At 43.4% G+C, this 70949-nt stretch overlaps 3 protein-coding genes across 5 annotated transcripts in view; 2 read left to right on the top strand and 1 right to left on the bottom strand.

Moving 5' to 3' along the window:
• Positions 1-1741, top strand: part of LDLRAD4 (low density lipoprotein receptor class A domain containing 4) — an 18505-nt gene extending 16764 nt beyond the window's left edge. For all 3 annotated transcript variants that reach the window (XM_054382015.1, XM_054382014.1, XM_054382013.1), the window contains one exon: positions 974-1741. In XM_054382015.1, the coding sequence (XP_054237990.1) occupies positions 974-1516 (543 nt within the window). In that variant the 3' untranslated portion in view covers positions 1517-1741. The remainder of the gene's footprint in view (positions 1-973) is intronic.
• Positions 1742-21374: 19633 nt separating this feature from the next.
• Positions 21375-29880, bottom strand: FAM210A (family with sequence similarity 210 member A). Its single transcript, XM_054381859.1, has 4 exons — positions 29846-29880; positions 26217-26689; positions 23560-23671; positions 21375-21762 (listed from the first exon to the last, which is right to left on the bottom strand). The coding sequence occupies exons 2-4, from the start codon at positions 26663-26665 to the stop codon at positions 21496-21498; spliced, it is 828 nt and encodes a 275-aa protein (XP_054237834.1). The 5' UTR covers positions 26666-26689; positions 29846-29880; the 3' UTR covers positions 21375-21495.
• Positions 29881-41229: 11349 nt separating this feature from the next.
• RNMT (RNA guanine-7 methyltransferase) lies at positions 41230-62025 on the top strand. The gene is made up of 11 exons (XM_054381662.1): positions 41230-41260; positions 45428-45706; positions 47414-47546; positions 49348-49470; positions 51267-51382; positions 53317-53498; positions 55589-55753; positions 56854-56971; positions 59205-59306; positions 60591-60624; positions 61314-62025. Exons 2-11 carry the CDS (start codon positions 45473-45475, stop codon positions 61349-61351), a joined length of 1245 nt encoding a protein of 414 aa, XP_054237637.1. The 5' UTR covers positions 41230-41260; positions 45428-45472; the 3' UTR covers positions 61352-62025.
• Positions 62026-70949: the final 8924 nt, after the last annotated feature.

Raw genomic sequence — 70949 nt, 5'->3', positions numbered from 1 at the left:
AAGTGGGGAGATTCAGGCTGGATGTGAGGAAGAAGTTCTTCCCCATGAGAGTGGTGAGAGCCTGGAATGGGTTGTCCAGGGAGGTGGTTGAGGCCCCATCCCTGGAGGTGTTTAAGGGCAGACTGGATGAGGCTCTGACCAGCCTGATCTAGTGTGAGGTGTCCCTGCCCATGGCATTGGGGGTTGGAACTAGATGATCCTTGAGGTCCCTTCCAACCCTGACTGATTCTAAGATTCTGTGACAGATCTAGATCTAAGAATCTTTCTAAATCTGGGATAGACCAAGTGAGGAGCAGTATCTTCTCACAAACTATCTTGAACTCTTCCCTTTGTAAAGCCTGGCCTTTTCCACGGCTTAATATGCTGGGGGCATTTTTTCCCTCACATGCCAGAAGCCTTGCAGGTTCTCTACAGAAGCTGAGTTCTGCCTGAGAACTGAAGGGGTGGAGGAGACCTGATACACTCTTGATGGTGAAGGCGTGAGATATGCTAGGCCTTTACAAGATGTACTGAAATGACCATCTGAGTTCTGTGGTGGTGCAGGAGGAGGTGGGAGGGTGACGCTCAGACTGCAGCTGAAACCCAGTATTGGGACATATTTGTATAGCTAGTACATTGTCAAGAGTGTTTTCTAGGTACTGAAACAGAATTGTTTTCTCTCGGCTCCATATGTTTTAATGTCAGAAGGAGCACTGCAAAGTCTTGGTCTTCCTTCATGAAGCTGTTCTCAAGGGTCTCATGTTAGATCCTTCCTGCAGCTCCTACCTCTTTTCACAAGCGTGTGTGGGAGCACATGTGCACAGGATCCACTGGCTTTAATCAAGACAGGAGTATTTTCTCTTGTATTGGTTCTTCATAAATATGTAGCACCCACAGTGCTTTGCTCAGACATGGAGTCTCAGAATCATAGAATCATTTAGGTTGGAAAAGACCCTTAAGATTGTGGAGTCATGTGTGTCTCTTCCTGTTTCAGATCATGTATGCTCCAAGGTCCCGGGACAGGTTTACTGCCCCATCTTTCATGCAGCGGGACCGTTTCAGTCGCTTCCAGCCCACTTACCCTTACATGCAGCATGAGATCGACCTTCCTCCAACCATCTCCCTCTCCGACGGGGAAGAGCCGCCGCCGTACCAAGGCCCCTGCACCCTGCAGCTCCGGGACCCAGAACAGCAGATGGAGCTCAACCGGGAATCTGTCAGGGCACCACCCAACAGAACCATTTTTGATAGCGACTTGATAGACATCTCAATGTACAATGGAGGCCCCTGCCCACCCAGCAGCAATTCGGGCATAAGTGCAACCAACTATAGCAGTAATGGAAGGATGGAAGGACCACCCCCGACGTACAGCGAGGTCATGGGGCATTACCCAGGCTCCTCTTTTTTCCATCACCAGCACAGCAACGTGCCTCCTTCCTCACAGAGGGGGAGCAGACTTCAGTTTCAGCAGAACCATTCAGAGAGCACAATAGTCCCCAGCAAAGGCCAGGAGCGGAAGCCAGGAAACCTGGTCTAAGGGAGCCAGCCGGGTGCGTTTGAACTGCAGACGAGGTGGCAGCAGGGTGGCGGAGGAAGACCCCTGAGCTGCGGCACACGGCGGTGTTATGTGGTACAGACCAGTAAAACCAAACGTGCACACCAGGCCTTTCTTTCTGATTCCTTTCAGGGGAATTGCATGCAAAGCAGATGGAAAGAAATACAAACTTCCATTCAGTTTGTCTATGAGCAGTGTTTCAGGGGAAGGGGGGGGGGAATATATTCTTTTTTTCTTTTTTTTAAATAAACTATTTCAATTATTTAATTCTAAAAGTTAACTTAGCACAGAAATGAGGCTGGTGCAGCCTGTTTTATACTCACTGCAGAAGGAAGAAGGTGATTTTGCTAGATAAATGGGGGAAGAATTGGCCAGTTTGTTGTTTTGTTTTGTTTTTTTTTTCTCCCAGGATGTGGATTGTTTTGTTTTGGTTTTGTTGTTTGTTTTCTTTTTCTTTAATATGAAACAAAATTCCTGTTTTGTGTGCCAAGGTATAAAGTTGAGAACTTAGATGAATGCAAGGAATTAATTTGTGTTGTGATAAATGTGTTTTAAAAAGTTGCACTATCTTAATGTTTTAAAAAGAAAAAAAATATATATGAGGGAACTGTTTTATGTGAAGTTCTTCTATATGTTGTCTTTTCACCTGTGGAATGATGAGAGAGCCCCAGAAGTAATCTGGAGGAGTTTGATCCCCTCCCCCTGAAGTTTGCTAGATAAAGGGGACATACATATAGGACTTAGCCTAACATCTCTTGACTTTCCCAAACCAAGGAATACAGGGGACACTTGTTCTTTGCAATAATTTGCATTCAAACAACAGTGCATCAATGAAATGTCTTGGAGACTTTTTGAATGGAAGAAGGCAAATAGGAAATCCCAGCACTTTCCATCACTTTAGGGTTTAGCTTCTTTGCAGACTTCTTTGTTCTTGTGGATGGTGAAACAAAATCCCAGATGCATTCATTAGTGTTGACTCTAAGGAAGTGCTGCCTTTTCTTTCCCTTTTCGTAACACAGTGTTGCCAGTACTTAACAGTTCTAGAGATGATTTTTTTTTTTTGTCCTGTAGCCTGAGATGTATTTAGTTCACATATCATGACATTATGCAATAAATGGTTTCAAAATGCAAGGTGGGTTTTTTCCCCTGCGATGCTGTAGAACACATCAGACTCCGCTGTGCTTTCTGCTCTCTGTTCACCCTTTGGATACTGAAGTTCAGTCCTGCAGATCGATCACTTGTTCAAAGCAAGGCTGGATATGAGGTCTTGAGCAATCTGGGCTAGTGGAGGGTGTCCCTGCTGGTGGCAGGGGGGGTTAGAACTGGATGATCTTCAAGATCCCTTCCAACCCCAACCATTCTATGAATCCTGTTGAAGTTGAAAGGGCCTTTCTAGCTGTAACCCCCCTACACCATGCAGTTTCCACAGCAGTACTGAGAGTGCCTGTGGCAGTGGTGCTGGCTTCTGCAGTGTCACTGGTAGCGACCTGGGAGCACCAGCTATTCCCACAGCAAACCATCTTGCGCTGGGCCCTGTTGTGGAAACCCTTCTCCATGGATGTCATCTGGCTGATGCCAGCAAGACTATGCTGGTGGGTGAAGATGGCTCCTTGCATGTTAGCAAAGTGTCTATAAGCCCTGTTTTTGCCATGTTGGGCATAAGAGTAGTTGGAAAGTGTCACCTGCCTGTAAAGTGGCACGTGGAGCGCTTGTCTTCTGGCTGTTCCTGTGTGGAAGCACACACAGCACTGGAAGGCATTTGACAAATGGTGATCGTGGCACCACAAGCACATGAAAAAGCACAACTTGCACTTAAAATGCATTTTGGAGATGGACTTAAAAGTAAGAACCTTTGAAGTCTTAGCTTGAGTAGTTTCTAATATACTTGTGTATGAGTGTGTCATAGACCTTTTGCTATTTCCTTAAGCCTTGTGCATGGCTAGGGGCAGCAGGCACTCTGTACCCTGAGGGCTCTGGGGAGAGGGAAACCATGCCCTAGCACCTGGACCCATGGCCCATCCCAGAGGCTGGATTTCTGCAGGACTTCTGTATAACAGGGGCTCTGATAACTGAAGTGCATCTTTGATCTATGCAGAGTTTTAATGCCAAAACAGTGTGCGTGTCTGTGTGTGTGTTTTACAGGCCTCAGTGTAGATGAATTACTTTCTTCACAAAGGTAATTTGGTTTTATTCTGGTTGAGAAAACGTTTGTGTAACTGCTAGTCTGAGTACACAGCCTCATTTGTCTCTGTAATTGTTTTTTGGTTGAGTCATGCTGGTAATGCAGAGTAAAACTGCCTTTTAATATATGTGTTATGTGAAGGGAGAAATAGAGATTGCGTGGTGGGATTCACTTCTTACTTTTCATTTTTCCACTCAGACCCACAGGACAGATGTTGAGGAGATGACTGTCAGTTGGCTGTCAGTTAGCTAGGGCTCTTGTCATGTCTGGTTCCTGGGAATAGAAGCTGTGAAATTAGTTCCTTTGCAGACAACCAATGAACATAATTCTTAGTTATATATATTTAAAAAAAAGTGGGGGTGGGGAGGAGGAAGGCAGAAGATCAAAGCAGCAAGTGTTGATTTTGGTCTTCAGTGACTTTTCTTGTCCTTTAGAAGTGAGTTTTTAAGCCAGAGAACCTGTGTGCCTACACAGATACTGTGCTGTTGCCTAAATGAGGATTATTTAGCCGAGAAGCCTTGAGGTGAGAACAGCTGAAACTCAGTTGTCGTGGCAGAGCACACCTGGACTGGGCCTTAGGCTTGGACTGCTTGAGTACCAACTTTTCCCCATGCACAGATCTCAATGAAGTGAGCTTTGAAGTTGTGTTCAAAGTCACCTCTTGGGAACTTACTTCCTTTGCAGACAGCCCTTTGCTAACTTTTCCCATCTCTGCATGCCCCTGGGTTTATGCACTTCCCATCAATGCAGTATTTGTGCACTGTGCTCTCTTTCTTGACTGAGGAAGCTTTTATTTGATCTGTTCCAGTTCTGTAGAAAAGATTAATTTTAAAAGATGCTAACTTAGTATTTGCTCACCTGTTGGTTGCATTTCCTCTTGCATCTTTGCCTCCTCATCCTATTCTGCTATCCAAAGCTAATGTGAAGCCAACAGACCTGTCAGCTCTGAAAGTGCAGCTACCTGTTGCTTGCTGTAAGTGAGCTTCCAATCTGCTACTTTTGGTTTTGGGTCCTCTTCCAGGAGTAAATATGGTGTTTTCTGGTCACTATTAGTGGTCCCTGCTGAGAGATCTCTGCTGTCAATAGTGTGTGCTTTTGCGATAGTGTGTTTCTATTTTTCCTTTTGTTGCAGTGAAAGGGACAATGCCCTTGCTGAGAGGTAAAAGAAGGAATATCAGGAGCAGTTGGCACTATCAGTCTTAGGAATTGGCAGTCTCTGAAGATAAGTGTTCCTATCAAACATTTGTGGAAAACTCCCTTTGACAATATCCAGAATTAATAAACTCTGTTACACAGCCACTCAAAGGAAACTTTGTAAATTAGAAGAGATTCTGCAAGCCATTTGTACCTCCCTGCTGGTGTTCTGGTTTGTGTAGGGTGCACAAAACCCCCATAATGTGTGTGGGGAGTTGCTGTATGATGGGTCATATTAACCTGAATTCTGGTTGCATCTCCTGACTTTTGTCTCGTAACTCATCTTCCCAAAATTCAGGCCAGTGATGGCCCCACTTCAGAAACTTTCAAGTTGTTTTTTAATCGTCCCTTTAAGAAAATAAAGCATTGTGACCTCTATCCTACTGCAAAGGCTCCTTTTTCCCTTATGTGGCTTGGCACAGCTTCTGTCTTGGTGGTAAATATGCATCATCTTTGGTGCTATCCTGTGGTCTTGCAGGGCTGGAAAAGGCAGGGGAGTTAGCAACAGAGAAGTTTCTTTTCCAGTTTCTGATGGGAGCACTCAGCTCTAGTTCTGGATGTGGCTGGGTTCATCTCAGTGCTGTTCAAGCAGGCTCTCTAAACATGATACTGTGTAAAGATGTGAGTGAGGAATATGAAGTCTGGTCAATGGAGCAGTGTTCAGATCCCTTTCCTGTGGTGTGTGGCATGTGCAGGATTCATGGTGCTTTGTGTAACAAGGTGGGTTTTGTCAGGGAGGACCTACAGAAGCTACTCCTAGCCTTGTCACTGCTGAATTCTGCACTTAACCCAGTCTGGTGTGACTTCATTAAGCATGCTTCTTTCTGAGTATGAAAACTGGGATGAGTACCCTGTGTACAAGTTCTCAATGGCTAGTGAGGATGGTATTTATGTCCCTGCAGTCGTGGAACTGGCAGAAACCATGCGTCAAGCTGCACTTTGTTTGGCTTTTTATTATTTTTGCTTGCCCACTTCTCCCATTAATATGTCCCAGTTGGAAGCTGCTCTTGTTGTCCCAGATCTATATATTTTTGTGTTGCAGAAATATATTAAAAAGTGAGATTTTCTTTTTTTCTTCTTCTGTGAATGTGGTCCAGGGAAGGCCAAGGAGTGAAATGGCATTTTTTTTGCCTGCAAGAATGTGCTTTCTTTGCAATTGGGAAGAAAGTCTTGTTCTGCAGGAGAGCCCAGTATGTCAGCTGTCTGGAACAGTGCTGTCCAAAGCAGTCACTTCTAACCCTGCCAGGTAGTGAGATACTGGACCTTAAAATCCACCCTCTGATCTGTAAGGAACATTGGAATGGTTTGGAGATGATTGATTACTAACCATTCTCTGACTCTGAGCCTTAAACACTCAGGGTAACTAAGGTAACCTGATTTCACAGGCAGAGAAAGTGCTAGTGAGAATGCATGTGCTCCAAAATTTATCTTTGCTTGCTTTTTTCCCCCTCCCCCAAGGAGAGAGGGTGTTTAGGATCATTCACAAGTGTTCAAAGCCAGATTGGATGGGACCTTGAGCAACCTAGTGTAGTAGGAGATGTCCCTGCCCGTGGCAGGGGGGTTGGAACTAGATGATCTTTCAGGTCCTTTCCAACGCAGACCATTGTGTGATGACTACCCTGAAGTTATCTCCATGCTTGTGTGTGTCTATATACCTGCATGCAAACTTGTGCCTGGATCCTACCCCTGGATTATAGTAGTTCCTGTTCCCTAATCACCTTCCAGAAGTGCTAATGGCTCCATGTTGTGCTCTCAGGAACAATGACAGCTCATTTGTCAAACAGCTGGAAGCACGAGGAATATTTGCTTTCCAGCCCTGTAAATATCACAGCCCTGGGGTTTTTTTATGGGTTCTTGCTGTGCCAATTTTTGCCTGTTGGTGCGCTTAGGGCATCTTCTATCCAACAGCTCTCTCATTTTGGGTGAGCACTGAGAAAGACCTCATGTACCAATGTAGAAGAAGGAAATGCACTTCATGTGCTCTGAATTTCAGAAGCTTATTCAAACCTAACTGATGCTGAGAACCAAGCGATCTGATTGCACAATGTGCTCAGATGAAGGCTGCCTCTTGCTTTCATCTTTGCTTCTTAGATAAAGGCTGTTGAAGATAATTTCATTACATGTCTGGTCTTTTCCTGCACTGCCTTGCCTGCTTGCCAACCAAGTGCAAGTACAACTTTCCTCCTAAACTAACCCCAAATGTGGCAATTGTTTTAAACTCTTGGGAAGAGGCACTCTTGCGGAATTGTCTGAGACCTGCTGAGGCCTTGTAGAGCATGGAACAGTCCCTCATGAGGGTGTGTTGAACTTAGAAGGGATTCCTGTCCAAGTACTCTTCTCCTTATTTCCTTAGGAAACTGAAGTTTAACGTTTGAAGAGTGACCCAGCTGAAAACATGCACCAGCAAAAAAAACAGTCATTTTTTCTTGGTGCAACTCTGTTAAGGGAATTAGCAGAAGCTGCACCACTAAGTTCAGCCTCCAACCCCCACGTCAGACCTCTTCCCCACAAACTCAGGCCTAGATGATAGTTCCTCTAAGTGCTTTACCACACTAGTGAGAACCACAGGCCCCAGTGGAGGCGTCCACTGGTGTTTCCTTGAAACCACAACTCTTTTAGTGGCTTTTGTAACCACTCACTGCATTTCTCCTGCTTTCCAAAGTGAAAACCAAGCACCACTGAGGAACATTGCAAGCTCTCCTGGCTCTTACTCCTTGCCTTGCTGTCATCTCTTCCATTTGTAGACTGAACACAAGGAACCTGGGTGTTGCTAGCATCACTTTCCTGCTCCGAAAGGCCTTCCCTTTTTATGTTGACTAACAACAAATAAACTTGGTATCTTCTCCTTTCCTTCCAACAGCTGTGTGAGAGGACTCTCTCGCTTCTTTGCTATATTGCTGCTGCTGGTTTGAATGGTTTGGTGTGTGAGCTTTCTGGAACAACATGGTGTGTGTAGGATCTTGTGGATGATGAAGCTGTCTCATCTCTTCCTTCCTTCATTTATGCTTGTCTGTCTGCTGTGGTAGGTTGATTAATAAATTGTACATGTCCACATTAGGTATCGTTGGGAGGAGGTTTGCCTGACAGTAATTGTAAGCAACTAAGGTGCCTCATGTTCAGGTCTGAGCAGATAGGAACCCCCTTGCACTCAAGAGGGTCTGATCCAAAGCCTGGTGAAATTGGTACGAAGACTCTTGCTGACTCCAAGAGGCTTTGGATCAGGCCTTAAGCTCCCACCTTTGTTGTGCCTCACTTAAAATGGTGCTTTTTTCAGTTATCTGTCCTTTTTTTTTTTTTTTTCCCTGAGTTTTGTTTGGATTTTTTTCCTCTGTATGGTGCTGTGTATAACTTGAATATATTATGCACATATCCTACCCAATGGGTAGAACAAACAAACATACAAAAACAAATAGATGTTGTTAATACTGTAAGATAATGTATAGATGATACAATTTTAACACACACACACACAAAACAAATGAAATGATAATGGCATAGACTTTGTGAATGCCAACTTCTGTGCTCAGTCCTTTTTTTTTTTTTTGTAAGAAAACTTGCAAATGAATGCCTACAAATGACAAAAAGCCTATGGATTTTATTTTCCTATTAAATACCAATATAATATCATAAGGGAAAAAGTTGGAACCAATCCTTTTTGACTAGCCTGTGTATAGTAATTGGTTGTTTGATGCATCTTGGCTGTGAAGATTTGTTCTTTTTTTGTGTCACTTTAAGAAAAAGCTAAAAAAAAAAAAACACCTACAAAACAAAACCTCCACAGCTTTAACTTTGCAGCTAGATGCTTCTTGTATTGGTTGTTGCTTCTGTTGCTGAGATGGACCAGTATTAGTTTATTACTTCTCCATATTACTTCTCCAGCAGATACATTATTTATTATTATCCTTATTTTTTTTTAAGTTAGAAATGGGTTAAAATCCTTGTGAACCTTAATCACAAATCCTAGATTTGAAGTGAAGCTCAAACAAGTGGGAACTGACCCAAACCACTCCTGCAAAATCCGAACTAGGCCAACAAGAGTTTTGTTACAACAGCCAGCCCTTGCTCAGTGCCCACCACTGGTAGGTGATGCTGCCACTGCAAACTTGTCCTCAGGCTTGGTGCATAGCTGGGGCTCACTGGTGACCTGTATAGTTGCAGGGCTGCAAGCTGCAAGGGTAGACAAGAAAAGCTGCAAGTTGGTAGCGAGCTGATTGCAGGGTTTGAGCGTGAGCTTTGAGTTGTTGGCAGCGCTGCTGATGCTGCTGTGTTGGCCTTGGACAGCAATGGCTTAACCCAGGTTTGTCTGTAACATTATGGAGAAACGTTCAGACCTGTTCAGACCCAGCATGGGAAACGGTGTGGAAAGTAATTCAACACTTTCTCTGCCAGGCTCCCTGGGCAGTTGGTTCTCCCTTGGCGTCCTTGCGCCTTTGGCTCTCTGACGCTGTCCTCACCACGCAGGCTCTTGGGTAAAGCAAATACCTCAGGAAAACTCACCATGAAGTTCTAGTGTAGAGACTTGCAGATGCTGTGCTTATTTTTCTAAACTGTTTGTTCTAACTTTCCCAGAATGGTAGATGATAGAGAAGTCTGCTGGTCCAAGCCAGACTAGGCCTCTCACAGATATGGATACTGACTGACCTTTCATAGATACTGGTGTCTGTATGTAGCTTTTTATACTGGTCAGGCTTTAACCACAGATGGAAGGTAGCAGTGTGTTGGGTTATGTTTCTGTTTGGTTTTGCAGATGACTGCCTAAAAGCTATGCTAAAAACTCAGGGGGCCTTCTGCAGGGCCCAGTGAAGTCAGTGGTGAGGCTTCCTCTGCTTTGTGGGGACCTTTCAGTCTGGTCACACTTGAGGTCGGCGCCTTGGAGCACAGCCCTTCATGACTCCTCTGTCGACCTGAAACTTCAGCCACACGTTTGTCTGTAAATACCTTTTTAAAAGCCCTCAAAGGAGTCCTGTACCTGAATGTTGATCAGGGCTGGGTTTTTTGTTCTGTTTTTAAAGAAGTGGGTAAGTTTTTTTTATGGCCAGTTTTGTATCATCAAGCCTTTACAGGTAGCTTGTATCCATCTCTATTGAGCTGTTCCATCAGTAAGCATGTACCATAGGGACATATTTTTCATGACTGTCATTTGTTAACTCATCTATTGTTTGTCAGGGCATGGAGTTCATTGTTTTGGAAGTATCACCTTCATATTTGTGTTTGCACTGCAGTCCACTTCTGCGCATGAAGGACAAAAAAAATGGAACAGAAAAAACAAACCCAGACCTTGACTAGGAAGACTGTACAGAGCAAACCTCCCGATGGAGGAATCTAGAGTAGGATTTATCATAATAAAACTTGCATATTGAGTGGACCAAACCCAAGTATGTCTCCTTTCAGAGACACTAATTTGCTTTGAAGCTGCAGTAGCAAGAGCAGACTCTCCCTTCAGTGTATTCACAGCTGCATTCACGCTTCTCCCTTTGCCACAAAGCACAGCAGGCAGCCAAGATGTTTAAAAGAAGTGTAAGCAAAAGTTATGACAGCCTCAGGCACCATAGACCTGGACAGCAAAAATAACAACACAACCAGAATAATTAATAATAATGATAATTTAAGAAATCATTTTAATACTCTTTAACAAAGCTTTTTCTACTTGGAGTACATAGACTACGTAAGGACCTGTAGGGGTTTCATCTTTGTATAGGTATCAGCTGCCCAGTGCTGCTGTGTACAGAGCATCGCACCATGCCCTGGACATAGGCTGCTACACTTAAAATTTAACCATCAAATGCCTGGATTTAGAGCCTTGACCCTTTCTTTGTTGTTTCTTGCCGGTTACTTTACAGTGTAAAATGCTTTGTTGATATATGGATTTTATTATTTTTACCCTTCTTTGTTTCTTTTTTCTTTTTTGGTATCTCCAACATTGTGGCTTTCAAGATCACATTTTTTCAATGCATCTCTTTGTTTTTATTGTCCACTTTGTTTCAAGCTATTCTGAAATATGTACAGCACTATCAACCAATATTTAATCTATCTTTCTTTTTTTTTTAAATGTTATTGTAAAAACAAAGCTATTAAAAACCAGTAAAGTGTTGGTTTTTTGGGGGCTTTTTTGTTTGTTGGTTTATTTTTCAACTGTATTGGAATTTCTCAATAGCTGTTCATGTGATGCTATGACAAACCTGGCTTGCTTTAATTATTATTATTATTTTAATTTTTTTCCCAATTTTACTTTTAACACAATTAATTTGTCGCTTATTTTCCACCCTAACTCCCAGTTATATACAGGAAAAGATTTCAACTGTTGTGTATCTGACTCTTTTAATTGAGCAAATGGTGATGTCCTAGTTTTTAGACCTAAGGTCTGTTTATTGCAATACTTTTAAAGGAAGATGTTGCTCTAAGTGCTGTTGTTAGTTTTAAATACAGATTTTATGCTTGTTCTTAATATGCTGTGGTTAAACCATGGCACAAAGTTATTAAAAATCATGAAATGCATTTGTCTCCTGTTGAATTTATTTTCTCTCTGAAGGGAAGAAAAAACAAAAACAAACCCAGCCAAAACTCAAACAGGTCAAAAAAAAAGGTGAAACACTGGAGTGGCCTCCTGCAAAATAAATACTTGTCTTTTCTCTTGCCTGTTTGCTGCTGGCAACCAGGCTGATGATATAGAATCACAGACTCATAGAATGATCTGGGTTGGAAGGGACCTTCAACGGTCCAACCCCCTCTGCAGTCAGCAGGGGCATCCCCACCTCGATCAGGCTGCCCAGAGCCCTATCCAGCCTCACCTTGAATATCTCCATGGATGGGGCCTCAGCCACTTCCCTGGGCAATCTGTTCCAGTGTTCCACCATCCTCAATGGTGAAGAATTTGTTTCTACCGTCCAATATAGATCTACTCTTTTCTAGTTTGAAGCCATTGCCCCTCGCCCTGTCACTGCAGGCTTTTGTAAACAGTCTCTCTCTGTCCATCTCCTAGGCCCCCTTCAGGTACTGGAGGGCTGCTATTAAGTCTCCCCAGAGCCTCCTCCAGGCTGAACAACCCCAGCTCCCTCAGCCTGTCCTCATAGCAGAGGTGCTCCAGCCTGATCATTTTCGTGGCCCTCCTCTGGACCCACTCCATCAGGTCCATGTCTTTTCTGTATTGAGGCCTCCAGCACTGGACACAGTACTCCAGGTGAGGTCTCACCAGAGTAAAGTGGCAGAATCACCTCTCTGAGGAATTGGAGGGTGGACTCACTCCTTGAAGCATCTGGGTGAGCCCAGGGAAGTGGGCATCTGGTGATGATTTTGGGCCAATGTTCTGACCTGCAGCCTTTGGAGGTAATGCTGACTGCAGGGGTTTTTGTGCTCCCTCTGCCTGCCACAGGATGGGCAGTAGCAGGAGACAGCTGTTTCAGAGCACCTGATTGTCACTCACTGTAGTTAGAGCCACGGAATGGTTTGTGTTGGAAGGGGCCTTAAAAGGCCACCTAGTTGAACCCCCTGCCCCAAGCAGGCATATCTTTAACTAGATCAGGTTGCTGAGAGTCCATTCTAACCTGACCTGGGACGTTTTCAGGGATGGGGCTTCTATCACCATTCTGGGCAAGCTGGGTCAGTGTTTCACCATCTTAGTGTAAAACAATTCTTCATCTAGTCTATATCTCCCCTCTTTAGTTTAAACCTTTCACCTCATGTCCCGTCACAACAAGCCCTGCTAAAGTGTCTGCCCCCATCTTTCTTACAAGCCTCTTTGAGTACTGAAAGGCCACAATAAGGTCTGCAAGTTCAGGCTAGGCATTTAATCTAAGCCACTCATGATTTCAGTTCCTTGAAGATAAAAAAAAAACAAAAACCAACCTCACCTCAATGTCATTTAAGGTACTGGGTGTTGGTGTCTGCATCTGGCACATTCCCCCACAAGCTGGGGAATGAGCAGTGGCTCCAAATCACTGAGTTGCAAAAAACAGATACAAAATGAACATAGAAGGTGTGGCTCATGGGTGGGGGGAAGCACAACCTGCGGCCTGCTTGGGATAGTGCTTAAAATTAGAGTAGTTGTGGCCCAATTAGTAAGAAAGTAGACAAAAGGGTCGTGTGATGCTTTCGGCAACACAGCATCGTAGAATTGTCAGGGTTGAAAGGGACCTCAAGGATCATCTAGATCCAACCCCTCTGCCATGGGCAGGGACACCTCACGCTCGATCAGGTTGCCCAGAGCCACATCCTGGCCTTAAAAATATCCCAGAGCCTGGCCTTAAAAACCTCCAGGGATGGGGGCTCCTACTACCTCCCTGGGCAACCTGTTCCAGTGTCTGTCTTACCACCTTCATGGTGAGGAACTTCTTCCTAACATTCAACCTGAATCTACCCATTTCTAGTTTTGCTCCATTCCCCCTAGTTCTGTCACTACCTGACCTCTGAAAAAGTCCCTCACAAGCTTTCTTTTAGGCCCCCTTAAGATACTGGAATGCCACAGGTCCTGGAAAGTAGATCAAACTGCCACTCCTGGTTGGTGCCTGCCACTTTGCTACACTAAAGCTTAACCAAACTAGGAAAGATTTAGTTTTGGTTTTAAGTGTAGTTCTTTCTGTTTACATCTAAAGTGAAGCTTTATTTAGCATGATTATTAATGAAATAATTATCTTGTATTTTATACCTGTGCCTGTGCTTGCTGAAGCTGGATCTCATACTTCAGACCTGGGGCTCTCTGACAGGTTTTGAGGTCTGCTGCGGGAGCTGCAGGCTCAGCCCATTTCTGACACCCTGCCTTTGTATTACCCTCAGGTAGGAATGAGGGCACGTTCCCCTTGCTGCTGTCCTTTTGCAATGTCTGGATTCTTCAATACTCATTTTTGGTTTAAAAGCAACCATTTTCTTGTCCTGCAACCACCCTGAGTTACCTCTCCTCCATCTACAGCATTTGAATTCTTTAATACATAGAAAACTGCTAGTTCCTTAGTCCTTAGAAGTGCACCAAATCTCCAAGCTCCTCCTCTACTGTCTGAACCCTGCACTCCCTGGAAACTGCCTTTTTTTTTTTTTAATTGATGTTGTTGTGGAGCCCTGCTTTGATCTTTTACTTAATGGGGTTTTAATTGTATTTATATTTGTTTTATAATATGCCATTCTGTTTGATTGTGTTTTAATATCTCTGCCAATGGTTGCAGCTCAGAACTGGGCTATACATGGGATGTCTCATCTCAGTAGGGTTACTTTTTTCTTCCTGTTAAAAGATTAATACAGTGGCTGCTGCAAGTCCTGTGAAACCTCTAGGTCTGGCTTCCAGGCTCCCAGCAGTATTGCGTCTCATTACAAACACCCTGTTTTTAACATCCTCAGCCCCTTTTCTTCCACAGACACCCACCCACCCCCCCCTCCATAATGAGGCTTCGTTCCACAGACAAAAATTAATTAGGCTTCTCTCATTATCACTGTTTTGATCGGGTGTGCTTTAAATGAGTTCTAATTAAAATGCACATTTCAAAGACCTTGCTGCTGAATCCTATTCTGTTGGCTCACTTCTGCTGCTCCAATGCCCTGCTTCTGTGCAGCTTGCATTGTGCCACTTTGACAGAAATTGAGCATTGATTAAGATAAAAGCTTGCACTTTTGTTGCTGTTGTTGGTTTTTACTTGTTTTCTACATTTTATTTCCCACCCCAACCCCCCAGACCGGAGAGTGGGGATCGGAGCTAAGATAACCAATTCTTTGCATGCTGTAAAAGATGAACTGAATTTCTCAGTATCTTCTATGGTCAGTAACATGCTTGGCCCTTGAGTGTTTCAAATCACAAAAGAGAAACCATCTTCTGCGTGTGGTACTATTTCACTGCCCATATCTGCTCACTTTAGGTGTTCCAAGTTGCCCTTAATCACAGAATCATAGAATCAGTCAGGGTTGGAAGGGACCACAAGGATCATCTAGTTCCAGTCCCCCTGCCATGGGCAGGGACACCTCACACTAGATCAGGCTGGCCAGAGCCTCATCCAGTCTGCCCTTAAACACCTCCAGGGATGGGGCCTCAACCACCTCCCTGGACAACCCATTCCAGGCTCTCACCACTCTCATGGGGAAGAACTTCTTCCTCACGTCCAGCCTGAATCTCCCCACTTCCAGCTTTATTCCATTCCCTCTAGTCCTATCACTACCTGATATCCTAAAAAGTCCCTCCCCAGCTTTCTTGTAGGCCCCCTTCAGATACTGGAAGGCCACAATAAGGTCACCTTGGAGCCTTCTTTTCTCCAGACTGAACAGCCCCATGAAATACCCCAACAGTCCCCAATAAATACCTTATTTAAGTTGGCAGGACTGCATGGTCTGACCCAGGGATGTCTGTCACATGCTAAGCTGGAGGTAGCTTTGCTGGGTTGACAGTGGATGTACTAACTACAGCTGGAGGTACTAACTACAGCTGGAGAAGGGCCATTGAAGGCTTCCTCTCCTTAATAAAGGGACCAAGGTGTAAACCAGAAGATGCTTACCATAAAATATTTTGTGCCTTTTAATGGTTTCCACTGGAAAGCACATTGCAGACCAGTGCTAGCAGCATTTTAACAGTGAGGAAATGCACATCAAGAAGGATGTGGCAGGTCCCTATGCAGTCTGTGATGATGCTGGGAATAATCATAGAATGAGGTCATCTAGCCCAACCCCTGTCCAGTGAGCAGGGACACCTTCAACTAGATCAGGTTGCTAAGAGCCCCATTGTGGCAGTTTAGGCTGGGTGCCCCCTGCCACTGCTGCTGCGTGAGATACACCTCTGGTGTCCCAGGTACCCACCCACAGGGGTGGACACAGGAAACGGCGTATTTCTACCCATAAATCCTGCACCCTATAAAGCCATCTGCAGAGTCATTCTCTTCCTCTTTCTTCCCTCTCTGCTCCCACGGGAGATGTCCTCTCTTATCGGGTAATGCCGGGGGGGTATCTCAAGGCCTCTTAGGCCTGACTAGGCCTAATGCCAGGAGGAGAATGGAGGGGGGGGGGGGGCAGTCTCAGACCTGGCCAGCCTGAGACTTGCCTAGCAGTGGGAAGGGGGGGGAAGGAAGAGCCCTGAGGGATTGGGTAGACCCTCAGGTGCAAGGAAGGGAGGATTGGGAAGCTTTTGGGAATTCTGTGAGGGGGTTTCTGTATGGTTTAGGATGTTCTTTTCCACTATGCTTTGTAGTTTGTAGTTTTCTGTAGCTTTACCAATTTGCTTTTCCATTTAAACTTTTCCATCACTCTCCAATCCGTTTGCGTTTGTCATTCTTTTGTCCCTTTTGGGGCAAGAGATATTCTGGCTGGCCTCAAACCAGCACACCCATCCAGCCTGACCTGAAATGTTTCCAGGGGTGGGGGCATCAACCACTTCTCTGGACATATAAACTTCCCATCACCACCATTCTCGACCACCTGTGAGACAGTTTCATCCTGCTCACTTCTAACTCGTATTCACCCCTGTCTTGTACAGAGAGATTTATTCTGTGTTTGGGTGACAGTTGTAAGCAGCCAGAACATAGCCACCCCTTGCATCTTTCTCAAGGAGGCCAAAATGCCATCCTTGAGAAACAGAAGCAACCTTCAATGCCAACACCAGATCACTCCAGATTAATTCAACATTTTCAGACATTACAGTGATTGACAGGCGAGTTGAGTGGAAAATTCCAGTTTAAGCCTGCTCTGTGTGCCACAGACATGGGCTCAGACAGCTTGACCTACATTTAACCCTGGGCAACAAGAAACTCTTAGGAGAAAAAGAAAAAAAAAAAAGGAAAAGGGAAAAAAAAAAAAAAGTCCTTTTCATCTCAAAGCATTGAGAATGTTCCAGCTTATTATGTGCCCCTGTGTATATCCATACACACATCACTGGGCTATAATGCTGTGAATATTTCATAAGTGGAGCCAAGCTTGCCCTAGTTGGCTTTCCTGGGTGAAAAAGCAGAAAAGTGCTTGCATAGCCATTCAGCAGTGTTTATGGCAACAGCACAATGTGTAGGAGCTAGTTCTTGCCTGGCAATGGGGTTAGGATAGTTAAGTGCTGTAAAATCTGCTTATGGCTGCGAACTTCAGAGCTCTCGGGGAGGAAAAATCCTGATGAGCTGGTGACTTTCACTGATGTTTTGTCAGGAAAAGCCTAACAGGTAAGGCTTGACTGACTGACTGCAACCTCAGTCTGGTTCCTTTGGCCCCTTCCATTCTGCAGATCAAAGGCACTGATAGTTCCTTGGGCTGTGTTTGTTTTGGGTGGTGGCTGGGTGTCACAGTAAGAGCTGTGCTGGTGCCTGTTTAAAGCCCTATGGCTGAGAGAGTACCACACCAGTTCCTCCACATGCAAGCCCTCTCACCTTTAACAGTGAGGCTGCACATTCTGCTGATGTATATCTTACCTGTAGATAAGAAAATACACCTCCTAGCTCCAGCCCTGTGCTAGGAAACAGGCACTTCCCTACTGTAAAATGATGCTCTGTCAGGAAAATGGCATCAGGTACACTCAGATGGCCACATGGCAGTGACACGGAAGAAGTAAAGCTTCTGTCTGCAGTAAAAACCCACACTCAAGAGTGACTCATGCAGCTGTGCTTCCAGTGCTGCTTGGGCATTGGCATCTTCCCTCTTTTCTTAAAGCAGATGGGCCACATGCATTGTTGATTCACAGAGTGGTTCATAGAGTGGTTTGGGCTAGAAGTGACCTCAAGGTTCATCTAGTTCCAAGCCCCTTGCCATGGGCAGGGACACTTCTACTAGCCCAGGTTGCTCAAGGCCTCATCCAACCTGGCCTTGAACACCTCCAGGGAAAGGACATCCATGACCTCCATGGGTAACCTATTCCAGTGGCTGATGCCCTTACTGTAAAGAATTTCTTCCTGATATCCAGTCTGGATCTGCCCTCAGGCTTCATTCCCTCTCACCCTAGCACTACAATCCCTTGAAGAAAGTCCCTTCCTGGCTTTGTTGTAAGCCCCTTTCAGGTACTGGAAGGCCACAATTGGTTCTCCCCAGCACGTTCTCCAGGCTGAATAACCCCAGCACCTTCTTTTTTCCCCCATCTAGGACTGATCTTTATGGTAACAGACAAGGTTTAGAGACACAACTACCATTACTCCTTGAGAGTCTTGGCCAGAGCTGCATTTGCTGCTGCATCTGTGAGGAGCAAATGCTCTCTGTGCACTCATAGAGCTGATCCACATCACAGGGATGTCTCGCATCACCTGGCACCTGCAAAGCTCTGAGCACCTTTCAGTTGGACCAGTTCTGCACAGAAAAAGTGAGTTGTAGACTGCTTGTTGGAGGTTGTTATGTCTAAACAGTACCTGTAAAAAATAAATAAATTTTGGAAAACAAAATGAAACAAATTAAAAAAAATCCCCAACCCACCCAAAGACCCACAAAAGAACAACAACAAAAAACAACTCCACCAAACAAGCAAACCAACTAACTCCCCCCGCCTCGAAAACAAGCAAACAAAAAGAACCAGTGCTGGAGAACTTAGCTGAAGTAGGGTCTCCTCTGGTTGCAGTTTAGTCTCTTTCTGGCCACTTGTTCAGACCCAGCAGCAGCCAGAAATCTCCCTTTAATTACATCTCTTTGTGCAAGCCTTCCCCTGCTGTACTTGCTCTGGAGTTCTTCTTTTCTTTTGTCATTCCTAAGCAATCCTGTGTGGCCTTTCCTCTGTTCCCTTCTCTGTGATTGTCCAATCAATTCATCAAACTCAAGCCCAAACTCAACACTACATGTTGCCCCCACAGGCTTTTGAAATCAAGATGTATTCTTTTTGTTAAAGAAGATCATCTTCATCAAAATAGCCAGGTGATTGTCAGGGGATAATTACAAGGCTCTAATTATTATTGTTGCCAGCAGTAAGTGATGACCAAGGACAAACAGCACAGTGCTCTGAGCTGGCACTCTGCCAGGGGACACAATCAGAGAAATGTGTTTTCACGTTACCTCCAGCCCCATCCTGGCCAATCCTTCAACCCTTGGGCTCTGACCTGTCATCACCTGGGCTGTCTGGGAACCAGTGGAGCTCCAGCCCCGATTTGGGCTGCACCTTCAGCTCTGGCAGTAATTTCAACCACAATACTGGGCCTTAATCAGACAATTATTTTGACTGCCTCCCCCCAAAACCCCCAAGACGGACCCTGGCTTCCAGCCACAGAGACCCACCAGCAAGGAGAACTCTACCCCAGTATTGCAGCAACAGCCATGGAAGCTTAGTTATAAGCAAGACACAAGGACAAAAGTCAACTTCATCCTATAGTTAAAACAGTGGTGCAGCTGGGTACCTGCTGGGCGCCAAGTGGACTAATGTCACTCCTTCCCTAGCTGGCCCAGGACCTGTGCACCAATGAAGCAATGCATTGATTAGGCCAACCTGAAGCAAGGCCGCCACTCCAACTAATTGCAGTGAACTAGCTGTCACAAGAGAGAGCCCCTCAGCTCAGATTTTCAGTCTTGAAGATTCCCCCTCCTGCTTTGTCAACCCACATCTGAGTGTTTTCTTAATTGACCTGCTGGACGATGTAGCTGCCCCAGAAGCTCCTCAAGGTGTTTCATGGTGCAAAACTGGCCCGAACAGTTGCAAATAGCCACTATAAGCTGTTCCTGCAGCTGCAGAAATGGTCACAGAGGACAGGCTACTGCATGTAGTTAAGAGAGGAGATCTTTTGTACATGGTCTGAGTAGCAACAGGTCACAGCCACACTGCAATGGTCACAGGACAGCTGGACATGAGGACCGGGGTACCAAAGGGGTGTGTGTGCAATGAACACATTCTAACACGCCTGAGGGCTACAGCCCCAGCCCAGGAGACCAAGGTGCCCCTATGCAACCCTTGCCACATACAAACAAGAGATGGAACCTGTGAGCTACACTGAGAGGTTCCCACATCTGGCCCCAGATAAAGAATGACCACACAGTATTCCTGGGGCAGACTTCAGGCTTTGCAGGGTGCTGCAAGATATAAGAACAAATAGCAACAGCGGAAGAACGTGTGCATGGGGACAGTAAAACAACAGCATCTGTTAACACCAATCCTACGGCAATGTTCATCTCTGCAGCATAAGAGCTCACAGATTCATTTTTTAATAACATTTCTCAGCAAGATGGCACTTCACCTCTTCAGGGCACTGAATATACAACGATTATTCCTCACAACATCCCTGTGAGGTAGGCATTGGATTACAGTTACTATTTGACCATGTGGACAGAGGCAGAGAGTACAAAAATCAATCCTGCACATTTAAGTTAATGAAGTTTAACTCAAACATTGAGAGGCCCTCAGTGACTTGACTGACAATGAGTGGGGCAGAGCTGATAAAGTGTCAGTTCTTTTACTCCAATTAACTATGCTCAGGGTCCAGTTGTTCCTTCTCCATATCCCCCTACAAACCCCCACCACTGTTAAACAAGATGCAGAGACTTGCTACAAAGTGAGACCTATAATAGGAATAGGAAAAAAAACCCCAAACATTTAATTTAGCCTTCATTTGAATAAATCTATGGGAGAACGGTTTCACCTTTATTCCACCTCTCAGAGCATTTCAGCCTTCAGCTGTAACTATTTGCCTAAGAAAAATCAGAAGGGAAAACCCAAAATCTTGGTAGCCTGTGATCAGTGTCCCAGAAATGAGGCTCACTGGAGTTACATCATGGTGCTGAAAGCTGAGGGACTCCTGACTAGGAGGAGGAACTTTGGGGGGGTTTAAACTCTAACTGTGCATGTACTAAAAAAGCCTCTTAGTGTACTGATTTCTCAAGTAAACTCTTCCAGAATTGTTCTAAAATATGAACAGTTTTGTAAACATTAACATAAAAAAACCATAAAATCCTAGTTTTTAATTTACAAGTATTGATTAATTTCATAACTTCCTTTCTCCTATAAATCAACTGTAGGAAGCAAAGTATACTGGACAGTGTTGCTCCTGCTGTGATTAATTCATCTTCCTGCAGCTTTCTGGTGAGATTTCTGAGAAGACAACACTGTCCAAGAAAGATTCATAGTCTCAACCTGTAAACCAGCACAGCTCAGCTGAAGTCTGTATAGCCATGACAATTAATTCAGCCTGAGTGGCTAATTCATTGATTCCTTCACATGCAGCAGCAGTGACAAAGGTCTGTCTGCAAGCTGAGAGATGATCACAACTCAGGTGCCTGGGTCCACATACTCTGAAAGCCAAAAGATGTTGCCTTTCCCAGTAGAGAACTCTTCATTCTCATTTAATGGAAGATTCAGCCTCGTGGAGTAATGGCTGTGCACTATGAAGAATGAAGCAGTGGCTTTTGGAAGAAATCATCATTTTGAGAGGGGAAGGAAAAAAGCCCAACAGAACAAACCCCAAACCCCAAAGGGAAGAGTAACTGCTACCAATGGACATGAACTTCTGAGATTCACTTTTCCTTCTGCAAATTGAAAATGTGGCCACAATCTCTCCCCGCAGGGAACTTCAACCTTGGTGAATATACAGAATTTTTAATCCACAGAGGAATTGTAGTCTCCAGACAAAGTGGTGGTGGGGAGGAAGGAAAAAAAAAACTACCTCAGAAGTGCACTTTGTATATCCTGCCTCACAAAGGGTTTAAAGTGCTAAGGTTTGATATATCCAAAAAAGAAGCATCTCTCCTAGTCCTTAATTTTTTTAAAGGAAACTTTATCTTTGGTTTCCTGTATTTTCTCTGTTATTTTATCCTTTGTTTCCTCCATCTTCTCTGTAATTTTATCCTTTGTTTCTTCCATCTTCTCTGTAATTTTATCCTTTGTTTCCTCCATCCTATCTTGGAGATATTCCTTTACTGGTGGTGGTGTGGACATGTAGCCATGCTTACGTAGATATTTAACAGTGACAGATGTTCCTCCCAAAGTCACAGTGTATCTGGCAGGAGTTGCAATCTTAAAGAAACCAAAGATCACACAGCATCAACAAAACAGGACAATATTATCTAGCAAAAAGGCATTTTTAACATTAAGAATTTATTTTGGTCAGTGCCAGAGACTAAAAAGATCTTCTGTTTATAAAGAAGCAAATTGATTTATGGTGCATCCCCCAGAAATACTTTGTGTCCTTTTGACAGGCACCAACACAGGCATTAGACTTCCATTTAAATAAAGCCCATTCTGTGCAGCTTGTGGGACAAGCATCAGACACCTCCCTCAGAATGCAATTCACCACAGATGGTATGTGAACAGTGAGCCGTGTAAGCAAAGAGGAAATAATGACCACAAGAAACACTAAATTCTGAAATTCACAGGTTTATAAACAGCTTTCAGTCCAAAAGTAGGACCTGCAGATAGAAAGCTAGAGAGCTGAGACCCTAAGAGGTCAGCTAATCCAAGACACAAGAAGACAGGTTTGTTACTGCAGGCAGACTAAGCTGCTCTTTCAGAACCCACACAATCTTCCCTTTGCAATCTACTCTACTGCTTCCATGTCTTCAAAGTTGCTTCCAGCACTGCCAGATCTCCCAGGTATAATAAAATCTTTATATTTAACCATGTTTATTTATTGGTCTTTTAAGCACAGGAATAATTGGCAAAAGTAGAGGGAAAATAACCCCTTTAGTATCAGATAAGCAGCAGACCACATCTGGAAACAAAACATCTGAGCGTCAGTTGAAGCGAATGCAGAACTTTGGTTTTTTGTGGTCTGACACATTTCAAGTTTCCCCAGCATAGTCTGTGCCAGAGACCCAAACCTGATTCAAATGGCAAAGAAAGCACTTGACAAGTGATGGAAGGTAGGAAGACAAACCAGCAAATCCTCTAGGATAAACAATCCTGTACTTTTATCTGGAAACCATGAGGTGTTTAGACTTTACCTGTTTCTCTCTGTTAAATGTGTCAGGGATACAGAGGAATCTGGGCTGTAACAAAAGAGGTATGGCCAGCAGGTTGGGAGAGGTGATTCTGCCACTCTGCTCTGGTGAGACCTCACTTGGAGTACTGTGTTCAGCTCTCGGACCCCCAACACAAGAGAGACATGGACCTGCTGGGTCCAGAGGAGGGCCACAAAGATGACTACAGTGGTGGAGTGGTCTCCTATGAAGACAGGTTGAAGGAATTGGACATGTTCAGCCTGGAGAAAAGAAGGCTCCAAGGAGACCGTATAGCTACATTTCAGTATCTGAAGGGGACCTACAAAAGGCTGGGGAAGGACTGTTTAGAAGGGCTTGTAGTGACAGGATGTGGGGCAATGGTTTGAAATGGAGCAGGGGAGATCTAGGTTGGACATAAGGAGGAAGTTCTTTACAATGAGAGTGGTGAAATACTGGAACAGGCTGCCCAGGGATGTGGTTGAGGCCCTGTCCCAGGAGACATTCAAGATCAGACTTGATGTGGCCCTGGGCAGCCTGATGTAGTTGGAGGTGTCCCTGCTGACTGCAGGGGAGCTGGACAAGATGACTTTGAGGGTCCCTTCCAACCCAATGCAATCTATGAACTTAACTGCAGCTAAATCTGAGGGCAGACAATCCTTTGGGCAGCAAACAAAGGTGTTGAGAAATGGACTCCTTAAAGGAGCAGAGAGCCCATACCCACTTGCATGCAAGTGTTTTTCTACAAACATGAATGCTCACGTGTGGCTACCAAAGAGAGAAAACAGCACCAACTCTTTCTGCTGTAAACAAGGAAACCCTGTTCAGTTCACCAGGCAAGATTCTGAGCTTATTTCTAAGCTCTCATCATACTTACTTTATACAATGCATATGCAGTTAGTGCATTTCCACTCTGGGAATTTTTCAGGATGCTCACTATGCTATCTGGTAAGCCAACCAACTCCAGGAATGGAACAACATTCACTCCCCTGTAAAAGAGAAAAGGCAACCTGAATTGGAATTTGAAACCTGAGCAGTGATTTATGGTACCATTTCCATTCTTTAACTCTATTATACCAGCAAGTTACTCAATCTGTTTTTTTTTTTTTTTAATCTAAGCAATATATTACAGGGGCTATATATCTGTACACACAAGAAAATTAACATTCTTTTCAGCTGCCCAGAAAGGTTGTGGAGCCTCCTTCTCTGGAGGTTTTCAAGACCCACCAGGATGCATTCCTGTGTGGACTACCCTAAGTGATCCTGCTTTTGGCAGAGGGGCTGGACTCGATCTCTGGAGGTCCCTTCCAACCTCTAATGTTCTATGATTCTATGATTCCAAGAGGTGATCCCTTTACATTATCCCTGTTTGGCCGAGCAGCTACTAACTTACCTGTCTGTGGAGGTAAGTAGATATACTGGTGGTAAGATCCCTACTGAGGCTCCAGTTGTGCAGGTTCAATGCCCTGTTTTACATAAAATCTCTTCTTTTCCTTTTTAAAATCTCAAACTAATCTGCAGCATGCCCAGAAGCACAGGATCCATGCTTCAGTGTCCTCCATTCACTTATAAATACATCAAATAAAAAAAAAGGATGTGGCTAAAAAAACAAGGAAGCAACCTGGACAAGGGGCTTTGTGCCCAGTTGTTGCCCCATGTCAAAATAAGGTGGCAAGGTGGATTTCTTTCTATTTGAAAGCCAGGGAAGTTAACATCATAAAGAACAAAACAGAAGAAGAACAACATAAAGAAGAAGAAAAGGCAGTCTTACACTAGAAAGCTACATGCAGTCCTAGAAGACCTGCCTTTCCAATATTTAGAGATCATTATTAGGATCATTATCCATTTCTACCTAGTATTTTAAGCATTCTTCTGTGCACTTCAGCATCAGGAACAGTAAAACAGGAAGTAATTTACTAAGTTACTGGAGCCTACAATCTGAAAGCCTATCCCCAGAGTAGAAAACTAGAGCCCTAGTAAGATCAAAAAGGCAGAATTAACTCTGTTAGTTCATAAACCACTGTTTAGTCTTGTGTGATTCTGAAAGCTGCTTTTCCACTTCAAGAGGGTGCTGCTCCTGTGGTATGACAAACTGAAGATTTGTTATAATTAATTTGTAGTTAAAGACCTCAGTCATTTTCATCCTATTTTAGCAGTTCAATGTTTCAAAAGAAAAGTACATTTTCACTGCATCTGAAGTATCTGGATGTAAGCATCAACCTGAATTCATCCAAAGCAAAATATTTTTATCGCTCAAGACCTTTATTCCTCTGACATGTGCTAAATTTAGAATGACATTTGGATCTATAGCTCCTAGAAAGGGCAATTATGCCAGCTGGTTAGAGTAACCAAGACAAACACTTGTGTAGCAAGGCATTCTGATGGCAAAGCCCTATCCTTGCTGCCACGAACTGCTGTTGTCTCATGCTTTCTATTATTAAATATACAACACTGCAATCCAGAGAGATAAACATTTACTCATATTTAGCAAGCCATTTGCAGACAGAAAAAACTCTTTGACTTGAACTAACAGCTCATAGCTGATACAGTGGATTTTTTTTTCCTAATAAAAGGCATTTTCCAGAACAGTATCTGGCATATACTATAGCTGAAAGAAAGTAGAATTACAATACTTCACTCATCTTTTTCTTTTTTTTTCCAGCCACACAAGTATTTAGTTTCCAATTAAAAAGTCTGTCTTACAAAAGAAATTATTTTTTTTTCAGTGGAAGGCGGGAAAGAGATGTAAAAGGAATAAAGGCTTGTGAGGAACTCAGAGTGAGGTGGAGGGCATAAAAGTCATTATGGAGAACCAGGGATGAAGAACAGAGGAAGTGGTGAATCATAGGATGGTTTGGATTGAAAAGGACCTTGAAAGATCCTGCCATGGGAATGTGAAATACCTTGCAATTCCACGAGCAAGAAGAAAGCAGGTCTTTAAAGGTCTCACCTAGCAATTTACAATTGAGATTCCAATTCCCTGTCTTTACCTTGTGATCAGTAATAATTTCAATGCTGTTTACGTCCATGCTTCTTGGGGGCAGATGAGCCTTCCCTATGATGTTAGTGACATACCTTGTTCACAGAAATAACTGCATGATAATAGCACACACATAACACTAATGAATCTTAAGTGTGGTGTTCAGTATTAATCTTGTGTTTCAGCTAAAAACGTAGCCCCATTTCCCTACTACATATAAAGTCAATTTTTGGACATGCAGCAGTGTTTTAGGGGCATCCTCAACTAGATCAGGTTGCCCAGAGCCTTGTCGAGTTTCACCTTGAGTATCTCCAGGGGTGGGGCTCCAACCACCTCCCCCATCCCTGGAGATATTCAAGGGGAGGCTCGACAGGGCTCTGGGCAGTCTAATATAGTTGAGGATGCCCCTACTTACTGCAGAGGGGGTTGGACTAGACGACCTTTGGAGGTCCCTTCTAACCCAGATCATTCTATGATTCTATGTCCTTTCACCTGTGAAAAGTCAGTCTCCATTCAACAGCACTATTGGGCACTGCCACAAACTATCAACTTACTTCATGGCTGCATAGTAAAAGGCTCCAAACCATACAGTGGAAGTCAGAAGATGCACTGGAATCATGACTTTTCCATACTGTTTAAAAGTTTTCTTGAATCTCTGAACGAGACTAATTGATTTGTCTTGCAGTGGATCAGGATCTGAAGCACCTGGCTCTCCAGGGCTCTGCTTGGCTGTATCCCTGGCTGAAGTCAAAGGATTTCTCTCTTCTGGTACTTTGTGAGGAGCGTCTGCTGGCTGTGATGAAGAAGTGCTTTTCTTTGAGGCAAGCTGTGCTGCCCCTGCATGAAGACATCGTTGAGGAGGGTCCAGTGCCAAAACCACTTTGCATCCAACATTAGACAAGGCTGACTGTCCCTTCAAGCACTGAAAGATGCCAGTGCGGGGAGAAGCCACGCATGTCCCATGCACCAGCTGGGATGCAGAATGCAACAGGCTCCGCTGCATTTCGGTGACCTGCAGGTGAGGTTTCTAGAGAGAGAAAACAAGCAGCAAAGAGTAAACAAAAGGCATTCCAATAACCTGATTTCTCTGTTTCAATGCTACTTGAGATTGTCAGCTTTTTAAATTGCTTTCTGTTCTTCTTTAAAGGTTTTCCTTATCTTGCTTTGCAGAAACTCTCACCTTCTAGAATTAAATCATCATTTCGATTCTCACTTCTTTAGCTTTCTGAACTTCACTTACCCCACACTGCTCCTCACAGCTAAAAGGCTCATTCTACTCTAAAAACATTTTCAGATGTTTAGTGCTACTATTATCTGGCACAGGTATTGAGAAGTTACCTTGAAACCTCACTTCTAGTATCAACTTAGTTTGAGTGATACTTCAAGCCTACATAAACGTTATATGAACTCACTGAAATGCAACTAAAATGATTTTTTGGGTGTCAATACATTTAGTTTTGCTATACTTTTTCATGTTCTAAACTTTTTTGTACTAGAAGTTCATACAGTAAAAAAAAAAAAATCACTACTAATTATTATTGACAAAACAATAACCTTAATAGTAACAAACCTAACCATAACAGCCAGCATACATCTGTTAGGAAAGGGGATGGTACTATTAAATTAAATTGAGCTGCAATTTCCAGAACATTACAATGCAAATAACACCTTAAAACTGTGGACAGCCCATCATGATTTTGGATATTTAATGCTCACTCCTCAATGTTCAAAAAAAGCATTGAGAGATTCCCCACAAAAGAATAATTTTGGACATCCAGAAGTAATTTTTTTCCCCCTCAAAAAATGCATGCTTTGAACTACTGAATCATACTGAGATCATCTACTCCAACCTCCCTGCCATGGGCAGGAATGCCTCACAATCAGACTCAGCTGCCCACAACCTCCCTGGGCAGCCTATTCCAGAGCCTCACCATCCTCTTACTGTTCTTCCTAAGATCCAGTCTGAACTTACTCTTCCCCAGCTTCAAACCATTCCCCCTTGTCCTGCCTCTAGACACCATCATGAAAAGTCCCTCTCCAGCCTTCCCATAGGATCCCTTCAGGTACTGGAAGGCAGCTATAAGGTCACCCCAGAGAATTCTCTTCTCTAGGCTGAACAACCCCAGCTCCCTAAGCCTATCCTCACAGCAGAGAGAGAATGAAATATCATGGAGAGAATGAAATAATCCTTTGTTCTACACAATGACTAAGTTAACAGAACCTATTTTCTTTCCCTCCAAAAAAAGGTGCCACTAATTGAGTGTCTGTAACAAATCATACAATCACAGGATGTCAGGGGTTGAAAGGGACCCCAATAGATCATTGAGTCCACCCCCCCTGCCAGAGCAGGACCATAGAATCTAGCTCAGATCACAAAGGAACACATCCAGACAGACCTTGAAAGTCTTCAGAGAAGGAGACTCCACAACCTCTTTGGGGAGCCTGTTCCAGTGCTCTGTGACCCTTACAGCAAAGAAGTTCCCCCTTGTATTGAGGTGGAGCTTCCTGTGCTGCAGCTTACATCCATTGCTCCTTGTCCTATCACAGGGAGCAAGTGAGAAGAGCCTGTACCCTCCCTCCTGACACCCAACCCTCAGATATTTATAAACATTTATTAAATCCCCTCTAAGTCTTCTCTTTTCCAGACTAAAAAGCCCCAGGTCCCTCAGTTTCTCCTCATAAGGCACATGCTCCAGTCCCCTAATCATCCTCATAGCCCCCTGCTGGACCCTCTCCAGGAGGTCCCTGTCCCTCCTGAACTGGGGAGCCCAAAACTGAATGCAGTACTTAAGATGAGGTCTCACCAGGGCAGAGTAGAGGGGGAGGAGAACCTCCCTTGATCTGCTGGACACACTATTCATAATACACCCCAGGATCCCATTTGTCTTCTTGGCCACAAGGGCACATTGCTGATCCATGGATAACTTGTTATCTACCAGGACTCCCAGGTCCCTCTCCACAGGGCTGCTCTCCAGCAGATCACCTCCCAACCTGTACTGGTGCAGTTTGTTATTCCTTCCCAGATGCAGGACTCTGCACTTGTCCTTGTGGAACCTCACTGGGTTCCTCTGTGCCCAGCTCTCCAGTCTGTCCAAGTCTGGCTGGATGGCCACACAGCCTTCAGCTTTATCAGCCAAGCCTCCCAGTTTAGTGTCATCAGCAAACTTGCTGAGCAGACGCTCTGCCCCCTCATCAATGTCACTGATGAAGATGTTGAACAGCACTGGACCCAGCACTGATCCCTGGGGGACTCCACTAGTTACAGCTCTCCAGCTGACACCATTGACCACCACTCTTTGAACTCTATCTTGTAAGCAGTTCCTAACCAGTCCCTACCAGTTCCTAATCCACCTCACTGTCTGCTATTCCATCCCACACTTCCTGAGCTTGCTCACTAGGATGTCACGGGAGACGGTGTCAAAGGCCTTGCTAAGGTCAAGGCAGACTACATCCACTGGTCTCCCTGAATCCACCCATTCAGTTATGGCATCACAGAATGCTATCAGATTAGTCAAGCAGGATTTCCCCTTGGTAAATCCATGGGTGCATCTCGTCAGGGCCCATGGACTTGTGAATATTCAATTTGTGCAACTGATTCTGAACCCAGTCTTCACTGACCAGTGGGGAGCAATTCTTCCTCCAGGCTTCCTCTCCTTCATTTAGGGTCTGGAGTACATAGGGGAGTTCAGTCTTAGGTGTAAAGACTGAAACAAAGAAGGCATTCAGCAACTCTGCCTTCTCTGCATCCACAGTTATCAGGGCTGCCTCCTCGTTCAGCAGTGGCCCCACACCTTCCCCGTTTTTCCTTTTCCTACTGATATATTTGAAGAAGCCCTTCTTGTTCTCTTTTACTTCCTTTGCCAGTTTAAGTTCCAAGAGGGCTTTGGCCTTCCTTGTTGTCTTCCTAATGCCAGTTAAGTCATTTATATTACAACTTTCAAATTTTTGTGGTGCTTGTACATTTAATTTCTGTAACAACTTGTGATCTGAAGTTAGAAATTATTCAAGTTCAACTGAAACTCAACTGTCTTCACCTCTGCTTCTCCTTCATCTGTAGCCTTTGATATGTGCTTCAGTCAGGTGTTTTGATAGGGAATTTGTTGAGGCTGCTGAAAACTACCAGTAATTCACCATAACAAAGGCAGAAGCTAAATAATAAAAAAGAAAATGAAGCCACACATACCCTTTATGACTTTCCAGATATTCAATGAGTATAAGGTTTTTATCTCCAAAAGATTGCAACTCTTCTCCTAGTTCTCCACCTTTCAAACAGACGTCTTGAACACATTCATGACTGCTGGAGTAGGAAAAAAAAAAGGCACATTTAGAGAAATAGCAACAATAGCAAATTAATATTATGAAGACTTTTGGTCACCCTGAAACTTTGCTTACTGAAGGAGTTAATTATGTAAATTCTCCTTTGGATACTGCCATGTCTTCAACTGTGAATTGTTTTCTTCCAAGAGACAGTCTCTCTTCTTGGAGAAGAGTCTCCTCCAAGCTAAAGAGCCCCAGCTCCCTCAGTCTCTCCTTGTAAGGAAGATGTCCTACTCCCTTAATTATTTTTGTGACTCTGCACTGTTCCCTGAGGTCCTTCTTGAACTGAGGGGCCTAGAACTGGACACAATATTCCAGATGTGGCCTCACCAGGGCAGAGCACAAGGAGAGGAGAGCCTCTCTTGACCTACTAACCACAGCCCTTCTAATACACCCCAGAATGCTGTCCAGCATCAACTAACAGCATGAAAGTAACACCACATCACACCTTTGATTCTTTGTTATGGCTGCAGAACATTGAGGTATGAAATAATATGAGATGGAGGTGAGAATTCCCCTTAATGCGAAGAAGCATCAGGTCACTACACCGTGTTCAACACCCATCAGTTAGCAGCTAACAGAGTTGTAATTAGTAAACGAGTTTTAAGGCCTCTGCTCAGAGTCAGGTGCATGTACAAGACTTAAAAATAGAACATCACAAGATGGCTTTCAAGCAGGGAACTACCATGGCCACCGACAACACTTGCCACACTACTTTTTATGTTCCTATATCCTCAGACAGACTTGGAACTCATTAACTACAAGGTTTTCTTCCCAATGAAAGATCCAGCCCATCCAAGGGAAGGCTCTCTGTCCAGATGTAGGAAAGGCAAACAAATAAAATGAACAGATTAATATTGCATACACTTTGTAAATCCCCTTTAAATACATGAATATTGTTAAAGGGGTGATGGATGTAGCTGTTCCATTGTAATCTTTTAATGAAGTGGCTCAGCACTGCAAAGGGGGAAACTCAGAAATTTCTGAAACAGGACAGAAACTCAAAGTGCACAGAAATGGGGTTGGAGTCTCAAAGTAGTATAAAACTGTAGTTGTTTCATCCCTCTAAAATGCAAGACGAACACAGGAAAATCTGTCCCCAGGAAAGGAGTTCTTACAAGGACTTGTAGTGATAGGACAAGAGGGAATGGATTGAAGCTTGAGGAAGGCAGATTGAGATTGGAGATCAGGAAAAAATTCTTGACAGTAAGGGTGGTGAGACACTGGAACGGGTTGCCCCCAGAGGCTGTGGATGCCCCCTCCCTGGAAGTGTTCAAGGCCAGGTTGGATGAAGGCTTGAGCAACCTGGTCTAGTGAAAGGTGTCCCTGCCAATGGCAGGGGAGTTGTAACTAGGTGATCTTTAAGGTCTCTTCCAAACTAAACCATTCTATTAATCTATGCACTTTGTGAAAGGAAGTTCCTAGTATCTCAGGCACTCAGACAGCAGGAAAAAGCATGTCAGCCTGTGGATTTGAGACAATTTTGTTCTCCACATGTAATACTTCTCTTAAATTACTAGAGCTATATAATTGTCCAGTACTTTCATGTGGTTAAAACCACATAGATTCTAAGGAAGTCAGGACAGTAACAAACGCTGCTCACAACTGCATCTAGTAACTTTCCAAAAGCTGCTTCTCCATTTTAGTCAATTACTTCCCCCCACCCCCCATGGTGTTGCACAAGGCTTCAAAGGCACAGAAAAGGACAGAAGCAAGCAACAGGACTAGAGGAAATAGCTACAAGCTGTGCCAGGGCAGGTTTAGGCTGGATATTAAGAAATACTTCACTGAAAGGGTTGTTAAATATGTAAAATGTAAATATGTAAAAAACTGGAATGGTCTGTCCAGGCAGTGGTGGAATTACCATTCATGGAGGTGTTTAACTGGTGTGTGGATCTGGTGCTTAGGGACATGGTTTAGTGGTGACGCGGCAGTACTAGGTCAAAGGCTGGACCAGATGATCTTGAAGGTCTCTTCCAAACAATGATACTTAGCAATTCTGTGCAGGGCAGCTGGCCCATGGCATGAGAATTTGAGGGAAGGCAGAAAGTGGTTGGATTTCTGCATCACCTTTCTCTCAGAAATGCCACAAGGCTTAAAAGAGAAAAAAGTAGCTAAAGACAAAAATAATTGTTCTCTGCTGTAAGAATCCCATGTGGTCAGTGACTGAAGGCTAGTAGGACAAACTATGAGACAATGCCCAGAGTGCCAGGATAAAGTCTCCTCTTCAGTGCTGGTTAACTATCTTGTAGTATCTCCAGCTGACTGTAATCTGAGCTGAGGAGATCTTGGCTGTTCAGGACATACTCCTGGCTGGGATTCTTGGACACCTATTTAGTTCTTTAAGGCATGTCTGTCTCGTGGCAAGCTATTCACAAGCCCTCAAGACATAAAGGCAGTGCTCTAGTGGCCTCTGGAGGAGAAGGACAGATCAGCTTCTCATTGCAGTGGCTAAAGGTTTTGTTCAGCAAACTATTGCACTTCTGTTACAGTTTAGACCAGCTTTGGCATAAACCTGAGGTACTGCAGGAGTACTCCATACCCTGCCTTTGCTCTGATAGATATTTGTCTTCCAGTGCTTACAAGGATGGATGGATTAGATTTGCTTTTGCTCAGGAAGACAATAAAAAGTTCAGACCAACTCTAGACACACAAAGATCCGATGTGACTACCACCAAATTCATGGGTTTGGACGTGTGCTAGCAAGAAACATGAGGTCAGTGGAAAATAGAATCATAGAATCATTTTGGGTGGAAAAGACCTTTAAGGCCATTGAGTTCAACTACTAGTGACAAACTAGACCAACAGAGGTACAGCAAAGGATGCTATGGATATCTGCTGTTGGAAACAGATCATGCAAGACAGCCTGCCAGATTGTTACAGTGTGAGAGCTGAAATCCCCCTCCCACACTGACAATAACCAGGCTAGCTCAGTCTGAAAGCAAATGAAGCTGTATTTACAGGCAAAACAACAATCTATGATGAAATGCAATGACTATGTACAAATATACACTATTCACAACATTTACAAATATGTACAATCAACAGAGAAACACAACCAAGCCCCCTGGCTTCCCCCTCAGGGGCCAAGCCAGAAGGACTCCCCCCAGGCTCCCCTGGCAGAAGGCAGAGAGAACCAAGAAGCAGAGAGGCTGTTAGACTTCGCTTGTCAAGGTCTGTATGCAGGTGTTGTTATCTTCAGCCAGAAAAGAAGCAGGCAGACTGAGAGAAGACTGCGAGACTGCCCAACTTTGTTTTGAGTAGTGATTCTTAAACATGTCTCTCCAATGGAAGTGTTTAGAATAATCATTATTTTGCTTTTTTTACACCCAAGTGATTTATTTACCTCCTTTCACTTTCTCTGCTCGAACTTTGTGAAGAAAAGTTAAAGGCACAGTCTTTAAAACCGTCACACAGATGAAACTTTCCTCAGGATAATTTGTACAGAAATAGCTATCTTCATATAATTAACTTTGTTTGAGTGGTCAGAGAAATTAAAATACAAGAATGGAGACGGATGGCAAAAACACTTTAGTTTTTCTGCTAAGTTCATTTGTAAAAGAGGCCAGAAAGCATCTGAGGGAAATGGGGATATAGTGTATGTAAACTACTTTGGTTTATTTTCTCAATTCTGCCAGAAACACTCTGGACACAATATGTAAATACAGATGAATTTCAAGCATTTTTATTTGTTACTGTTTAAAAAAAAGAACATTAATTACACCACAGGAGAGTTCCCAATGAAAATCCATGAGCTTTCTTCATTCCCAAAGTACCTTTGTATGAAACAAGATAATTCATTTACATTCTTGTCATTTGTAGAGAAAAAAAATCAAGCAAACTTTGAGGGTTGTGTGGGGTATATACAGAAAGTTTCTCAAAGGACACAAATCAAGTTTTCAGAAATCCTTTCCAGCTCAACTTGAAGGCTAAATGAGCAACCTGGTGTATGGGAAGGTGTCCCTTGCACATGGCAGGGGGAGTGGAACTAGGTGATCTTTAAGGTCCCGTCCAACCCAAACCATTCTATGAATCTATAAATAAAAACCAAATGTACGGAGATCTCATCCAAATAACTGTTTAATAAACACCTCCACTGTTTGCTCAAGGTTTTCTCCTAAATGTAATTTAAAAAAATCCAAACTTATCAGATTCAAATTCTTCTTTTCAAGAACTTACAGTGTATTTTACAAAAAAAATCCTGCCAAGCTAACAAACGAAAGTAAGAAACCCACAATTGTACAGAAAACATCTATGAGTTGACAAAAAGAGCTGGGAGCATACTTTAAAATGATTATAATAAGGGTACAATAGATGCAAAGCACCACTGGTTTTCCCCAACTCAATGTAAAATATAATCATAAGCCTCTTAGTAACTGCAGTGGCTCAGCATAGCCTGCAGTAACTGTCCATAATCTTAGAATTGTCAGGGTTGGAAAGGACCTCAAGGATCATCCAGTTCCAACCCCCTGCCATGGGCCAGGACACCTCACACTGGATTAGGTTGCTCAGAGCCCCATCCAGCCTGGCCTTAAACACCTCCAGGGATGAGGCTTCCACCACCTCCCTGGGCAACCTGTTCCAGTGTCTCACCACCCTCATGGTGAGGAACTTCTTCCTAACATCCAATCTGAATCTACCCACTTCTAGTTTTGCTCCATTCCCCCTAGTCCTATCACTACCTGACACCCTAAGAAGTCCCTCCCCAGCTTTCTTGTAGGGCCCCTTCAGATATTGGGAGGCCACAACAGGGTCTCTTTGGATGGGAGAACTCCCATTTAATGGGAACATGGCGGTGTACAGAGACTTCTTATTCTTTGTATTAGTAATTTTAGTGGATGAACGAGCCTTTAGAATTTCCATTTTGTCCTTTACTATTTTTGCAGAGTCCCTTACACAATTTGTTATTCATTCTAAACTAAGAAACTTGGTAATCATTTGAAGTTTGGGCATCACTAGCTGTCTAAATCTTGTCTACCATTTAGTGTTGTCTGAAAAATAGAGCACCACATTTTAGGTTTAAGGGAGTAATGCAAAGTAAATCATAGTGAAAATTATTGAAATCTTGGTGTGGTAGTTTTAGGCCTTTAAAATTTTTTGCTGATCTTGAGCAGAAAGTAGTAAAAATGTAACTAAATCACTATTGGGTGTAAAAAAGGAAAATAATGATTATTCTAAACAATTTCATTGGAGAGATTTTCCATAAGATTTGGTTCCCAAAACAATTTATCTCTTTTCTTGCGTTGGCCTGAGAGATACTAACTGTGTGGTTCTGCTGGCTTCTGCTTGACCTTGGCTGCATTGCTTTTATTTTGGCTAAGTCTGCTTCTCTCTCTCTTCCCTTGTGTACAGGGAGATAAGGGGGAGGCAGAAAGGGAGCAGCTGTTGCAGCTCCCCTGGTCTTTTGGCCACAGGGGTCCTTGTGCTGTTTGTTAGTTGTAAATTTTGGAAAGCGAAACAAAGTTGCTTTGGAAAGAATAGAAGTTCTTGTAGGCATCTATGAATTCTGAACATTAGATTCAGAAGGCAAAGCAGGAGAAGGTAATACAATACTTTTATGTTGAGCTATAGATCTATCTGGAATGCTAAGCAGGAGGCTTAACAGCTGACTTGCATCCAGCCAGTATCATAGCAGTAACCCCATTTGCCTCTGTTGGAAGCTCTGTTCAGCTTGCACACAGCTAACCTTTTATGCAAGTGTGAATGCTCTCTCTCCAAATCTTCTGAAAGATTTCATGACAATTTGCAGTGCTTTCTGCTCTTCAGGACTTGTGTTTTGAGTAACTGGTGCTATCGCACAGCTTTGCAGGGCTGAACAGCTGCCTGAGTCCCTTCATTCACAAGTTTCCTTCTGCCCTCTACTGAAGTTACACAGAAGTACAGCTCTTCTAGGCTGTTCTCCACAATTCCTTCCAACAGCAGCAAATTTGCTGGATTATCTTCTATATTGGTACCAGAGTCTCTCAAAAGGAAAGGCACATGTCAAGAGAAAGGGGAAATATCCCATCTTTCAAGTGCCAGCTCATTTGATTTGCTGTCCATCTTGCACTGTATAGCAATGTCTACAATAAGAAAGTTAGAGATGTTTTTAGAAGTTTAAAAGTAGGCATATCTAAGCCAGAAAGGTTAAATGAGCCTTTTCTTAGGTAAAAGCAGAGACTGCACTTACCTGCTCATTATTTTGACTTTCTTCTGCACATTGTCTTTCACTTTAGGCTAATGATCAAAATAACATCTAGTTATCTCTTTCTATTCCACTCTCATGTAATAACTTTCCTAAACAACCCCTGATAGCCTTTTTCATCCTTTTATCTCCTAAAGTGTCATTAGTTCATTCCCCTCAAACATTTGTGCTCTTCTGGCAGAGTTTTCAACCAGAGGCCCGTTAACATGGAGATGTGTGGAATGTGTAGTGCTGCAGTTTACAAAGCAGTGGAAAGTTTCTACAAAAAGGAGCTGCAAAATGTAATTCACTTCAGCAAGCCTTAGGTCAGCAGCTCCTTTCACATAGCTTTGAACTCCCACAGAAAATCACCACAGCTGGACTAGTGAGGGGTTAGATGCTGAAGCAAACTATGCATAGTTTTTCTATACCACAATATTTTTGAGGATCTCTTGGAATCTTCCCTCTCAATAGTTCAGTAAATTTTACTGGCAAATTCCTCTCATCTTTGAGTTTTCACTGAGCATCTCAAGAGTTCTGACACTACCTAATAACAGGTATTAGCAACATGACTATCAGCTGTTGAGGGCACAGATGTCTCTTTCATGCAGTTCTGTTTTGAGCTCAGAGCTGCTGTGCATATCTCTCCACTACCAGAGCCATCAAGAAAGCCGTAAGGTTGCAAACAAAACTGAACTCTAGCTTATTCAAGCCTTCCTGCTATACACAACAGCTTCAATAAGAGAAGTCACAGTGGAAGCATTAGGTTCAAGATTTTTTTTCCCCCATTTCTTCTCACCACACTTATTTTACATTTTCAAACACTGAAAAGCTGTCATTTTTCTTAGCAAAAAAACCAAACAAACCAAACCAGAACATTCATCTTTCAGCAACACTACTGTTGGCAGATTCACTTCCAGTACAAATCTTTTCTGAAGACTCAAAGTTAAGCATCAAATTCTCTGTTGTGAATTCAAAGCTGTACATATGGGGAAACACGTGGAGTATCAGAGTATCTTGAAGAATTATGTGTGAAGAGGCTGATCCTAACATTTACAGAACACACACATGCTCAAATACACACTTTTCATGTAATTTTTTGCGAATACTTATTTCTCACATCTCTACAAGTGAATGTGAATTGCTCTTACAAAATCAGCGTTGTTTTTATTAAGTTCTTCATACCTGAGTGGATAAACTTTCTTGCCCACTATTCAATTTAATGCCTTACATGGCATCTTTTCCTTAGAGGACACTATTGCCAACATTGCCAGCCATGCAAACAACAAAATGAGATCATCTACAAGTGTCTGAAAGAGCAGTCTCTTGACACAGAGCTTTCCCTCTCCACCAGGAGGAGCTCTGTTGGGACTTCAGAAACAGGACTCAAATAACGCTCCCGCTCAGTCTCAAGTAGCGGATCACTACATTGCTGCATTCAGAACAAGAAAGGAATCCTGTGACTGCACCACCACAGCCTTTGGAAGCACACTGCCCTCTGCGAGATGTGATCAACAAAGCCTAAGACTCATGTTTCAGCACAGAAACATCTCTCTGTCACAAAGTACTGTCCTATGGCCTGAGACAACAAGTAGCAAAAGATATCATCTGATGTTAACATCAGCAAAATCAGCTCTTGATCCACACATTGGAGCTAAGCATTACCATTACAGTTAGAAGGTAAGTACCTTCACATTCTACTCAACTCTTCCACCAGCCACTTTCAGAAGAGACTTCTAGAACTGCTGTAAACCCACTTGCATTTTTATTTAGAACCACCAAAATCCATCCATTTGAAAAAAACCTACTGCTGTGTCTTACAGTTTGTTCATGAGCACTGGGCTATACTAACCCAGATCCCCTTCCCTCATCTTACACAGCAAGGCCAGACTACAAGCTCTGGAGAGCTGCAGGGGATCTTCTGCTACAGCAGGCTACAAAGCCACAATCACAGCCTTCCTGTTTTGTTTATACAAGAACTGTTACAGACAGTCAACGTCAGGTTTTGAATATGATTAAACAGTAGCTCCATGGAATTAAAATGTATAGCTCAGCTAAGCAGCACTTTCATTTTCTGATGTGCACAGAGTAAGACCTACTTTTGCCATCCAGATGTCTTTGTTTGGAAGAAGCAGTGCTGCATTTGGAAAAAAAAACCACAACCTTTTGTTAGCTAATGCAATAGGCAACTAGCTTGAATATGCAGAGAAAATTGAGTACTGGAAGGTTCTGGGGTAGAAAGGACTAAAGATGTTCAGAGGAACCCTTGTTCATTACCTGAACTTGGCTTCAGAAGTCTAGACAGGTTACAGGTCTAGACCAGGTTAAAGCCCTATTGTATAATCCCAGTGCCTTAAAGGGGAAATTACTTCTGTCCTGACCTGCTTACTGTCTAAGGCGATAGAAGGTAGTAGAACTGACATAACTAGGTACAACAATCTCGTCCACTAACCCAGTAACATTTGGCTGAACCATAGTTTTCCTGACAGCTTGGAGCACTATATTCTTGACTTAACATGAATAAAGTATGTTGGATTCAAAAATACCTGTACTGGTATTCTCAAGACCAACTGAACTTACGAAGGCATCACTACAATAGATCATAACGATTTTTTAACCTCCTAGTTACTTTCTACTCTTAACTGTAATTTTATTATAATGACAGAGACATGAAGAACAATCTGTAGATTTTAGAGTTTTTATGATCCAGGAAAAAGTCCTCTAACTTGAGCAGTATTCTTCTGTTATTGCCATACTGCACAATACTTTTGTCTCAAGTCAAAGAATCTACTAGAGACATCTTATGGTCATTAAGAATCCCTGACCTCAAAGTTGACTCTCAATTTAAAGTGATGAGAATATCAAGGTAAAATCCTTATGATTCATTGTGTACTTTCCAGGAAGACTTCAGTCATGTTTTGGGCCCAGGTCTCAGTTCATCTACTGGTTTTAATTCCATTCTTAATACTGAAATAGCTGTCAAGATGCAAAATGAGAGCTGTTATGTAAGATGAGATCAAGAACCTCCCCATCTTGCAGAATGGACTTTAGTCTGTTAGTGATGCCTGTAAGCACACACACAGAGAGCTAGGTGAGTTTCTCTGGAGAAAAGAGCAGCAGGAGAACTAAATGCATCCTTTTAGGAGACAACACAAAATGAAACCTTTTCTTATTACTGCCCACAGATCTACTTCACAGATTATAGCAGCTGATGTCAGACAAATCTTTAACTTCTTACAGTCCATACATACTCTGTGACAGTCTGAATTTGCTTACTTAACTTTTGCCATCTGCAAGTCAGCTGATATCCACCTACTCAAATCATCCATTAGAGAGAAAAAAAAAAATCTATCTGAAGTTCTTCTTAAGCAGCAACTGCAATTCCATAGTACTGCCACAGAGGCCAGTCATACTCCACTCTACCTCAAGCAGCTCTTGAACAGAAAAGGAAATAAACACAGGCTGTCAACCCCATAGGAAGAGAAGGATGGTGGGGGACACACTATCCTCTGTGCATGCATTTCCCACACAGAAGCAGCTGCAAGTCATATAAGCTAGCAGCACAGGTGACACTCCAAATGAGGAACCTGTTCCCTGCTTTTCCCTGAAGTAGCAAAACTTTGGCAAATCATTTTATGTTTGTATTTGTAGCAGCAACAACAGCTTAGGGTTTAAGTAAACTGAGAAACACTTTAATAATAACCTTTGGTTAGGAATTCCAGGACACTTCATGTACCACTGCCCAAATTAACGTTTACTTTTTGGGACAGTTTGTAGAAGGCATTTCAGAAATTGACATAAATGAGGCTGAACACACAGTTTATAACACTTGTCATAAAGCCAAATTTGATTTGTTTTAAACCAAGTTCTTATCATTTCTCAGCCTGACTCCCTAGACAACTACCACAGTTAAATCACCAGTAAGTGATTATTAATGAGAACCATAACTTCAGGCAGCTTTGCCAGGTTACATCTCATTCAGCCAGCCACTGCTTCCTATGGATTCAGACACCTCCAAAGGCAAGCCATACAAAACATAAGAGAAAGAGAGTGCCAAAAGAGCAAGACGAGCAAGAGAACATAATTCTACGATTAAACAGGTAAGAGAAGCCAATATGAGATGTCTCAGTTTTCAGATTTTCCCACTGAGGGTAAAATCGTACTGGCATGTGTTTGTCATGTGCCACCAAAACCCGTGTAAAACATTCATTAGATAAGGAAACGTTTGCACAGCCGCTCTGAGTAAGTCCGAAGAGTCAAGACACGGACTAGGCTGTCTCGGGAGATAAACACCGCCAGGAGCACAACCTAATTACGGCCCTTTAACCGTACAACTGCCAGAGACTCGACGCCGACATCTTTTACGCCAGACGCGACGGCCGTGGAGTTTGTGGAAGAAGAGAAAGCAGCCAGGAGAGACCCACGGAACTCCAGGCGGGCACACCGCACCAGCTTCCCCCTGGCCGGACCGCGGCCGCAAGTCAGTGAGCCCAAACCCCCAGGACTGCGATAACCAAACCGGCTGGGACTCAGGGCACCCGCAGCCGCCGGGGGAAGCCGCCTGACGCTCGCAGGCCCTGCCGCTCCTCACCACTCTCCATAGCTCCTCTCGCTCCGCCGCCACCGCCCGCCCAGGGGGGGCTGCGGGAGGCGCCCGCACCCTCCTTCACGCGCTCCGGGGCGGCAGCCCCTCTCCCTCAGGCACACCAAGCACGGGTACCTTGTGGCCAAGCCACCGCTCTTCCTCCTCACGAGCCCTGAGCCATAAAGACGCACCGGACGGCGGCAGACCAAAGGCCTCCTTCTTTCCTACCTCCCTCCTACCCGCCCCGCCCGCCCGCGCTCACAGCAGGGCAACGTGCAGCAGCACCCGTCCCCACCATCACCTTGAGGCCCAGCGGGATGGATTGCGCAGGCGCGACTCGCACCCCCCCAAAGGCCTCTGGGGTTCGTAGTCCCCCCGCTTTAACGGGCCGAGCCGAGTGGCGGAGCGACGTCACGTTACACGCGTACGCAGGGCCGCATCCTCCCCGGATCTGGCGTTGCTCTTCCCGCTGCCGCGCTGCGGGTGCGTCACTTGTCCAAACAAGATGGCGAGGTGCTAGGCAGAGCGAGTGGGTGAGTGAGTGCATGCCGCTCGCACTCGTGGGCAGCCCGGCGGTGGGGATCCGCGCTGTGGCGGCGGGCCAGACCGCATCCCTCGGCCCAGCGGGTAAACAGGGTGGCCGGGGCTGAAGTTTCTGGGTGTCGGAGCGCGCTTTGTCCCTAGGTAAAGTGGATCTGTCCTCGGCGGGTTCCTGGGGCCTTCGGAAATCGTCCCGGGGGGTCAGTGCCTGCCGGCGTTGGGACGCGCCCCCTCCCTCTGCGCTGCCCCCCAGTGGTGCATCGAAGCGGCGTCAGGGCTTTGCCCCTTAACCGGGTGGCGGTGCGGAGTCTGTTGTTTCTTTGCGCGTCTGGCTTCGTAGTGCCATAGAATAGTTTGGGTTGGAGTGGTACCGAAAATTCAGAAAGCCTTCAGAGCCTGGTTTTGGGGTGCCAGCAGGCAGTTTCCTTATTGCAGCGTGGGGTGCACATGGGAATAGTTTAGCAAAGGCGAGCGCACCGTATCCTGAAGTCAAGCAGTTTATGTAGAGAGCAATTATACATACTCATCAGATTTCCCGAGACTTCATAAGCATACTCATATAACTAACGTATAATTAACATATTAATTAGTACGATATGCATGCATTCTATACTCCCTGATGAGTTGTGGGCCACTGGTGGTCTCCAGTGACAAATTAGAGTCTTCCTCACAGTGTCCTGTAGTAAACCAGGGCCCTGTGCATGCTCTTTGCATCCATTGGCTGACTGCTAAAGTATAAACTATTTGTAACTTGCTTTTAATTCTTTTGCTTTGGACACTAGATATGGACCATCCATCACCAAAACAATGCTGCAAACATCCTGTTATCTCTTGCTGAGCATTGCAGAACTCTCTGGTTCTGGCAGCTATATGCCTAAAAAGATCCATGCAGGAACAAGCACCTAAAAGTTAAGCTTGGAGCAAAGGTTCTATTTAGTATCAATGCCTCTGTTCAGGCACCCTGCACTGAGCAGGGACAACCTCAACTAGAATCAGGTTACTCACAGCCCTGTCCAGACTTACTTGGAATGTTTCCAGGGATGGAGCTTCAACCATCTCTCTGGGCAACTTTGGCCAGCATTTTGCCACCCTCAATGTAAAAAAAGAAAATCCGTCTTCTAGCTGAAACCTTCCTCTTTTAGTTTAAAACCATAACCCCTTGTCCTGTTGCAAAAAGCTCTGCCAAAAAAAGTCTGTCGCCATCTTTCTTATAGGTCCCCTTTAACTACTGAAAGGCCACAATAAGGTCTCCTCAGAGCCTTCTCTTCTTCAGGCTAAACAACCCCAGCTCTTTCAGCCTGTCCTCACAGCAGAGGGGTTCCAGCCCTCTGATCATTTTTGTGGCCTCCTCTGGACCTGCTCCAACAGGTCCATGTCTTTCCTGTGCTGAAGGCTCCAGAGCTGGACCCAGCACTGCAGGAGGGAGTCTCAGCAGAGCAGAGGGACAAAATCCCCTCCTTCCATCTGCTGTCTACGCTGCTTTGGATGCAGCCCATGATATGGTTGGCTTTCTGAGCTGCAAGTGCATGTTGCTGGCTTATGTACCACCAGTACCCGCAAGTCCTTCTTTGCAGGGCTGTTCTCAGTTGCTTCATCCCTCAACCCATATTAATACCAGAGATTGCCCCAATCCAGGTGCAGGACCTTGTATTTTGCCTTGTTGAACTTCATGTGGTTCACACAGGACCACTACTCAGATCATAGAATAATAGAATCATAGAATCAGTCAGGGTTAGAAGGCACCACAAGGATCATCTAGTTCCAACCCCCTTGCCATGGGCAGGGACGCCTCATACTAGATCAGGCTGGCCAGAGCCTCATCCAGCCTGGCCTTAAACACCTCCAGGGATGGGGCCTCAACCACCTCCCTGGGCAACCCATTCCAGGCTCTCACCACTCTCATGGTGAAGAACTTTTTCCTCACTTCCAGCCTGAATCTCCCCACTTCCAGCTTTATTCCATTCCCCCTAGTCCTATCACTACCTGATGTCCTAAAAAGTCCCTCCCCAGCTTTCTTGTAGGCCCCCTTCAGATATTGAAAGGCCACAATAAGGTCACCTCAGAGCCGCCTTTTGTCCAGACTGAACAGCCCCAACTCTTTCAGTCTGTCCTCATAGGAGAGGTGCTCCAGCCCTCTGCTCATCCTGGTGGCCCTTCTCTGGACACCTTCCAGCATGTCCATATCCCTCTTGTAATAGGGACTCCAGAACTGGACGCGGTACTCCAGGTGTGGTCTCACCAGAGCTGAGTAGAGGGCGAGAATCACCTCCCTTGACCTGCTGGCCACACTTCTCTTGATGCACCCCAGGCTGTGGTTGGCTTTCTGGGCTGCAAGTGCACATTGACAGCTCATGTTGAGCTTCTTGTCCACCAGCACCCCCAAGTCCCTCTCCTCAGGGCTGCTTTCTAGCCAGTCACTGTCCTGCTTGTATTTGTGCTTGGGATTGCCTCGACCCAGATGCAGGACCCTGCACTTTGTCTTGTTGAACCTCATGAGGTTGGCTTGTGCCCACCTCTCCAGCCTGTCAAGGTCCCTCTGGATGCATCCCTTCCCTCCAGCCTGTCTGCTGCACCACACAGCTTGGTGTCATCAGCAAACTTGCTGAGGGTGCACTCAATGCCACTGTCCATGTCACCAACAAAGATGTTGAACAAGACTGGTCCCAGGACTGATCCCTGAGGGACTCCGCTTGTCACTGGCCTCCACTGGGACATGGAGCCATTGACAGCCACTCTTTGGGTGCAGCCATCAATCCAGTTCTGTATCCATCTCGTGGTCCACCCAGCAAACCCATGTGTCACCAGTTTGGAGACCAGGATGTGGTGTGGGACAGTGTCAAAGGCTTTGCTCAGGTCCAGGTAAATGACATCAGTGATCCCTCTGGATAACCTCCTGTCCTTCCAGTGTGTTGACCACACTGCTTAGCTTGGTGCCATCTGCAAACTTGCCGAGGGTGCACTTGATTCCATTGTCTCTGTCACTGATAAAGATACTAAACAACACTGGTCCCAGTGTGGTCCCCTGAAGGAGAATGGGTAGTGAACATAACCCTGTCCCATCCCCTGTTCCCCTTGAGTGTTTTCAGCTCCAGCATTTCTTCCAAAGGAGCTGTCCCCTGGGTGCTTGGTTGCCATTGCTGGTTATGAAATTCTGATTGTTTCTAAATTGAGGCCTTAAAAACATCTGAGAAACTGCCAGGTGAAGAGAAGAAGGAGTGTGTCTTGTTGGAAGCATGAGTTAGGTGCTGTACTGTAGTGGAAAAATTATTTCCTTAAGTCATCTGTTTTGAGGGTCTTTGGTTTGAGAAAAGCTGTTCTGGGACTTCTGCGTAGTGGTCCACTCAATGAATATGATTTGGCCCTTGTTAAGAGGCTTTACCTTGAAAACTGGACTCTGTGTTTGCTGTTACACTGACAATAGGCCACTGTTTTAGAAAAGGGGTTGCCAGATTATTCTCTCCTCTGCCTTATTAAAAAGTAGATTCCCTGATTCTTGGTGATGGTGTGAAGAAGGCCTGGGATTTGCTGGAGACTAAATGAGCTTTGAGGCTGTGATTTACAGCCCTGCAGACTGTGTACACATTAGTGAAGTGGAGCTATGGAAGTGCAGTTACAGCAGAAAATTCCTTAAATTAGTGAAACTCAAGACAGTGAATATTGTTTGCAAACTTAAATAGCCACAACTGGTAAGAAAATGGGACCTTAAAAGCAAATTTCTACCCTGATTTTTTTTTTTCCTTTGAGGACGTCCCATCACATTTAATAATGAATTCACTAATTTGAGGAGCTCTACTACCTTGTGTTTCTAAACATAAAGTGGTTTGTGGGTTATTTCTTATGGGGAGGGGAAAAGGGGAGATTTACAGGCTCAGAAACTAACACATTGTGGTTGAATTGATAGCTAAGAAAGATTCAAACACGAAGAGTAAAGATAGATGTTAATTTGATTTTATTATGTTGAGAGTACTTTGAAATTCCACACTTTATTGTACTATATAAAATAACTAGTCAGATTGGAAGTCTTTATGTTGTCTAAGGCAAAGGCATGTTCTTTTTTCATAATGCCAGTATTATGATTGAAATTCATGACTGTAACCCTGGGTAAGTGAAATTCAACACTGAAAATAATTGGTGGTGTTTTTTTCCCCTCACCTCTATAGATTTCCCTTCTGATCAGTGGATGAGGAGGGTAACCTGTGTCAAAAATGGCTGATATAACCAAGACAGAAGAACAGGAAGTAGAGAAGAGTTTGGATGAAGAAGCAGAGAAAATGCCTCATACTTCAGAGGCAGATGTAGGTGTTGGTGGGGAAGGCAATGATGGTTCATCTTTGGGTGCAGTACCCTCCACTGAAAGCGAAAAAGAAGTTGACAGTGGTAATCAGGACGGCAGTGCAAAAAGGAAGAATTTAGATCCGGAAGATGAACCTGATAAAAGAGTGAGTACCATTTATTTTCCGGCTGTGCTCAAATCCTTGTTTCAAAGCTGCAGCTGAAGAAAATATTTATGCTAAACATCTGTGAAGCGATATGAAACACCAAATGTCAAAGTCTGTGGGCAGCTTCCTATCAAAACAACAGCTGCAGAAGTTGCATTTGCCTTAAGGAGGAGAAAGAGGGCAAGTAATTAAAATGTTAAGAAAACTGATCTCTGCACATGCTTACTCTAATTGTGAGGCTGTTGTTCCATCATCTATGTGGTAGCAATCTGGTAGCGAAGGGTTCCCTGTCATTAGTCCAAGTCCTGTATCTTATATTCGTATCTTCTGGCAGAGGTGTTGGAGTTGAGGATCTCTGGTGGTCTCTTCCAACCCCTAACATCCTGTGATCCTTTATGTTGTTAACCCATTGTGTTAGGAGAGTTGTTTGTTCATGGTAAGTTCTTCCCATAAGATTTTTTTCTCCTCTAATTTTCTCAGTAACCTGTTGTGTAATTTAGAAAACGACAAACTGAATTCTCTGTGATACAATTCCAGTATGATATGATAGCAAAGTGATGTGCTGAAAGTTTAGAGATGCTGTTTTATTTGGTTTTGTTAAGACTGCAAGAGTAGCAGGAAATATTTGTCCTTTTCACTCAAGAGGGTAACAAAGGTCTTCTTTTATATGTCCCTGCCCTTTACTATGTATGAACTTGTTGAACTGAGACTGATCCAGTCTGAATGTGGCTTTGGGGGATATTTAAATATAATTTGAAAATGTTTTTGATCTAATGTTTTGTTTCTCTGTTCAGAATTTTGCCACAGGATGTTAATTTGTGGCAAAGCAATCTGGTCAAATAAAAGGGTGCCCTTTGTTGTGGTAGAACCATTATTAGCCCTTTCATCTTTTTATTAAGGCAGTTTTGGGATAAGATTTACGTGGACAAGAGGTAAGTTGGTTTTGTGTAGCTGGAGGGTGTAGGGAGGTAACTGCATTGAACACATTTGTCAGCATGTAGATGTAATTGCAGCAGCTGTGTTAATGGGTTGCATGAATATGTGCCTCGCACTTGTCCAAGTCAGCTGTTCTAGCTTACATCATCTCCAGTGGCCATTCAGGGAGCCATCTGTGCTTACCCTAAAAAAACGTTAGAAGTGGTCAAAATATTTGTTAATAGCAGTCAGCTGAGTGTGGTAATGACAGATGATGGGGTCATCAAGATTCCAGACAAGTGTCTGTGTTCCTTCTGAAGGTTACCAAAATTATACAAAGCACTGAAGAATTCATGTAGTATATTCAAGTCAGTCAAACCTTCTTTTCCCTCAAGGAGCTGCTCTTTGAATAGGAAAATACCAAGATGTTGACTTCTGTAGTAAACTCTTGAAAATACTTTCAATTGGGAACTCCTGGCTTGGGCTTTGTAGCATTTGTGGGTTTTAACTGAGAATCCTTATTTCTAGTTTGTACTGTTTTTCAAACACAATGCCTTACAGAATTTGTGTTGATTCTCTGTGTTCTGCCACTTTGTATTTTATTTATAATTAATTTTAATTTTTTTGTGTGTAACTGAAGATTATTTTTAAGGTGAGGAAATATTAGGAACATAATGTCTGAGTGTTGACTGCCTCTCTGCATCACAGGAGACAGAAATCTCTAATACGCTGATTGAATGAAAAAGTAATAGAATTCACTGCTTGAGTCTGTTCCTTCCCTCTTTTCTACAGCTTCAGGCAGGCCATGGGCAAGCTGTAGCTGCACATTATAATGAGCTTCAAGAGGTTGGATTGGAAAAACGCAGCCAGTCTCGCATATTCTACCTCCGAAACTTTAATAATTGGACAAAGAGTGTCCTCATTGGTAAGCTTCCTCACCTGAGTGCTTAGTCTTTTATATAATGTATCTGTTTTCTGGATCAAAAGGTAACTTTTTTCTTTTTTTTTATATTATTATGGCACTTCATATCTTTAATGCATAGTGAGATTTTAAAGTGCATTCAAATATCTATATTCTTATTTTGAATCTCTCTGGAGGTGTTTTATATTGTTGGAGTGCCAAATGTATGCTAAAGTTTTAAAGGTCAGCTGACCCAAAAACTGGAAAAAGTTGGTACTGGATGGAGATTCACAGGTTGCATCAGGTTGGAAGGGACCCTCAAAGGTCATCTTGTCCAACCTGCTGGCAGTCAGCAGGGACAGCTCCAACTACATCAGACTGCCTAAGGCCACATCAAGTCTGATCTTGAATGTCTTCAGGGATGGGGCTTCAAGTGCATCCATGGACAACCTGTTCCAGTTATTTCACCACTCTCATTCTGAAGAACTTCCTCCTTATGTCCAACCTAAATCTATCCTGCTCCAGTTTCAAGCCATGGCCCCTAGTCCACTACAAGCCCTTCTAAACAGTCCTTCCCCAGCCTTCCTGTATGTCACCTTCAGATACTGAAGGGGACACTGTTCATGACATTTTAAAAGAAAAAAGTACATCTTTAAATCTTAAAGAGCCTATCCATTCTTGTTACATTGAGCCGTTCTTGTTATTTGAATCTGTCTCAAAGAATTTCTTAGCCCTTTTGCCATAGCAGTGCATCCTCAGGTCTCGATTAAGCAGGCAACTTGAATACGTAACTATTTTCTGTATTACCCATAGTCAGCAGTTTAACAGATAAAACACTAGAAGCTGCACTTCTTTAAGAATCAACAGCTTTTTATAAAAGACAAAAATCTGCTCTCCCACAAATTAATTCCAAAGTGAGGAAGCAAAACCATCAGATCTCTGCAAACAAAGAAAAGAATTATCAGCACAGCACCACAGATTGATGAAGAGGCATCTGTGCCAGGAGGTGTTGGCACCATTTATCTTAGCATACAGCTTTTTGCTCTGTTGTATCAGAGTGGTCAGAAGCAATGTTAAGGGTTAGCTAACGCTGTTCCTGAAGGCTGTGTTTGAAGCCTTTTCATCGTGATGGATTTCAGGAGCGTGGCGTCACAGCAGTTGCACCAAAACATATTTCATGTCTCTTACTGTGAAGAAGAGTTGCTGGCATGCTGATAGAGTTTGCATGATATGCCAGCATTGGTCAGAGCAGAGATAATCTAGACAGGATGGAGATGGAAGAGAAAATTCAACTGGTCTGTGTAAAGAGACAGCAAACAAGAAGCTAATGCTACTGAAAGGCTTAGGAGGGTGAGTGGAAAACTTTATGCATTTTTGTAGCGTGTCCACAAGGAGATGTGGTGGCTGATGCATTTAATTGGCTTTTACTCTTCTGCAAAAGACTTTCTTATACTTTCAAATAACACCTGCCTTCATTATCATGGCCATGAAAGGGAACTTTGTTCCCCTACTCATGCGTGGGGCGCTTGTTTGGCAATGGGCAGTTTTGCCTTTGCCTGCCAGGGAAGCAGTTCAGAGCTCCAGTCACATAAGAAAGCATCTTAAGCACAGAAAATATTCATTTTCTTCTCCATAGTTTTGAAGATTTGTGGTTCCTTTCATCATTAGTGGCTTCTGGAAAAAGAGATTTTAAGTCTTTAATGTTAAGAAGACTTACAGGCAAAGTTCTGAGGTGTTTCAAAATTCCCAAACCCTTTTGGTCCTTTTTACAGTACAAGTGAATTACAGAGGCCTCTCTGTGTGTTCTCTCTTTTCCTTTTTCCAGGTGAATTCATAGACCGGGTACGACGGAAGAAGAATGATATTACTGTTTTGGATCTAGGATGTGGCAAAGGTGGAGACTTGCTGAAATGGAAGAAAGGCAGAATTAAAAAACTTGTTTGTACTGGTAAGAAGACACAAGAACTTTGCAGGGAAACTACATCAGTGCTTTAGAGAAATCCAAGCGTGTCTCCAGTCTTTTATTTCCATTTTTTAAGTAAGCCAAACAATGAAATGATACACATTCTATGCCTGATTGGTTTATTAACTTGAAGACATCAACCTGATTGCTAGCACGAATGTAAGAACCATTGATTTTCTGTGTAGTTAGCTTCCTGTTCAACTCATAGATTAAAAACTAGTATCACTGGAGAAACACAATTGCCACAGGTTGCCTTAGGCAAAATACAGCACTGAGAAAAAAGACTTACATTTTATATCTTTTCTCCCTCATCTAATCTCTTGTAGCATTTTTGAATGTTCTGAAAACACAGAGAAGAGTTACGTTTATAAAAACATAAAAAACCTGCAGTGTTGTGACAAAAAAATTATCTTGGGTGTTGCAATCAACTAAAGATTTTTCAGACTTAGAAAGGGGAAGAGCTGAAAGCTGGGTAAAGAAATCTTTCATTTAAATTGTTTAGATGTTGGGAGGGAGATAACCATCTTCCCTTTTTCCCAAAAAACAACCGAAGGATAATCACTGGAAGTAGTGTTTACATCAAATTTAATTGGATACTAAAATTTCATAGTATTCCTTTAGTGGGAATTATTCTGGGTATTCTACCTTTTACAGGGGTTTTTTGCCTGTTTCAGTTGGCAGTTCTGGATTCTTTCTGTACCCACCTGGACACAATACTGTGCCACCTGAACACAATACTGTGCAACCTGCTTTGGGTCACCCTGCTTTATCAGGGAGGTTGGACTAGGTGACCTCCAAAGGTTCCTTCCAACCCTCACCATTCTGTGATTCTGTAAATATATTGCATGTTGTTTTAAAATGTGTGCAAACTGTTATTACTCAGTGAAACTTGTTGTCTGAAAGAGGAACAGTCTTCAAAAGAAAATGAAAAAGAAGTTTCCCATGATGAAATATATCAGGATATAATTGCATATATATATATTACCCATATGGATGTATGTGTATATGTAATATGTATCAGGAGTAATTGCATTTTAACATCTTGGATATTTGTAAGAAGATGAAGAGCTTTCAGTACTGTTTGAGAAACCCTGGGAGCTGAACTGGTTTAGCTAATCCACACTTGACACTTATGGTACTTGGTACCAATCACCTAGTATCTGTCACTTGAAATTTTGGAGGCTTACTTTGTGCTTTTGAGGATGGGAGATTTCTAAAATCTTTGGTTTACAACTTTTGCCTTAAAGCAAAGGCTGAAAGTGACAAAGTTGTAATCACAGAATTGTCAGGGTTGGAGGGGACCTCAAGGATCATCCAGTTCCAACCCCACTGTCATGGGCAGGGACACTTCTCACTGTATCAGGTTGCCCAGAGCCACATCCAGCCTGGCCTTAAAAACCTCCAGGCATGGGGCTTCCACCACTTCTCTGACCAACCTGTTCCAGTGTCTCACCATCCCTACGGTGAAGAAATTCTTCCTAATGTCTAATCTAAATCTCCCCTCCTCTAGCTTGGATCCATTCCAGCTAGTCCTATCACTAGCCAACACCCTAAAAAGTCCCTCACCAACTTTCTTGTAGTCCCCCAAATGCTTATTCCAAATTAAATTCCTTTCCTACAAATTGGAAATAAGTGTTTGTTACCCTCGAAGTGTTAACTATTAAGATCAACTTTTACCCCTGCTGCAACGGACATGCTGTGTTCCAGTAATCATTGCAGTTTTCTGGTCTGGAGGAGCAGCTTGCACACTCTTCTGTTTAAAATTTTCTCTCCATGTGTAGATATTGCTGACATTTCTGTGCAGCAGTGCAAGCAGAGATACGAAGACATGAAAGCCCGATGCCGTTACAACGAACATATTTTTGATGCAGAGTTTATACAGGCAGACAGTACCAAGGTACAGTTCCTATGCTGTGTAATATTTTGGAGATTTAGCATTCTTTTGTTCTTTTGTAGGAAGGGAATGGAGTTGCTGAAGTATTTTGGGCATGTGTATTTTTAAGATCAGGTTGTATGTACTATGAGGAGAATGAGCCAGACAGGTTGCTGAAAAGTTGGCATAGGTTGTAGTCAAATGCATTTTGTTACTGTTGTGCAGTGTAACATTCTTGAAGCCTGAGTGTCTTTTTCAGATAATAAATCTGGTGCTTTCAGTTTCTTTCCCTTGACAAGGGGAAGAGAATGACAGCTTGCCTCTGGAATTCTGGGAGCCAGCATCAGATGCTGGAAACTATCTCAGTGAATGTGTTTTTGTGAGGGAATGAATCAGGGGCATTTTCTGATTTGACTTGCACATTTTGCTTATCCCAGGTGTTTGGAGTTTTTTCCTAGCAGTATTTTAATTACTGCAATACCTATTTTCAAAGCTTGTTTGACAGAGCAGAGTTCTTAGAATGTCTGGAGGTGATAGTAAGTATGTTACTGAGGCTTGGGAGACAGTTTGTCATCAGGACTGCTTTTGCTTCCTAGAGATAAAGGCTGAGAGTGTCCTGCTGATAACAGGCTGAGGGACAAAGCCTACCTGGTTCCAGCAGGTCTGTGGAAAGGCTGAGCCTGTTCTTCCTAGCCTTGCAGGAAGGGTTATTCAATTGAATTCTTGATTGCCTCTCCTTCTGAGGATTACAGTCTGGTGGAGGTTCCAGGTCATCTCTCTACTCAATTGTATTATGGGAAAAGAGGAGAGAACCTTGGACAGGAAAGAAAGGGATCTTTTAATGTTGCTCACTCCATGCATGTGTGTTTTGCGTTGCACATTCTTTCTGCTTGTCCATGCACACCAAAGGTTATCTCCCTGACTTTGTACCTCTGTCATCTATGTTGTACACTGGGCAGAATCTCATTTTCACAGCTTGCCTAGTTCGTCCTACCTCTGTTCCTCAGTTTCTTCCTTAAAATGTGGAGGGGGAGTAAACAAACAGATAAGATTGTTATGGGTATGTGAAGTGTCCATTTTTGTCTTGCCACATATAGTGGCACATACTTGACAGTATGTGACATGAACTGGTAGAGTCTGGGAGTGAGTGAGTGGATGGGAAGAGTGGGAGTGAAGAGAAACTTGGGTGGAACTGTTGAATATGAAATATTTAAAGTGTGGAGTGCATATCATGGGCCTTGGGGAGAACTTGAGTGCTCCTGTATTATTTATGGTGGCTACTAGTGTTGCTTAAAAGAACCCTGATCAAGAAGAATTGGAGGACTGCGACTACAGGATCAAACTGGCAAGCTTAACCTAACAAATTTCAAAGGCTCCAAGTTCTTCAGAGTTAGCGATTAGTTGATCACTAGAGGTAGGGAGTGGTATGGTGGTACACATGAACCCGAGTGAGGATGCAAAGATGCAGCTTGGTGGGCAGTGCAAATTGCCTTATTTAAATCAACCCATCCTCCTCTCAATTAGTTATGTGCTTAATGTTCTCATTACAGAGACTTAGTAAAGTGAACATTCCTTTTATTGTAATAATTGTTACCAGCTAAACAGTGGCCAGTTCTAAACACTCAGAGTAGAATAACTCTGGAAACTATTAGGTAACTAACCTTGGGTTATGTCATTTTGGGTGTAGTGCTGTTGCTTGACAACAGGAAAAGAGGACATGGTAACTTTGAAATGTGCGTTTGTATTCTTTTTGTTCCAAAGTGCTGTGTGTGGTGTTCTGAGTAGCAGGGGACTTTTTCTTACTCTTTGTCATCTTGTTGAACGTTTAAAAGAGTGGGAGCTGAAAGGAAAAACTTCAGAGAATTATGGGAGTAGTGTATTTGTTGGAAGATTTAAGTGAATCATGCTTGTTGCTGTGGCTTTTGTTACACTTTTGTTTTCTTTTTTATCTCTTTCAGGATCTCTTGTCTTCCAAATACAACGACCCAGATATGCGCTTTGACATTTGCAGCTGTCAGTTTGTTTACCATTACTCATTTGAGACTTATGAACAGGCTGACATGATGCTTAAAAATGCTTGTGGCAACCTCTCTCCTGGAGGTTATTTCATTGGCACAACTCCAAACAGCTTTGAACTTGTGTAAGTGCTTTTGTATTCTGTTAGCCTTTCAAAAGTCACAGAATCACAAAATCTTAGGGGCTGGAAGGGACCTTGGAAGATCATCCAGTCCAACCCCCCCCTGCCAGAGCAGAGTCACCTAGGGCAGGTCGCACAGGAATGCATCCAGAGAGGGAGACTCCACAACCCTCCTGGGCAGCCTGTTCCAGTGTTCTGTCACCCTCACGGTGAAAACACTTTCCCTCATGTTTCCATGGAACTTCCTATGCCTCATCTTCCACCCATTGCACCTTGTCGTGTCACTGGGCATCACCAGGCAGAGCTTGACTCCATCCTCTTGGCACTCACCCTTTACATATTTATAAACATTAATGAGGTCACTCCTCAGTCTCTTCCAAGCTAAAGAGCCCCAGCTCCCTCAGTCTCTCCTCGTAAGGAAGATGTTCCACTCCCTTCATCATTTTGGTGGCTCTGCACTGGACTCTTTCAAGCAGTTCCCTGAGGTCCTTCTTGAACTGAAGGGCCCAGAACTGGGCACAATATTCCAGATGCAGCCTCAGCAGGACAGAGTACAGGGGGTGGAGAACCTCTCTTAACCTGTGAAGTATCATCAAGTGATAGTCACAGAACCTCAGAATGCCAGGTTGGAGGGGACCCCAAGGATCATCTTGTCCAACCTTTCTAGGTGGTAGTGTAGTTTACATGAGATGGCCCAGCACCCTGTCAAGCTGATTCTTAACACTGACCAATATGGGGGAGATTATTTGCCCCACTGAAGCCAAAGATAGTCATAACCTGTGCAATCATTGTTCCTTCTTTCCAAGGGTTGCATGACTGGAGACTTTAGTACCAAAGGCGTTGAGTGTCTTTATGTCACTCACAATCCTCTTTTTATTATTAATTAAACTCTGAACAAAAACTTAAAGCAACTGTCATTAAGACTTTACTTAAGGCTCATACTAATAGGGGCCAGGTTTGTGTTTGTTCTAAAACCTACATCTACACAGATAATCCTGTAGATTATCTTTCTAGTAAGTATACAGGCCATTTGGATTAATAATCTCCTTCACTCTCTATGCAGATTTATATAAAGTCTTTTTGTTTCTGCAAACAAGAGCAAGTTTTTGGTAACAATTTTAGATTCTAGTCAGGAAAATTTCACTCATGAACTCAAAGAGGTAAATCTATACTAACTAATTGTCTCTTGCACCCACGGCTCTTCTGGTGTGACATAGAGATCTTCATACACAAACCTTCTGTGGTGACTTAAATAGTGGCAAAATAGCCACAGCCTGGGGAATTCCAGTTCTGGAGCCCCTATTACAAGAAAGATACAGATGTGCTGGAGTGTGTCCAGAGAAGGGCCATGAGGATGATCAGAGGGCTGGACCTCCTCTTCTATGGAGACAGACTGAGAGAGTTGGGGTTGTTCAGTTTGGAGAAGAGAAGGCTCTGAGGAGACCTTGTTGTGGCCTTCCAGTATCTGAAGGGAGCCTACAAGAAAGCTGGGGAGGGACTTTTTAAGATATTGGGTAGTCATGGGCCTAGAGGGAATGGAGCAAAACTAGAAGTGGGTAGATTCAGACTGGATATTAGGAAGAAGTTCTTCACCATGAGGGTGGTGAGACACTGGAACAGGTTGCCCAGGGAGGTGGTAGAAGCCCCATCCTGGAGGTTTTTAAGGCCAGGCTGGATGAGGCTCTGAGCAACCTGTTCTAGTGTGAGGTGTCCCAGCCCATGACAGGGGTGTTGGAACTGGATGATCCTTGAGGTCCCCTCCAACCCTGACAGTTCTATGATTCTGTGAATTAACTCAGGGCTTTGCTGTGGTTGTTCCAAGAAGCCTGACTTATCCATTTAGGCTGTGTCTCTGCTAAAGGTTAATGTTCTAGCTCCGTTTCTCAGTCCTTGATATGTTGTATAGAAATGATAAACTCTTAAAACCTAATATGCTGCTTCATTTCATTGCCTTATGGGATGAGGGAGGTAGGAAACTACCGAGATCAGTGAATATACTGGGAGAAACATCCTAAGGCCTCTTATGCTTACTTGTCTCCGACTGTTAAATTAAAAACTGGTTAACTAATGCTTGTTTATATCTCATGTTACAGAAAGAGACTTGAAGCTTCTGAAACAAATTCCTTTGGCAATGATGTGTACAGTGTAAAATTTGAAAAGAAGGGAGAGTATCCCTTGTTTGGCTGCAAGTATGATTTTCACCTGGAAGAAGTGGTTGATGTCCCTGAGTTCTTGGTTTACTTTCCATTACTGGAAGAGTAAGTTAAGTTTTGATTCCATTATACAATTGACTTGCAGAAAAAGATGTTTTGGCTTTCTTACTCTATTTTTCAGTTCTTCATTTATGTTGTTATTGCCTCAAATGCAGAGGTTTCTTGCATTTCCATCCACAATCTGTTCATTGCACCCAGCTGAAGATACTCTGGTCTCACACAGGAATGTATGTTTCTGATATGTTGAATCTGTCAGCAAACCTTTAGTGCTGTCAACTTTTAGTCTTAACCTTTGGGGGGGATTTCATTCTACCTTTCTTTAATCTTGAACAAGCCTTATTTGTATACCCTCATCATGGTGCCTCTTTCTTGACTTCTCCAACTTTAATTGGGTCTTCATAGGATTTTTCCCTACAACTTATTTTTTCTTCATCTGTGAGCATATATTTTGCTGTTCCATCTGTCTGAATTTAGACTTGTCTTTCTCAGCCTGTCTCCTGAGGTGCAAACAAATGTTTCCATGTTGTTTTTTTCCCCTGCTCTTCAAGCTCAGTTGTTAAACAATGTTAAGATTTCCCTTCAGTCTATTTTCAAACACTTCATTTGCAGTTCTGTATGAAAAATACCAGCACCTGTCACTGACACCTGTAACTTCTGCTGTCTGACCAAAGTATCTACTCGTAATTGAGATGTAAGGCACTAAATCTAGTAGAAAAAGTCTCTCTAGGTATATCCATAATGTCTGGCATAACAGGGTGATGATACTATAGGGAGAATAGCATTGTCTGTCTGGAAGTTCAAATAAAACTTACTTCTGTACTGGAAGAAGAGATGTTTTTTTCTGTTAAAATGTTTGTAAATTACTGCTGTGTCGATTGTTGTCCTAATTTAAAAAGTACAGTTTGTGGTGCTGGTGCAATGTTTTAAGTATCTTAAAACCTGGTTTCTGGTCAGTGTCATCCTAGTGAATGCCAGAAGGTGTCGCTGTGGCTTCAAATGATTCCTTTGAAACGAAAACTACACTAATTTTGTAGCTTCCCTAATTAAGTTTATTATTTTGACAGAATGGTGAAGAAGCATGGTATGAAATTAGTCTGCTACCACTAATTTTGTGGCTTCCCTAATGAAGTTTATTATTTTGACAGAATGGCGAAGAAGCACGGTATGAAATTAGTCTACAAAATGACATTTCGGGAATTCTATGAAGAAAAAGTCAAGAACTATGAGCATAAAATGTTGCTAAAGAGAATGCAGGCCTTGGAGGTAAATACACCAGAAAACCTGGTTCTCATTGGGCTCTTCTCCGCAGGCTGCAGCTTCTCCCAGGAGCTTGCACCTGCAGGGGCTTTGCAGAGTTGCAGCTTCCTTCAGGGTATATATATCTGCTCCAGCACATGCTCCTCCATGGGCTGCAGGTAGATGTCAGCTTCACTGTGGTCCTCCATAGGCTGCAGAGGAGCAGCCTTCTGCTCCATGGTCTTCACCACAGGCTGCCGGGGAGCCTTTGCTGGTGCCTGGAGCACCTTCTTGCCTTCATTCTTTGGCCTTGGTGTCTGCAGGGTAGTTTAACATCTTTCACTCCTCTCACAGCTTTTGTGCATTTTTCGCTTTCCCGGAGGTGCCTCATGCATGGCTGCAGGGCTCAGCCATGTCTTGTGGTGGTTCTGTTGGAGCTGGTGGAACCACATATGTCTGGCATGGGACAACCATGGCCTCTCCTCAGAAGCCACCTCTGCATCCTGCCACTGCCATCACCTGGGCACCAGCACTCAACAGAGTGATTCAGTTTTATAGAAAAAATTTCAATTTTGAGGCAAGGTTTCGTGATTATAACAACAACTAAAAGTAAGCAGAAGCACGAGGTTCGTGCCTAGTGTCAGGTCATGGTGACCCATTTCTTCCTCAGCAGAGAGAGGCTGAAAGCTGGATCTTTGTGCAAAGAGTATTGATTGACAAGACAGAAACCAGTCTTGGAAGGAATAAAAGGACAGGCTGTGTTTGTAGAAGAAAATGAGACTTAGCTGTTACTGAGCTTTAGTTTTGTCCAATGTTTTTAGTTTTTACTTACTTATTTATTTTTATCCTCAAGCTCTTTTCCTGCATGACTTCAGCAGCTTCAGAGAAGCTTTTCAGTACCATCTCTGAGGCTTTGGTTTTCCTCACAGTTTTCTGTTCTTTCCTCATCCCTCAAACGGTAGAAATTTTCCAGCATAGAACTCTCAAGTATCTGGTAACTCATTAAACAGAGTCACATGGGCTGCAGGTGAGCTTGACTGTCCTTGTTGACTCCTGACAGTGACAGTGCTTTGTATGGGCTCATTGCAGTAGCACAGTGACGCAGCGTTTGACAAACTCTCTTTGTCCTTGGAAAAGTAAAAGTTGTCTTAATTTGTTGTCTGCTTACAACAGAGGACTGCGTTATGGAGTACAGACAATGGTAACTCGGGTCCTAAAAAATCACAGAGTCAAACAGGTTGGAAGAGATCTGCACGATCACCAAGTCCAACTGATCACCTAACCCTATCTAATCAACTAGGCCATGGCACTAAGTGCCTCATCCAGTCTTCTCTTGAACACCTCCAGGGATGCTGACCCCCCTACCTCCCTGGGCAGTCCATTCCAATGGGCAATCACTCTCTCTGTGAACAACTTCTAAGATCAAGCCTAAACTTCCCCCTGCACAGCTTGAGACTGTGTCCTCTTGTTATGCTGCTGGTTGCCTGGGAGCAGAGACCAACCCCCACCTGGCTACAAGCTCCCTTCAGGTAGTTGTAGAAAGCAATAAGGTCACCCCTGAGCCTTCTCTTCTCCAGGCTAAACAACCCCAGCTCCCTCAGCTGCCCCTCACAGGGCTTGTGCTCCAGCAGCTTTGTTGCCCTTCCCTGGACACATTTGAGCATCTCAACATCTTTCTTGAATTGAGGGGTCCAGAACTGGACACAGTACTCAAGGTGTGGCCTATCCAGTGCTGAAGTCTATATCAGTTCTGAAGAATCAGTTGAAGTACAGACAATGATGCAGTAATTGGGGTCCTAAAGAAGTCTATATTAGTTCTGAACAATCAGTTGTCTGCTTGTGTTACAGCTCCTGTGTGATACGGAAGCATTGCTTGAAGTCTTACAGCTGCTCATTTCTTAGCACTTCTGCTCAAGGGAGGCTGGTTCCTTCAGTTGTTGTTGTAGATGAGGGCATATCTAGCTAATGCTCCTAATGAGCTGTGCACAGAGGATAATTTTTATAATTATTCTGCTTCCCCTCTTTTGGAGACAGTAAGGATAAAATTTCGTTTCTAAATCCTGGGTGTTGAATTTTCTGGGAAGGTTGGGAATATCAGAACTGGTCTTATAGGTGCTATAAAGGAGAGAGATCTAAATTTAAGATCCGCTAAATAATTCCTGACACCCATTCTGGCCTATCTTGTGACAGTCTCTTACCTCATGTGATGAATGTCTCTTACTACACAATATTTTATCATATTTTTTTCTGTCTTCTCCAGCCATATTCTGCATCTGGTGATTCCAGGCTTGTTTCTGATAAACCTGACGATTATGAGCATGCAAAAGAGTTCATCAAAGATAGCAAGGCAAAGTTACCATTGGTAAGTTCCTTCTTGCTTCACTAGAACAGGTGGTGTCATAAGTGATGTGGGTGTCCCTACATGAAGAGGGAAAAGAGACCTGCTGTTTGTGTTTGAAATCTACATGTTTTAAAAAGAAAAATACTTCTTTTAAGCAACGAACTTAAGAACATGAGAACAATCAGGCCAGACCAAAGCTCTCTTTTGCCAGGTGCTGTGGCAACTGGCAAAGAAGAAATCAGCTTGAACAAGCCTTTTTTCACTAGTGTTTGAAAAGATGAATCATTAAGTCAGGATTGGTCTGTGGGTGGCATATGGACTAAGTGGTGCTCCCCGTGAGGACTTACTGGAAAGGGATGGAGTGGGCAGAGCAGAAAACCAGCTTGTTATTACCTCATGCCTCTTAATTGTAGGATAGATGGCAACAGCTTTTTATTTGTGCACTTGCCCTGCTTGCATCCAAAAGGCTGAGCTGGGAGCAGGTGTCCTAGGCTGCCAGGCAGGCTGTTTTCCTGCATGTGTGAAGTGGGTTAGGAGTTACTCGTGCACATAGGGTTTTTGTGGCCTGCAGGGAGGTGTTAGGTGGAAGCAGGCAGTATTCCCAGGGAGCGTGGCTGCACCATGGCGTAGGTCCTCTTAACTTCTGCCCACATGTTGAGTTACTGAGGATGGAGAGCATCTTGAGCCTACAAGGAAGCTGGTTAGAAACTTTTTAAGATGTCAAGTAGTGATGGACTGGGGGGAATGGAGCAAAAGTAGAAGTGGGCAGATTCCGATTGGATATTAGGAAGAAGTTCTTCACCATGAGGGTGGTGAGACACTGGAACAGGTTGCCCAGGGAGGTGGTAGAAGCCCCATCCCTGGAAGTTTTTAAGGCCAGGCTGGATGAGGCTCTGAGCAACCTGATCTAGTGTGAGGTATACCTGCACATGGCATGGGGGTTGAAACTGGATGATCTTTGAGGTCCCTTCCAAGCCTGACAGTTCTGTGATTATACTGATGTGTGCTGTTGGACCCAATGTGTTCTGCATTGCAGGGGCACCGCCAAAACAGACTGGTGGCCTGTTCTCCTATACCAATGTAATCTAGGCATGTTCTGTCATTTGGGGTGTCCTAATTCCCTGTGGCCCTAGTTATGGGATTTATGAGTATGTATGCTCTGCAGTAATGGTCTTCTAGTCCTTAACCAGCCAGTGTGGCAGGCTAGAATTTGGTCTGTGAAAGACTGATTATCCTGAATTAAATTGTTGTCTCATTTTTTTTGTTGAAACTGTTTCTGTTGATTTGTTTTTCTTTCACTTCCAGGGAACCTTGAGTAAATCTGAATGGGAAGCAACAAGTAAGTATTGTTTTGAAAATTCAGTATTGACTTCTATGAAAATGTATAAAATAGCCTGTGGGTTATGGAGGAACGTGTGGATAATCTAGTTCTTGTGGTGTTAGTTGCAGATTTTTTTTTTTTTAATGCACCAGCAAACGTTAATTATGTGCAGAACGATGTAGTAATTTGTGAATTCCATTCCCATTTCAGTAATAGTATTAATTGGAGTTACTGTTGCATTGTGGATGCAAGCTGCACCAGGGGAGGTTTAGGCTGGATATTAGGAAATATTTCTTCACTGAAAGGGTTCTCAAGCATTGGAATGGTCTGCCCAGGGCCATGGTGGAGTCACCATCCCTGGAGGTGTTTAAACAGCATGTGGACCTGGTGCTTAGGGACATGGTTTAGGGTTGACCTTGCAATGTTGGGTTGAAGGTTGGACTGGATGATCTTGAAGGTCCAGATGTTTTCTGTAATTAACCATATCAGCATTAAAACATTTTGTGTTCTTAGCTCTCTTGTGACAATGTGTCTAAAAGCATGCTGGATCTGACTGCTGGAATGACTGGGAAACCATAGGATTTTTTATGGTTTCAGTAACCTGCTAACTGTTTTTTTGGGCAGAGTATCATCTTGTTGACATCTTGGAAACTTAATCAAGTGTCAGAGGCAGCTGAAACTTTAAATACTCTCATTTTCTGTTCTAGGTATTTACTTGGTATTTGCATTTGAGAAGCAGCAGTGAAACCTCATGTACTGGATGCAGCAAGAAGAGATCATATCCATGTGCAAGTTGGAATGGTCAGAAATCCATTGTGGCAACTATTTTTTTATTTTTTAATTTTTAGAAGTGTGCAGGACACTACCAAAACCAAGAGCAAGCTCATGATTCTGAGTTGCATTGCCTGTCTGTGACAGATGGACTCGTGTGTGTGTGTGTGTGTGTATATAAGAAAGATTCTGATCCAGTCTTTTTAAGCATTTGTAAGCAATCTGCATGCTCCCCAAACCCAGCTTTGAATGTGACACAACTTCATGTTAGAAATGTTTTGTTAGTAGGAGTATGTTTGTGATTACAAGCCTGACCCTGCACCTCCTGAAACTGATGGGGAAATAGTTGTTGATGTTGGTAGTGCAGAATGAGGGCCTCAATGTTGTCACTGCAGAGCTCAGTTAGTTCATCATAAGACATCCGCAGACCGTGTAGGGTATGTCTACATTGCATGCAGAGCAAGTAACACCCAGGTCAGTCTTGAGTACCTCTGTGCTGTGCTCAAGCCTGCAGTGCAAATCTACCTTAGTGGTATCCAAGGTATAGTTTATGTGGTAAAGTCCCACATGGTTCCGGGTTTGGTTTGTTTGTTTTTTTTTTGTGCTTGTTGATATGTAGTGTCTTTTCATTGTGCTTTTAAGATTAAAGGAGTTTGTTCTGTACAAAACTGCTCTGAAACAGCTGAATTTGTAAAGTTTTCAATCTCGATGTCCTTTTTCCAAATACAGATAATCAGTAGCAGCTACTGTCCTTAGATTGCTGAACGTTTTCTAGTATCAATACTGTTTTCATAGTATTAAAGACTCTCCTGACTTTTTGGTTTTAATGTCTCCTCAAGCTTATTAGGCAGATCATAGGATGTGTTTTTAATTATTTAATAGAATTCCAGATGGGCTTGACAGGAGGATGAGCTATGGGTAGTGACCTCATTGCCATGCTTAAGACAATAGTTCACACAGAGGTGGAATGATGAAAAACTGAAGGAACATGACTATCTTGAAACAGTATTGCCCCTTGGGTGGGATACACTGCTAGTTAGTGGCCTCCAGCTACACTTTGTGCCACTGATCACTGCTCTGGGACCAGCTGCTCAGTCAGTTTGCAATCCACCTCATTCAAAACTGTTAAAAGCCTTCCTGAGGTCAAGGTAGACTATTTCATCGCTATCTTCACTTTTTTCATCAGCAGTCCTGAAGGCCTTGAAGCTCTGCACTCCCTCAGTCATTTCTCTGAAGCTGTCATGTCAGGAAATGTTGCAGGGCAATCCAGTTGATGTGGCTGAGCTACAATCTTGTTGGGGTCATGGAGACATGGTAGAATGACTTATATGGTTGGAGGCTGCTCTGAAGGGATGCAGGCTCTTTAGGCAGAGAAGGTGAAGTGGTGGAGTTGACATTTGCATGAGAACGCAGCAGGAATGCATGGAGGTCTGCCTGGGGATGGCCAATGTGCCAGCTGAGAGCTTATGGCTGAGGACTAAAGAGATGAGAGGTACTGGTGACATTGTAGTGAGTGTTGGCTGTAGGTCACCTGACCAGAAAAAAATTGATGAGGCCATCTACAGACATCTAGAAGTAGCTTCACATTCACCAGTCCTGGTCCTCAATATCTATTGGAGGGACAACACAGCAAGACATAGGCAGTTCAGGAGGTTCTGAAGAGCATTGATGACAACTTCCTGACTCAAGTGGCAGGAAAAAATGAGAGGTGCTCTATTCATTTGCATAATGAACATCTCAGTCCTTTCACTAGAGATGTTTTCCTTTCAAGTCATAGTCTCTTTGATAAAGCACTCCCTCTTCTAATACCTGTTTTTCTTTAAAAGAGCAATTATGTGTTGTATTCTAGTTGCCAAACTGTGTCTGTGAAGACTTTCAAACCGGTTAATTTAGGCAAAGTTAAGCTGGGTATCAATAGACTTCAAACATCTGCAGAGTAATCAAGGGGCTGATGTTAAATCCATTTGTGCAATTCACTTATTACCAAAGTCATGATGCTTCTAGGGGGAGAAATGGCTTGTCTAAGATCAGGCAGCATTAATGGTAGGCTTGTAACCTCAGTCCCCAGTGTTCCTGATACGTGACAAATGAGATCCCCTGTCTGCATAGAAGGGAGAGAGCAGAGATCACAGAATCTCACAGAAAACATCTGGTTGGAAGAGACCTTCAAGATCATCCAGTCCAACCCTCAACCCAGCTTTGTAAGGTCAACCCTAAACCATGTCCCTAAGCACCAGGTCTACACACTGCTTGAACACCTCCAGGGATGGTGACTCCACTGCTGCCCTGAGCAGACCATTCCAATGTTTGAGAACGAACTCTGTGAAGAAATATTTCCTAATATCCAGCCTGAACCTCTCCTGGGGCATCCTGTAACCATTTCCTGTAGTCCTGTTGCTTGTCATCAAGGAGAAGAGGCTGGCCCCCTTTTAGCTCTAACCTCCCTTCAGGTTGGATGAAGCCTCCCCTATCTTATCAATGCAAATCACTGTGCTGATTTGTCAGGTCACTGAAGTGCCAGAAGACATGGGGATGAGTGTTTGAGTGGTTTTTGAACAAGAAACTTCATTTGAGATTTAAAGGAAGAAGTCAGAAATCTGAATCCCCGTTCTGCTGACGTTACCAGTCCCATGTGCTGAACTAAAACCTGTGAATACAGTTCAGGTTTTGCAGCTCCAGTGTGTAGCACTTCACATGGGTGTACTGGTGAAATGGCTTTCCCTTAACCTGGGAAAGCCTGGGAGCAGGCTGCTCAGAGAGGTTGTGGAGTCTCCTTCTCTGGAGAGATTCCAAACCCACATGGACATTGTGATCCTGGGCAACCTGCTGTGGGTGACCCTGCTTTAGCAGGGGGGTTAGACTTAGATGGTCTTCAGAGGTCCTTTCCAACCCCCACCATTGTGTGTGATTGTGTGATTCAGAGTAATGATGCTCACATTTTCTGGGGCCATTCTTTCTGACTCCTGCCTAGGTGCTTGGTTCTTCTTAACTTTTATGGCTTCATCATAGGCTTGGAATAAGAGTACTCAGCTGATGACTTACTGTTTCCCAACCAGTAGAAGCTTTCTCAAATCTCCATTCATTTCTTCTGACATGACAGTGATGGAATTGTTTTGGCATTAGGCACAAAACAGTCTTTCTTTGTTGGTTTCAAACTCCAAAATACTACTTGAAATAAACACAAAACCAGCCCTGGTTTATATATAGAAACAACTTTTAAATATTTTGTTTTATAATCCAAGGAAACTGTTCTGTGGTGTAGTAATTATCTGGTAGCAGAATTGTTCTGAAATCTTTGGTCCAAGTAGTCCTTTTCTTTCTTCAGTTCACTTGCTTTTGACACCTGCCAGTGTACATCTGTGCAGCAGACAGCTGGAACTGAAGCCTGCTGCATTATGAAGGAGAAGTGAGCAAGCTGAACAAATAGCAATAATTACAGGGTTGGAAATTGTTGGCGTCCTCACATAATTCATAAAAGACTCCATTAATTGTTTCTTCAGCTAGAAGAAAATCACTGCTTCCTCTTAACAACAGCCTTGGGGAAAAAATTGGGCTACCTGAAGACCATGTAGGGCCCCCTGCACCTTCAGTATAATGGTATGGACTGTTGGACGTCTTAGAAACTGGGGGATCTGGGCTGACTACTGTGAGTCTGAGCCCAGGGGAAGTTTTTTGGGCAAAAGCATGGAACCCTGACTGTGATAACCAGGGCACTGACTACCTACTGCACAGTTCATCTAACAGTTGCTTAACATGAAGTTTGTATAAAATGCAACACAGCCTGAAAGGAAGACTTCCAGATTGTGTTCAGACCTCACAATCAGAAAAGAAGCCTAAGGCTGCCCTAAAGACATTGATGACAGTGATTAAAGTCCCTCAGCACCACATCTACATGTCTCTCGAATACCTCCAGGGATGGCGACTCCACCACTTCCCTGGCCAGACTGTTCCTGGGCTTGACAACCCTTTTAGAAAAGAAATTTTTCCTAGTATCTAAACCTCTCCTGGTGCAACTTGAGGCTGTTTCTTCTTGTCCTATCACTTGTGACTTGGAAGAAGAGACCAACACCCACCTTGCTTCAACTTCCTTTCAGGTAGGTAGTTGTAGAGTGCGAGGTTTCCCTCCAGGCTCCTTTTCTCCACGTTAAAGGCTAGCTCCCTCAGCTGTCCTCATAAGATTTGTGCTCTAGATCCATCACAAGCTTTGTAGCCCTTCTTTGGAATGGCCTCCAGCACCTCAGCATCCTTCTTGAGAGGCCCTGAAACTGAACACAGTATTTGAGGTGCAGCTTCACTAATGTCAAGTCCAGGGGGATGATCACTTTCCTGGTCCTGCTGGCCACACTACTGCCAATACAAGCCAGGATGCCGTTGGCCTTGAAACAGTTTAGATTTAAGCATGTTAGATAAGGTGATGACCTTTATATGATGTAGATCATTGACTAAGACCACAAAGATCTCTAAGACTTCATGCAACTCATAGAATGATGTTCATTTGTATTTTTACTACAGAACTTAACGTTTAAGTGTAATTAAATGTAATTTTTGTTTTAGTCACTGGAATCAGTAAGTAGGAGCTAAGAGGGAGAATAGCTCCAGGTAGTGTGAACATTTACTAACAAGCCAAATAAACAATAAAAATAATTTCCCAGACTCTTGTTTAATATGAGGTAATGAGTTAGGATAGATTGCTAATTAGCAGCTTAGTCAAGGGGCTGTGTTGTCATGAACTACCAGAAGGAAATACAGATGTCTATAAAAATGTCAGGCTTGAGCTAAAGCCAAAGTTTGGAGATTAGTCGAGAATTACTTTTGTATTACAAAGTGAATAGTTTTTACAATTAGATGACATGCCATTCAGACCTGCTGTAATTAAAGAATGCTAATGAGACAGGCCAGGCTCTGCTGAACAATTATCACAATTCATATAATGATGTAAGGCAGGCAGCAGAGTGAATGAGGAGCAGACCTGCAGACCACCAGCGAAAGCTCAAGAGTCTGGGAAACGCTGAGCTAATACAACTCCATGAAGAAGCAGCTGAGTTTTGATATCCATTGATATGCTGATAGACACAGAAAATTAGAAAGTGACTCAGCAAAGGCTCTGGGCAGTACTACACAAAAAAATCCTGGCTGGGTGACTGATTTGGCCAGACAGTGGTTTGCAGAATGCAATAGCAGTGCTCTGAGTGCCTTAGCACTGTCACAGAATAACTTTGAATTGTTAAGGTTGGAAAAGACCTCTAAGGTAATCAAGTCCAACTGTTGAAAAACCTTTCACAGAATCACAGGTTGGAAGCAACCTGTGAAGATCATCTAGTCCAACCCTCCTACTAAAGCAGGTTCGGTTAGATCAGGTTGCCCAGGGTTGCAATGTGGGTTTGGAATGTCTCCAGAGAAGGAGACTCCACAACCTCACATAATCACAGAATCATTCAGGTTGGAAAAGACCCTTAGGAACATCAAGTCCAACCGATAACCCTGCTCTACAAGGTTCACCCCTAAACCATATCTCCAAGAACCCCACCTAAATGACTTTTAAACACATCCAGGATTGGTGACTCGACCACCTCGTGGGCAGCCCATTCCAATGCCTGACCACTCTGTGAAAAAAAAAAAAAAGTTCCTAATGTCCAGTCTAACCCTCCCCTGCTGCAGCTTGAGACCAGCAGTGTGCACTTGCAGCCCAGAAGGCATCAAAAGAAGTATGACCAGCAGGACAAGGGAGGTGATTGTCTCCCTTTGCTCTGCTCTCATGAGACCCTATTGGGTTTACTGTGTCCAGTTCTGGTGCCCCCAGCATAAGAGGGACATTCAACTGCTGGAGTGGGTGCAGAGGAGGACACAAAAGTGATCAGAGGGCTGGAGCACCTCCCTTATAGGGACAGGCTGTGAGAGTGGGGGCTGTTCAACCTGGAGAAAAGGTGATTCCAGGGAGACCTTAAAGCAGCCTTCCAGTACCTGAAGAGGGCCTACAAGAAAGCTGGGGAGGGACTTTTTACAAGGGCTTGTGATAGGATGAGAAGGAGTGGATTGAAGCTTGAGGAAGGCAGACACTAGGATATTAGGAAGATATTCTTTAGTGAAGGTGGTGAGACACTGGAACAGGTCACCCAGGGAGGTGGTGGATGTACCCTCCCTGGAGCTGTTCAAGGCCAGATCAGATGAGCACTTGAGCAACCTGGTCTAGCGGAAGGTATCCCTGCCTATGGTAGGAACTAGATGATCTTGTAGGTCTCTTCCAACCCAAACCATTCTATGAATCAATGAATTTTTTATATTTCATTCAAGAATTGCAGATACTCACATTTGGAGTTTTCCCTTTCCCTGGCACAGCAACAGCAGCACTCTGTGTACTGTCCATTGTATCCTTGTGTATTGTGAGTACAGCAGCTTTTAGTGTAATAATATAAATATAATCATGTAAAGACTCCTCTGTCTTAACATCTCTCTTAAGCTCCTAAAACAGCAGAGGAAATTAATGCTTTCCTTTTTGGGGCCTTTTTTGCCTGACAGGAGTTTGCATCATAAACACTGATAAATATTTATTATGAAAAAACCTCAGTCATTTTGTTCTTCCTAAGAGAAATAAAAATAGAAAAATCTAAAGCAAGCTAAGCGTTGATTTGTTATGATCAACTGGTCGCTTGTAGAAACATGTTAGGCAGCTTTATCACTGCTCTTGTCCAACGGCTATCCCAAATCTAGAAGTGAGGATGTTCTGCATTTTGTGACTTTTAAGCTTTAAATGTTGGTGGAAACTTTAAAGATTGTATTATTACAGTGTACACTTATGTTTTAATCTGATGTTTTATGTAGGTACTGAGTTGGACTTAGCATAGAACAGCTACTGAATGAATAACCAGTGGCTGAGATTGCCTTCTGTGGTAATTTGGTCCATTAAAAACTTCTCCACTATTCATTACTGCCCAGAAAATGTCTTCTGCTTCAATTAGTACAGCTGTGGTGATTGTTTTCCTGTAGCAAGCAGCAGCCCTGCAATAGAGCTTGCGGCCCTCAAAACCCTGTAATGTGTAATCAGAACAGAAAAACAATGCTACCTGCACAAACTGAAGGAAAATTGTCCTTATTCTTTTGCTGAAGAAAAGCAAAAAGTAGCTCCTAATTGCAGGCAGATTTAAAAATTTTTCTCACAACAGGTGAGCCTGTAGGCTGTCAAGGTAATGAGAGGATGTACGTGAAGTAAGAGGTGCTATTCAGTGTGCCTGGAGATTTGGCTATGGACAGACTATGAGGCAAGGTACTAAAGCCACCCACTGCTTGGAGAGTTTTACATATAAAATGTTCTTACACTCCTCAGAGAGCTTGGAATGATTTACCAGGAAATACAATTAGAGGGTGGAGGGGGACATCCAGCTGTGCAAGAATGTGAAGAGGTGAAATGGAAAGATGGTAGCCATGAAAATTGTGAAGAATATCCTGCTGCCCCTCTGCTGCAGAGGAGCGGTGGTATTTTTGTGTTGGTATTCCCTTGTTAAGATTGCTTCATTCACATATGATAGACTCATGGAATTGTTTAGGTTGGAAAAGATCTTTAAGATCATCAAGTCCAACAATTAGCCTAACACAGCCAAGTCTACCACTAAGCCATGTCCCTCGGAACCACATTTACACATCTTTTAAATCCCCCCATGGATGGGACTCCACCACTCCCCTGGGCAGCCCGTTCCAGGGTTTGACAACCCTTTCACTGAAGGTACTTTTCCAAATATCCAACCTAAACCTGCTCTTGGTGCAACTTGAGGCTGTTTCCTCTTGCCCTATCGAGGCAAGTCAAATACCTTCTCTGACAGCCTTAAAGTACCAACAACAAAAGCCACATTATCTGATAGGCTCTTTACGTCTCTTAATCAATGGCAAAAATCATATAGGACAAGCTAGTTGGCCTGTGTTTTTGCTTCATCTTCATGCTGTGTCCTCAATTACAACATACAGAGGTGTAAACCACATTGCAAAGACATAGTTGATGCCATCTCCATGGTCTTAGATGATGAGGATGTAGGAAAGCAATACTTTGGTGTAAAAATATTCAATATGTTAACTGCCTTCAGGCCAAGTTTCCAGGTGAGCAAGCTGACAGTGGAATCAGTAAAGCAGGATGCAGAAGAAGCTGTTCTTCCTACATGTCCAGTCCTGAGGGAGAAGCTTGTAAGGCTTGTTCTACAGTTCTGGGATCCTAAAAATGAGCAAATCCTTATTCACCAAAAGAGCCCAGAATTTCCTATATCTTTGATGAGGGTAGCTGCAGCCAGATAGGGATAGTAACTTTGTGTTAAACATCTTCCAAGCCAGTACTTTAACAGAAAGCTCCTTCTTGGCTTCTTTTCTGGTAGTTTTGCACATCTAATATATATTTTTTTCCCCTATATGTTGTTTCTGCCTCAGAGCAGACAAGCAGCTGAAGGCAAGTTCTGTCTGTATATGGTCACAAGGAGCTTGTCTTGGAATAGAGGCTGGATTTAAACACAGCACATTTACCAGTTCTTTGCTTAACCTATTGAGGAGTCCTCCTTTTGAGACAGCACCCATCCAGCAAAAGACTTACTTCAGACATTGGGAAAAAAGAGATCTGTAAGTCTGTGACTAGTTGCTCCGTTCTAGGAATGTTACTTGAAGAAGACCATCAGAGACAAGGTAAAGTTTGTTGTCTTTGCCTAATGCATTTTAATCTCTGAATTCAAGTGTAATAAAACCTAACAATAGTGATTTATCTTCCATGTAGAAACACAGCATCTGGCTGTACAGTTAGGCTGCAGCATGAAAGCCTTATGATATCCATTCTAGACTTGTGTTAAGGTATTTTCCCAGCACGATGCTGTAATGCTGAAAGCATTTTCCATTATTTTACTGTAACTCCTCTTCTCCATAGGCTGAACTGTGAGGGTATTAGATTACTACTCATTACAGTAATATAATAAAATTACACAGCTATAGTAAAAAACAAGTCCATTTCAGGACATGCTTTAATGGCTGTGGTGGTGTTAGGTCAACAGTTGGACTTGATGATCGTAGAGGTCTTTTCCAACCAAAACAATTGATTCTATAAAAGATTTAGCTTCCTTGCTGAGTGGTCTTGCCATCAATAATAGATGGAGTAACACAAACAAATAGTGCCTAGACAAACCAGTGCTGTTGAAGTCTAAAGGAACACTGGAGAAGTCAAATGTGGAAAGGACAGGTATGGGGTCTGGCTGGGATGGAATTCATATCTGCCCGTATGATGTTGTGCTCTGCATTTGGGGCTGAACCAGTGTTGATAACACACCTGTCTTTTGGGTACTGCTGAGCAGTGCTTGCACAGCATCAGGGCTGTCTCTCTAAACCACTCCTCCAAAGGCCAGTAGGCTGGAGATGAGCAGAAGGCTGGGAGAGGATAGAGCCAGGAGAGCTGATTCTAACTGACCAAATGGGTATCGTGGGCCAGATGACATCACGCTCAACAGTAAAAGCTGGATGAAAGAAAGAGCAAGTGAGGAGATGGTGTTTGTCTTCTCAAGTAATCATTATGTATGCTGAGGCTCTGCTTTCCTGGAAAAGGCTGAATATTTTCC

This window comes from Indicator indicator, chromosome 6 (genome assembly GCF_027791375.1).
Source record: "Indicator indicator isolate 239-I01 chromosome 6, UM_Iind_1.1, whole genome shotgun sequence".
Classification (NCBI taxonomy): Eukaryota; Metazoa; Chordata; class Aves; order Piciformes; family Indicatoridae; genus Indicator; species Indicator indicator.
The sequence above is the reverse complement of the archived record's forward strand: the minus strand, read 5'-3'. Positions and strand labels throughout refer to the sequence as shown.

What these genes read in the sequence shown, in the direction of transcription:
- FAM210A (XM_054381859.1), bottom strand. Translation starts at nt 26,665, where the DNA reads ATGCAGCGGAGCCTGTTGCATTCTGCATCCCAGCTGGTGCATGGGACA. An exon ending in TTTTACTATGCAGCCATGAA is followed by an intron (nt 23,672 to 26,216) that starts GTAAGTTGATAG and finishes TCTCTTTTACAG; the next exon opens with GGGAGTGAATGTTGTTCCAT. An exon ending in CTGCATATGCATTGTATAAA is followed by an intron (nt 21,763 to 23,559) that starts GTAAGTATGATG and finishes GGTTTCTTTAAG; the next exon opens with ATTGCAACTCCTGCCAGATA.
- RNMT (XM_054381662.1), top strand. Translation starts at nt 45,473, where the DNA reads ATGGCTGATATAACCAAGACAGAAGAACAGGAAGTAGAGAAGAGTTTG. An exon ending in AGAGAATGCAGGCCTTGGAG is followed by an intron (nt 56,972 to 59,204) that starts GTAAATACACCA and finishes TGTCTTCTCCAG; the next exon opens with CCATATTCTGCATCTGGTGA. An exon ending in GCAAGGCAAAGTTACCATTG is followed by an intron (nt 59,307 to 60,590) that starts GTAAGTTCCTTC and finishes TTTCACTTCCAG; the next exon opens with GGAACCTTGAGTAAATCTGA.